This window comes from Camelus dromedarius, chromosome 4 (genome assembly GCF_036321535.1).
Source record: "Camelus dromedarius isolate mCamDro1 chromosome 4, mCamDro1.pat, whole genome shotgun sequence".
Classification (NCBI taxonomy): Eukaryota; Metazoa; Chordata; class Mammalia; order Artiodactyla; family Camelidae; genus Camelus; species Camelus dromedarius.
The window spans coordinates 89,054,978-89,127,066 of record NC_087439.1 but is presented as its reverse complement, the minus strand read 5'-3'; the positions used below and the strand labels follow the sequence as shown (position 1 = coordinate 89,127,066).

The 72,089-nt window shown below is 37.1% G+C and overlaps 1 non-coding gene and 1 pseudogene across 1 annotated transcript; both read right to left on the bottom strand.

Annotated features, from left to right (window-relative positions):
- Positions 1 to 32,594: 32,594 nt before the first annotated feature.
- On the bottom strand, positions 32,595 to 32,946 carry LOC116152962 (small ribosomal subunit protein eS21-like; annotated as a pseudogene).
- Positions 32,947 to 43,640: 10,694 nt separating this feature from the next.
- TRNAT-UGU (transfer RNA threonine (anticodon UGU)) lies at positions 43,641 to 43,715 on the bottom strand. Its single transcript has one exon. It is a non-coding gene; the product is annotated as a tRNA-Thr (tRNA).
- Between the last annotated feature and the right edge of the window lie 28,374 nt (positions 43,716 to 72,089).

The window sequence follows — 72,089 nt, the reverse complement described above, 5'->3', positions numbered from 1 at the left end:
TTAAATTCCAGGCATGTTTGTTTCATCACATTTATTTAATTATACCAACCACTCTTTCTGTCCCCCCAAAGGTGTAAGCAGGTATTTAGTGAGTGGTAAGGGAAGTGATGAGTTCACTGTGTATGATGTTTTGTCTCACATTAGTGTCCAGCATCTGCCAGGAAATGGGTTCCTTGATCAGATGACATATAAGCAGAAGGCTCAACATGAACAATATTTCTGTTTTAATTTTGATAATTTCCAATACATTTTCTACTATTACAGAGAATGCAAATCCAAATTCAGAATAAATGTCTATCCCAGTTAAAGCCCTTAATACCATTCTGAGGTCATAGACAATGGGCCAGCGTAATCCACTTGCCACTTATGAGCAGGTCTGGATCATCTTGGTACGCAGCCCACAGTGTCCTTTTTATTTTCTTCAGGATTCTTGAATTTGTCAAATTCAAGGGTAATATGGAACCAAAGATTCCTTTCTATCCATTGTGCTCAGAGATAATAGCATAATAAATATGATACATAAACACTAATGCCATTAGGGTTCTTTGGGTGCTGCCTATATCTGTCCATAAAATTGGTCAATTTCTTGATAGAATATCCTATAGTTCCAGTGGTTGGCTGCCTTGGAATTTCCAAATTTACAGCTGATTAGCAATGAGGGGTTAAGGAAGAGCCACAACTATGGGCCCCTGGCACTTTTCAATCTTTCATTGGGGCCACTTCCCCACTCCTAACCCAGGCAACAACCAGTTGCGACTTGATTCTACACTTTGGATTTCTCTGGAACTGATTCTCTATGTTTAAATCAGTGCTGGTTTGTCCTCTGTTTATATCTTGTTCCTTATCTATTTAGGCACCCCCCCGTCCCAGGTATATTTCTTCTAAATTCCATTGAGAAGTCTTTCTAATTAATTATTTCAACTCCTAATGACCTCAAAGTTGGACTGGCTCAGCAGCCAGCTTTGCACCAAAGGTTTGTATCCTTCTTCCCTCATCACCATTCCTCCAGAACAAAGCTCCTGTCATTTCATGTGGCTCTGGGGCTGTTTAATCACCCTGCTCACTATGTCAACTGAACCAATTATGCTTTTTTAGATTATTGAAAAAACTCTCAAAACTCGACAAAGAATCGTCACAGAAGGCTTTGGGAAAAGCAGAAGATCTGATACAGGAGGGAGAAGTCCCAGTCAATCCCCTGAGAAGTCTAAGGCATCCAGGCATAGTTTCCAAATTTCTTTTTTAGTTACATGAGATACACTCTATCGCTGGATGGTGAATGGCCAAGACACACACACAACATGCCTTCATCTCAGGAAAGTTATAGTTTCCTCCAGAAAGGTCTCTTCTGTTTCTCTCTCTCTGCTCATGTAGCCAAAACCAGGCTACATGGTCAGGTTTAGTAACAGAAATCATGACAACATAACAGAAACCAGACACAAACCATTAATTTTCTATACACGAGGCTGATCAGTTGGTACAGGAGCCCTCCTCTGAATGCTTCAGAATCCTAGCACGGAAATGCATTAATCACTAGATAGTACGTTTCATTCCAGTATGGCCAAGGGTTAGTTAGCACTGTGGTTCCAGGTGTCCCCCAGAGATAAGCGTAGGTTGAAACAGACTAGCTAAGATGAACTGTGTAATTATACATTAGCTTTATAACCTATGGCGAATTGCCCAGGTTCATTGTGACTTAATTTATTTATATTCAAAATAATAAAAATGATAACTAAAATAAATGATCACGTCATGCTTAAATGCAATAAAGCATGTAATTTGCTGTGTTCAGTGTCAGGCAAATAGTAAACAAATTTTAAAAATGAAGCTGCACTCCAATATATAGTGTGCATTTGCCATGATCGAAGCTCTGTCTTAGGCTGGTGATGTCACACTGTCACCTTAATTTGACAGTGACTCATCAGAGCTCCTACTGGAAATCAATCTGTGAGTGAAGTCAGGAAGGAAGTATACAAGAAGTCTAGAATAATGAGATTTACCTACCTTTCATCTCCAGCCTATTGCTTTCCCTTCCCTTGTTTCTCCAAATTTTGATTTTATTATTTTGCTGAATTTAAGTCCCTATGGACACAGAGCTCTGCTTCTTATACAGCTGAGACGCTGAGGAGAGAAAAGATGTGCAGGTGTATGGGTAGCTCTGTTGTAAACAAGAGATTCAGATAAAAATAATATAGACTTTCTTTAATTAGGAAATAAGGGAGACTCTCCAGGGCCTGTCCTCCCAAGGTAATCCAATTTGACTTTCATACAAGGTACGTGGGCCATAATTTCTAGTGCCCACCCCATTCATTTGCTCATTAATCATAACTCACTTTGAATTATACACATAGCCAAATAGCATTTGACATAAGACAATACGTATCTGATCTGATTGTTCTTCTCTTATTTCTCCCATCTTTCTTTTTTTTAAACTTTTTTATTGAGTTATAGTCATTTTACAATGTTGTGTCAAATTCCAGTGTAGAGCACAATTTTTCAGTTATACATGAACATACATATATTCATTGTCACATTTTTATTTCTCTGTGAGCTACCACAAGATCTTATATATATTCCCCTGTGCTGTATAGTATAATCTCGTTTATCTGTTCTGCATATGCCTGTCAGTATCTTCTCCCATCTTTCAAATGGGGTCACAGTCCTTCCTTACCCAGGTGTACTTACATTTAGAGGGAAGTCTTGTGAATGGAAGAGTTCAGTTAATCTTGTGAGATAATGGCCTTTGGATGAAATAGGAGCAAATTGGACTGAAGTTCTTTCCACACCAAGACTGGTGTGTGCTGAACACAGCAAACCAAACACACATAAGCGACATGATAAAGTAAAGAATGTCTTGGATTTAAACATTTAGAGCAACTACTTTTAAAAAAGTTATTGCAGTAAACCCCTTTTCTCAAATGAAACTTTACACGGAATTCCAACAGGTAAACCAACCACGTAGAGATGAAACGCTCTAGTCGGTGCAGGGATAGGAGGCCTCGAGAACTAACTGCTTAAAGTCCACCCCCACTCAGGGATTTAGGTCAGAAAACCTCAAAACATAATAATGACAATAATGCTGTATAATCTTATGTCCTTCCCTAAATCTTGGAGCTGGAAGGAAGCTTAGCAGCCACGGTCTGGAGGTCACAAGCTCACCCACCTTTAGGGTCTTGTGTGTAATATGATCACATCCCACTTTGAAGGGGCAGGATGTGGTCCTCACTGGTGAGCACATCCCTTGACTGAAACCATCCCAACTCACTTTTGTTGACATACAAACAGAACATCAGTGACTCCAACTTCATGGCCAGTTTAAACCCTTAACTGAGTTCAGTCTCTTCACTGAGTAGACAAGGAGCTATAAGTCTAGAGTGATTAAGTGATATGTTTAAAATCTCCCTTACCCCAAGCCACTTCTAACTCTTTCTTCTGATTAGAGAAGGAAATCTCAAACTATCTGTGGAGAAAAGCCACTTAAATTTTTTTTCTATTTTAAATCTTTTAGAGACCCAGAATTTGCAACATGAAAAAGAAAGGAATAACCTGAAAAATAAAATAATAAAAATGACCTAAGCCCCAATTTTTTTAAATTATTAGAATCGATGTGCATAAAATCACTCTGTCAAATTGCTTTTGAAATTCCTAAATATTTATTCTTAATTGCTGTCCATATCTCCTGAGTGTATGAGGACAGTGTGGGGACTGGGACTGGTCCATGGGCCAGTCTTTGAAGTAGAACTGACATAGAGCACCTGGGTTTGAACCATGGGGTTAATTTAGAATCCTATGCAGGCATTTGCTGGTGCTTATTTAGGAGAGCACGATCAACCGTGTCCTTCAAACTGGGACCATCCACTTTCATTTTTACCTGGTGGTCTCTGTGGTGATGCCTTAGGAAGGTATTTTGTAACAACATCCGGCATAGGCTTCTATTTTTAAGTCATTACAAACAGACAACAGGTACAAGGTGGGCTGTGATACATGCTGTCCCTTAGAGGTAATTACAGAAATCAGGATGCAGAAATATTTAACTTGCGATTCACTCTTGTGTTCTCTTTTCTTCTTCTAGAGAGAACTTCTGTTGGGCCAAAGGTTCTTGCTTAATTAATTGGTATAGAGACAGAACAGAATAACTCAGAGTTTCATAAACACAACAGAGCAACATAATGGCAGTCAGTTTCGTAACTGCAAAATTGTATTAGTCCTTGTTCTTACCTTCAGAGTTAATTTGAGAAACTTATTTTGGTTAACCAGCAATGAAATTATTAACGTGAAACAAAACATAGCCACCCCCCCGAAATTCTTAAAAAGATTCTCTTGACTTAAAATTAGTTAGTTTAAATTTCAATTTTTGTATCTTACTGTAATGTTGATTCTTGGAGGGGCTTGGATTTTTTCTTAAGTAATAAATATTAGAAAAAAGAAAAGAGATTTAAATATTTGGCAGTGGCTTCATTTCTTTTATTTGAATAAAAGCATATTAACTTGGCTTTTTCTGAAAGGATGCTATAGTGAAATGAAATTTCTAATGCTAGAGGGAACATGAAACTTTCTGTTTTCCAGAACCTCCTGTTTCTTCTCTGGCACCTACACCTACAAATGTCCCTCCTTCCAAATAAATCATTTTCTTCCTTCTCGCTAAGAAGCCTGGCCTTTCAAAAACACTGATTATTCAGAAGATCAGACTGACACTCAAATAGCAAAAAGTACATCCTTAGCATGTTGATTCAGCGTCTTCCCAAGGGGAACCAATCAACTTGATCCTGGGTCCGGGCCGTGAATTGTAAATGACAGAGTCTGACCATTCACAAAAGAGCTTAGCAGTCATCTATCTCAGCCTATATGTACAATATTACCAACAGTCTACTTTTCAGACTGTACCAAGATGTCCCCAGGGACCACAGATTCCTTCATCCTAAAATAATTCTTTGCTGTAGCTTTTAAAGATTCCATAAACACTTTGTTCCTTCAGGGAATTAGATATGAAGCCATTATATTGAAATAATAGCGTACACTTACATAGGTCTAAATATTTGCTGGGCACTAGTATAAGTTCTTTATATACATTAACTTTTTTTCAAGAGCAAAACTTAATAAGGCATAAGAGAAAACAAAATAAAATACAACTCAACCTCTAACTGTGCTCTCTGTTTTCACTGTCTCCTTAAGTCCTCTAAGTGGGCAATTTGCGACCGTTCCCCAGAAGGCATGTTGGATAAGTCTTAGACATTTTTTTGTATAACTCTTAGAGAATGTGAAATCTTCCAGCAACTCTTAGCCCCTGGAATAATCTCAATTTAGTAATTAAAATGCCCATCCCTGTTTAATAATTGTCTCAGTACATTTGAGCTGCTATAAAAAAAACCCATAGACTGGGAGGTTTATAAAAACTGAAAATGTATCTCTCACAGTTCTGGAAGATAGCAAGTCCAAGATCAAGGTGTCAGCAGGTTCATTGTCCAGCGAGGGTCTGCTTTCAGGTTCACAGATGGCTGTGGCCTCACTGTGTTCTGATGTGGCAGAGGGGCAAGGGAGCTCACTGCAGTCTTTTTAATAAGAGGTCTAATCCCATTCATGAAGGCTCTACCTTAATGACCTAATCAGCTCTCAAAGGCCCCCCTTCTCATATTATTGCATTAGGGGTTAGATTTCAACATATACATTTCTGGGGGGACACAAGTATTCAATCTATACCTGTAATCAAAACACCAGATTTCATTTAGAGGTAACCCTCCCCTCTGTCTGCTTTAGTCTTGGTACAAATGAGACAGCAAGCCTCTCCTCTCTTTTCCCCCCTAATATACCCCTCTCCTTTCTCCTCCTTCCCACCTCCACTCCAGCTTCTTAGGCATATGTCTGAGACTTTATTTCCAGCCTGCAGTAGAGCAATCTTGGCACTGAAGAAGGGAAGTTACAGGATAGTATGTTTCTCACCAGTGAGGCACAAGTGCGAACTACAGGCAGTGCTTCTGAGCAGGAAGAACTTCTGGTCAGTCTCCTTTAAGTTGATTTTCCAGCCGTTTCTCCATCATGTACATTTCTAGTGGTGAGAACCGTGAATCTCTGTCCTCCACTTCTGCCTTGACAGTGTGGGAAGTAGCTTCCTGTTCTTTGGATTTCTTAGGAATGAGTGTTCGGCAGTGTCTTTATAAGATCTTCCAAAGTCCAGTAGTGGAATATCAAACAAACTGAAGGTTTCTTTGAAGTCCCTCTCATTCTTCCCAGTGCACCCTTGGCTTCCCAAGAAATGCATGATGGCCTGGCACTGTATCTTGACATTTATTTATTTGCAAGGATCCATTTGACCTACCTGTGACCTAAGCCAATATAAAATCACAGTTAAAAGCCCAAAGTTCATAGTCAGAGACCTGGATTTGAGTATCTGCTCCATTACTTGCGAGCCATGTGATCTTTGGCAAGTTATGGAACCTCTCTAAGTCACTTTTTTCCCCCAATGATAAAATCAAATAACCACAGGATGTATTTCGTAGCATTGATGAGGAGGATAAACTATCTAATTCATGTAAAGCAGGTAGCACAGGACCTGGCAATAGTGCTGAATCAATTCTAGCCGTCAATAGAAACCATCAAGCCAATTGTTACTAGCAGGCGCCCAGCCTCAGGCATGCAGGCTGCAATCCTGAGTGCTTAGCATCATGTTAAGGCAGTTATTTGGCTTTCAATCAGCTGGCAGTGTCAGGCATTTGGCACAGTTGCTACAGTGAAATGCTGAGAATAATGTGGAGATATGAATCTGGGTACCAGACGTCCTGTTACACCTCCTTCCCCAAATAGTCACATTTTTATAATTTTTCTCCTCATCTGAAGAGGACATACAGAATGAGTTTCTTTCCTTAAGTCTTGCTTCCAAAACTAGTCAAAGAGAGGCTAAAATAATTGGTTTTTTTTTTCAAAGTGTAAAAAAAAAAAAAATGTAGGTCTTCCCTATGCTTCCCTTTTTGTTTCTAATTCTGAACTTGTAGCAGCCGAATTTAAAGGTCTGGGTTCCCTGATAATACTCAGAGTGATTGCGTATTCTCTGTGATCTATGGTAATTTTTTTTTCTCAAAAAGTCTACACAAGTCTACAAGGAGTATGTTGCTTCACGATAAATTCTTTTGAGCTATTACTAGATGTTATTCAATGTAGACTGTCAAGTCAAAGTCTTGCTGCTTTATCTAGGTAAGGCCTGAGACTTGCTTTTGTATCAAACCTATTGTCTGTTTCCTTTTGTGATTTTTGAGCTTTGGGTGCTGTGACCCAGTGATGCTGAAGGCTGCATTTGGTACCAGCATTGATTTATTGTTCTGAGCCTCAAAAAGTGAGAACCTGCCTTGTGATCTTATCAGTGAAGCCTGTGAGAAATAAACTAACCTGACGGGGTTAAATCCTTCACAGAAAAGTATTTTTTACTTTGTTCTTCAACCACCTTAACTCAATTTTCAGAAACTCTATGTTGAGACATTGATGGCTTAAGTCCCAGCAAAGACAATGGACAGATGATTTTGCTCTAAATCTAGCTCTATACTTGCTGGATCAAAGTCTCCGAATGGTATGGTTAAATGTAAGTTTATCTCCAGCTTTTACACAATGAAAATATCCTGTGTCATTTCTTGTGGTCAGTGTTACAAGAGAATTGGATCTCCGTAGGCTTCCTGTAGGACAGAGATAGAAAGGAAATAAAGAATAAGTTCCTGACACTGATCTCTAAACTAGACTCATAACTATTCATTATTAGACACATGCCTTTTATGACTTGCTAATTACACTTACATTGATTCGAATATTGAATAAAATAAATAATTTTCAATTGGAAATATAAAAGTGGAGTGTTAAATTATTTTGAGGAACAACAATATAAGTTTAAAAATAATTTTCCTAGGGTAACATTTTTTTCAAAATAAAATATAACATAATCTCTATGAATATCTCGTTTTGCAAATGTCTAGGAGTTTATTAAAGCATATGTTTTAAATAATTTTAGGATATGTAATAAGTATATACATTTAAAATCGATGGTACAGGTGAAGATTCATCCAGAGATGGAACGCCATGATGGATAAAAACATTTGTTCTAGAGTCATGGTGCTTCTGGTTGAACCCTAACCCTCCCATCTTCAAACTGTTGGACATTGGGAAATTTACTCAACTTCTCTTTGCCTCTGTTTCACAACAGAATATGGATATTATATTAGTATTTAACCTCGTGCAGTTATTGTGAAAACTAAATGCTGAGTCTTAGCTATGGTTGTTACCATTATCAGCAGTAGAATTGGAAGTAGCAGTAGAATGGTAGTGGTACGAGTGTTAGGAGTAATAGAATTAGAAGCAGCAGCATTCATGGTTATAGTGTCTAGCCATTTTTAGTCTATAAAATACAAGCATTCATTTCCTGTAAGGTAGAATTCCCATTAGGAGATAAATTTGGTACCTATTAAATTATAGTTTACTCATGTCTTAACCAATTTTGATTTAACAATAGCCTAGTATCTGACAAATAATATATTTCCCCAAACAACCCATTGAAGAAGTTTATTTAATGGAGAAACACAGGAGCAAATGATATAATTTGGACATGGAATTTTCACAGTCTTTGTTCTGCCATGTAATGCCACCTCCATGTCTTCCTAAGTAAAGTGAAATGGAAAGCTAGACAGTGATCTTGACAATCACAACTCTTTAACATATTGATATCAATTGACTCAACTGAGAGTGAAGAGTTTCTGAAATCCATGTCGTGCAAGTCCCCAAATATCCTCTCAAAATCCAAGCACATACCTGGCTGTTTGAGCTGTTAATACCTGCATGATTCACGGAGCTCTTATATGATTCACCACAAAGCCAGTTTGCTAGAGAGACTGCAGAATGGACAAGAGAGAATTATTCCAGCAGGATCAGGCAGCATGAAAAATTAGACAAAATTCTGCTCATTCCTTTATAGAAATATCATTCTAGCTACAAGGAACTTCTAGCATAATCTAGACATGTAGAATCTTGCTTTTCTTCTTCTCAATCAACTTGTCTCGACATCCCATTATGAAGACATAAAAGGATGCTTTTCAAACTTTTGTGTCACGGAATTGTAAAAAGTCATAAACCTGCAGGATTTTGTGATCAGTATCCAAAGGAATACTGACAAATGAGAGATTACCTGTTCTGTCTCCACTGATTTCTTTGTCTCTTTCTTTTCACATTTGTGCACATAAAATATACTGGTGTTTGTGTTTAAAATGTCATTTATTTGACACATAAAGTAATATTCACAGTTTCCATGGATTAGGATGTGAGCATGTCTTTTGAGGGGCCACCATTCTGCCCACTACTGTTAGTCTATTGATATATAGACAGTTTTAAAATTTACCCCCTTCTCTGTCTTGCCAATGTAATTAAATTTCAGAAAGCAAAGGGTAATTTTCTGCTGACACTCCTAGAAAACCCTGTCGTTTCAGTGATAAGTATTCTGTTAATGGGGTTGACACAAATCTTGCCCAGTGTTAAGGGACTTCAGCTGCCTCGTGGATGACTGCCCATTCCCCTAAGGACTGAAGGTGGCACTGCCTAACTTTTTTCCCCTCCGTCTGGTGCATTCTGCTCTTTTTGATGTAGGAGCCTGGAAGAAGTGTGAAGTAGTCTCCCTCCCCTATCCCAGCGAGTTTGCCAGGTTTTGAGTCCTGAGTTTTAAATACTTTATTTCAGGAGAGTAACAAATCTCACATTGTAGCGCCAAATGCAGAATTTGCCAGGCACTGGGACTGTGGCCTCCATCCAGAATGTTGTTTTTTCAAAAAAGGCATTGGCTGTGAGAATTTACAGTGGTTTAATCCAGGAAGGAGAGAGGTTTGGGGAAATTTCCCAAAAGGTGATGGAATTGGAGGTTTTAAGGTACAAGTGTGGGCATGTGTCTGAGTGAATGTGTGTGTATATTTCACTAGCACATGCTGGAGGAGCTCGGATCTGCGCCATTGCTAACATTTCAGGTTTCTAGGTCTTCTCCCAGAAACATTAAATTAGAATTTTGGGGAATAGATTCCAAGACGCTGAGTATTTAGCAGTTTTACAAGATGTCCCAGTAAAATCTGATACACACCACTCTGGGATGAAGAGGGCAAAGCCATGAGCTCGGAGGGTGTTTGCATTTAGAAGCCCAAGACATGAGAAGCAGAATGACTGAGTAATGTGGACACCAGATGCCGTATCACTATGAGCTTTTTATTTTTGTACTGTATATTTAGTTTTTGTTTTCTGAATATTATGGTATTTTGACATCTTAAAAAATCCTTTCTGTCTGGGAAGACGATGCACCCCCTGGGGCTAGACTATCCTTAGAGATAGCAAAGGGCTCCCTGGAGCATGACTTTGACAAGCAAACTCACCAAACCAGAGCCATACATTCTCTATGTGGTCCATCCCCTCAGGAGAGAGTATTCCTTCATCTCAATCATCCCAGGTACCACCCCTCTAGCCCAAAGTCTGCTAAAAATTTTCAAACTAGCTAATCCTAAACTCTCCACTCTGGCCTACTTTGCCTTTCCCTCAGAAATCCCTCAGAAACAGTAAATGTCGTGGCCCTCACATACCCCTGCCTCCTGCCTCCTGCCTCTTGGCCACCCTGGTGCTTCCCTGCGTGGCCCTGCAAGTCTGGAAGGCCATGCCTCTTGATTCTAGGACCTGTGAGTACAATAGGATTTGTTTCTTTCCTGAGCTTCTCCTGTGTTTCCCTTATGGCTGAACCTGACTGAACATCACACAAAAGAATACCAACAATTTTCAAGAGAGCAAAACTTTTCTTCTGCTTTCACAAACTTGATTTATATTGGAAAATGACCAAATGCAGATAATAGGACAGACACTGAGGGAAGACTTCTGGCTCAGGGAGGCTCATTTCTGGTGTTGTGGGAGTCAGAATCCATCTGGACCTTTTCCTTCTGGAGCCTCCTGGGGCAGGTAGGACTACTTTTCCACTGTTCTGCAGATTTAGGCCACTCCACTTTCAGACCCCATTTCATGCTGCCAAAAACCAAGGAGGGCTACTGGCAGACTTGGCATTAAAATTGATATCATGCCATGAAAAGGGCACCATACACAAATTTGCTTCACTGCTCACCTGGCTGATCTCCAGCTTCCCTTAGCCTCAGTTTCTTTTTTGTCCCTTAAGCAGAGGTGCACTCATGGACCTGGACTGCAGAGATTCTGGCTAGTAGATGCCCAGATGTCTTTGTACATTCATAAAGCCAATGTACCAAATGCTAAGCCACTTGGCTACTTACAGGCGGGTACCCACAGGCAGGTTATTCAGCTCCCCACTAAGCTTCATATCTAAAAGAGAGATTACATGATGTCATTGTGAAGGGGGAAAGAACTAGCACATATAAATTGTTTATTATAAAGACTGGCTCAGATAAGTGTTCAATAATTGTCAACTATCATTTTTGTGGTTGTCATTGTCATTCATTGCCCTGGAGTAGCCAAGGTACAAGAGAGGAAGCTGAGCTGAAACATTTTCTGTCGGATTCCATCACCCATTCTCATCACACTTATTCTAACAGAGGGGGGAAATGGAGCTATCCTTCCACTTCAAACCAAACTCTGATTGTGGCGGGTGACTGAGGCGTGGATCACACATGAATGGCGGTCTGTTTAGGGTACTGATGGGTTCCTCCTGCACAAGGTGGGTGATAGCCTTGCCTGTAGTTGCTGTGGATTAACAGGAATCACACATGCCCTGCTTTGAGTAACTACCATCACTTTAGTTTTCCTTGTTTACTTTAGCAAACGTTAAATATTTTGTCAAATAAAGTGTTAGTGGTTATCATTTAATTCATGTCATCCGTCTTCTTTATCAATGAAAAAAAAAGGCACTGTGAAAATGCCTCTAACTAAAATGTTCTTCAGATTGATGTTCTCTTGGACAGAAATGGCTAAAATCTTTCAAAAGAAACATGTAATGAAAGAAAAAAGGCATGAATGTGTTTATTACACTCCAGTCCTAGGGGAACAATTGAAACCAGTTCTAAATTGAGCAATGATTTCGCAGGGCTTTGAAAATTCTTCTGGGAAAAAATCTACAGAAATGTCTCTCAATAAACAATAAGGGTGGACATTTTTTAAAAACTCTGTATTAAACAGCTTATTAATGTTTCATTGTAGCAACTTTTCTTTCAAAGCAATTTAATCTATTCAAGATATCTCATGATGCAGAAATGTCTTTTCTTTTAGTAAAGAATAAAAGTTAACATCTAGCAACTGATGTCTAGTTCCAAAAATTATCAGAAAGATAAAATAATAATGATCATTCTTTGCCTGCAAAAACCATTTGGAGGAAAACGATAATGTGTGTAATGGTTCTGGCATTTCAAATAGATGAAAGTTTATAGTTTATCACTTCCACCTAAGAAACATGGGCAGAGAGATGTAAAAGGATTTGAATCACCATCCCCTGATATTAAAGATTGCTCGTCACTGGAAGAAACACAGGTATGGGCCCACCTTTTCCTCTATATTGGAACATGGCCTCCCCTCATCAACCACTAGAAAACAATAGCCTGCCAGTTTGGTTGAAATTTTGTCAAAGCTTGCCAGTCCAGGGTGGCTCAATAGATGAGATGCCATGTAGACCCAGCACATGCAAAACACTCGTTTCTGAGCTAAGTCAATGAAACAAGTTTCTTCCTCAGAGCTCCTGGTCCAGCCTTGGTCTTGAGCTGCCTCTGAGAACCTCAAGGGTATTTTGGTTTTTTGTTTGTTTTTTAATATCTCCACCCCATCTGCACTCCTAGCCTTTGCTGTGTGGAAGGTCTGAGGTGGAAGAAATTACCCTGACTCCCTTTCAACTTGATATCGCTGGTGCTGGATTCTGTGTCCAAGAGTTTCTTGACCTCCCTCAAGCGTGGTACCTTAGGTTCTACCCTCTGCAAAATTAATGGGACTTTTTCTGGGTTGAGGAGTGAGAACCTTCTCTGCCCCTCTCATATTGGCTCAAGGCTTTGGCTGGTAAGAGAGAAGGGTCTGGGTGAGCAGGCAGGGCCCTGCCCTGTCCTACAGCAGCAGTTAATCACAGACTGAGCAGAAGCAAGAGTGTCCCTCGGCCATGTTTTTTTTTTTTTTTTTTAACAGCTTTATTAAATGAATTGCATATATTTAAAGTGTACAATTTGATACATTTGACATGTGTGTACACCTATGAAACCATCATCACAGTCAGGATGGTGAAGATCCCCACCACCCTCAATGTCCTTTTGCAATACTTTCTCCCACCCCTCCTTGCCCTGCCCCTCTTCAGGCAACCAGAGATCTGCAGTTTGTCAACAGAGACTGGTGTACATTTTCTAGAGCTCTTATATACATGGAATCATCTAATGTGTACTCTTTGGGGGGAGGTGGATTCTGGCTCCCTTTACTCAGCATAATTATTTTGAGATTCATCCATTGTGTATGTATCAATACTTCACTCATTCATTTTTATTGCCTAGTATGCATGGATACCACTGTACGGCTATGCTGCAATTTGTACACCCATTCATTTATTGATGAGCATTGGGTTGTTTCCAGTTTGGGGCCATTACAACAAAGCTGCTGTGAGCATCTGTGTGCAGGTCTTTGCATGACCACATGCTTTCTTTTCTTTTGGGTAAATGCTTGGGAGTGAAATGGCTGAGTCATATGACAGGAATATATTAATTAAAAAACAAAACAAAACAAAAAATACCCCCCAAAAACCTCCCGAACTGTTTTCCAAAGAGGTTATAGCAATTTACATTTCCACAAGAAGTGCATAAGAGTTCTGTTTCCTACATCTCTTCACCAACACTTAGTATGGAGAAAATCTCTATGACCTGAGGTTAAGCAAAGATTTCTTAGATTCAACACCAGAAATACAATCCATAAAATAGATAATTGATGCATTGAATTGCATAAAATTAAAACTTTTCTTCAAAAACACTGGTAAGAGAATAAAAAATCACAGAGTGAAAAAGTATTTGCAAAGCACATATTTGATATGATCCTATAGGCAGAACATCAAAACTCAAAACTCTCAAAACTCAGTAATAAGAAATCAAACAATCAGAAAAAGATTTGAATAGACATTTCTTTAAAGAAGATTTGAACACTGCCAAAGAGAATACATTGACAAGAAATAAATACAGATTATGTAAGTTGAAGCCACAATGGGATATCACCACCACACATCTATTAGGATGACTGAAATTAAAGGGACTGAACTGTTTTACTTGTTTTTAACTTTTCAGTTTTGAGATAATTGTAGATTCATTTCAAGTTGTAAGAAGTAATCAGAGACATCCCTTATACCATTTATATAGTTCCCCCCAATGGTAGCATCTTGCAAGACAATAGTACAGTATCACAACCAAAAGAGTGATGTCAATGCAATCCATAGACTTTGTTCAGAGTTCACTAGTTTTGCATGTATTTTGTGCATATATCTAAATCTCTGCAGTTTTTCCATGTATGTAGGTTCAAGTGTCCACCATTCTGGTCAAGAGACAGAAATGCAGAGTTGGGAAGAGATGCGTACAATTGGTGTCCACGGTCTGGTGCAGATACACCTCTGGACATGAGCCAATATTAATTCTCTATGTAGTGCTAAATATTTGGCATTTCTCTTATTTCTATTTTTATTGCTTTTCTTATGTGAACAGAATCACCAATGTTGAAGTCTTATTTACTGATATATTTATTTCAAGGCATAAGCTAGTACTGCCCCATAATAGGAAGTCAAGAATAGTGAAGTGTACATTTATTGTTACTGACATCTGACATTTAGAGAGTGCTTATTGTGTGCCAGAAATTGTTTTAAGTTCCTGGGGTAAGTTCCATCACTCACCTCTTGCCATGCTTCCTGTAGGCAGAGTGCATGTCACTGTTCCCTTGATGGGAGTCTTGGCATTCTGACTGGCTTTGGGGAATGTAATATGAGTAAGCATTAACATACTTCGCCTATGTAGAAGTTTCAAATGCATTTGCATGGATTGTCTCCGTCCCTTTGGGGTTTCTGCCCTCGCCCATGAGAGCATGAAGGCCCAGATGTGCTGCTCTTTCGGTATGGGATGGGAATAAAAGGACGTATGGTGCTGAGATGAGCCCAGCTGAGTCAAAGAGATCCTAAGGCTGTGCCAGCTCATAGCCCTCATATAACTGAGAGGAAATAAATGTTTGTTTTATAAACTGCTAAGATGTAGGGACTCTTTGTCACCACAGTAAAAGTTGACTAATGCAGTGTTAAATCCAAATCCACTACTCCATTAAGCTTTATAACAACTCTCTGATGTAATTTCTATTATTACTATCTGCATTTTATAGATGAGACAATTAGCAAACGGAAGAGCCAAATAATCCAGAATTTTATTGGTCTAGTAAGCTAGGGAGCTGGGAATTGAACTCAGGCTGACTGACTCCAGAATCCACTCCCTTTATAGCATCTCACCAATTAAACATGAATAGGAATAGGCAACGTGACATTTCAACTTTGGCTGAAGAACTATATTTTGATAGATATTTTTATAAGTAAAAATAAAGTGACCATAGCCCTATTTTGCCATGTGCAGTACTGACATATGCCTACTGTTCCAACAAAATTATTAATTTCTTCTCTCCTTCTCAATGTGTCCCAATTTGGTAAATAACATAACCACCCTGTTTAAAACCCGCTCTCTTCCATGATAACATTTTTTCAGTCTCCTTCTACTTCACCAATCAATAAAATAACTTGCATTGATGACAAGTGACTGGATATCTTTAGGAGAAGCTGTCTTTCATGTGACCCCTCTGCCAAAGTCACCGATGTCCTTTATGGAGTTTTCTTCCTGATAATCCTACTGAGCAACAGTTTCTTTAAATATACTCTAGGATTCTTCTTATATATGGAACTTCCATGAACTCAGGAAAAAAAAATATCAGAGATGGGTCTGTTTATCATCCTAGGACCAAGGACCACATGTGTTCTCTTCCCTTGAGTTGGGAGTCAGTCAAATAAGCAGATAACAAATTAACCAAATTGAAGGAAGTCACATGGACAAATGATCCAAGGAAAAGAAAATGCATGTGACCATTTCATAGTCCTGTTGGTAGGAAAAGACAAATTGAATGGTAATAGAACTTAACGGATCCAAGCTCCTGCAGAATGAAGAGCTAATCCTGGGCCCTGTTCCCAAGGCAGCTCCCACTGCACACACCTACCTCCAATGTATTTCCCATTTCAGATGCTCTGGTAGATTTACACTATAACTTTTCTGATACATTCTAGGATTTTTCTAAAACACATTCTCCAACTTGGAGGAATCACTGAAATTTTAATATGAAAAACCCAAATAACATTTCATTTTTGCATGGTGTATGATTCCATACCACCCCAGTTTCACATGGTACAATTTATAAAAGACAGAATACAAACCCTAGGCAATTATAATTTGAACCAATATTATGTCACAAAGTTTTATATTGATTTTTTTTTTCTTGGAGCAATGGATATCTTTTTTTTGAATTCTGCATTCTGCTTATTATATTCACATCATGCACTGAAATTATAGACATAACTGTTGTCAACCATTGACAAAGAATATGGAGATTCGATATATTACTCTCAGATGCTGATATATTTTCTGTTTTTGTTTGTCTGCAAGTTCCCTTGTCTTCTTTTTTTAAAAGGAGATATTTTTACTAGGTATAGAATTATAGGTTATGGGTTATTTTAAATATTCTGTTTCATGGTAGCTACCAAGAAATCAGCTGACAATTCCACTGTCATTCCTTGGAAATTAATGTATTTTTTTCTATCAAAATTTTGTTTTTATCTTTGATTTTTCTGAAATTTTACTAAAATGTGGACACATTTTTCTTTATCCTGCTTAAAATCTGCTAGGTTCTTTGCACTGTGAATTTTTTACTTTCAATAGATCTGAAATGTTATCTTTTATAACTGCCTCTACCTCACTGTTTCTTCCCTTTATTTATAGATTTCTGATTGAAAATATTAAAACTTTTCTATCTATCCTCTATGTCTTTTAACTTTACTTTGTATTTGCTCTCATTTTGATTCTTTGTGCTGGACTCCTATAATTTCCAGTTCATTAACTTTCTTTTCAGCTGCAATTTTCTATTAATTATATGCATGGAGAATTTTTTTGAATAATTATTGTGGAAATGTTCAAACACATACAAAAGCATATGAATCATAACATATATCTGATATGTCTGTCACTCAATAATTATCAATACATGGCCAACATTGTTTTAAGTACAATTCTCCACCCTCTACATTATGCAGTGGCTTTTAGATTCCAGGCTTTTTTTTTTTTTTTTTTTTTTTTGTAGACAGTCTATTTGCTGCTTCTTCAAATTTACCTTGTCATCTTCTATAGCTTTGTGGTTTTTACTAGTATTTTCAAGTCATATTATCTCTTTATTAGATTGCTTCCCTGTTTTCTCTTTGATAATGTGTCATGGTCATTTCTCACTACTCGTTTGATATTTTTAAGATTTCAAAAATCTACTTTATCCTTAATATTTAGTACATTTCAACAAGAGGCCTGGTTCAGACTACCTAGTTTACCATAACTGGATTCAGAAGAGGGAGAGGTTATTTTTTGTTATTTACATAGAGGTTAACAAATTCTAATCCCAAAGAGCTTCAAGTCATTTTTATTTTCTTTCATGTCTCACTTACTCTCACCCTTGAAAATAGAACGTGTAAGGACTTTATTTTTAAAATACTGTTGGATAACATACTCCAAGGGACTGCACTGTCTAATGTTATTTGGAATTTTTTTATATAGAGGTAAAAAGAAAAAGCCAGCTTTTTAGGATAACATTTTCTTATATTTGGGTTATTTCTTGACAGTAAGCAGCTCAGTATCTAGAATGTGACAAAATATATGTACTTAGCACAGTAGTTGTTGCTATATTTAGTAGTTATTGCTATTTTTATTTATTTTAAAATAAAAACGTTGTATATGAACCCACATTTGTCAGTAAGCATAGTACATCATAAACTGTTTGACATTTTTAAACCATACATTCAATATCAAATCTCCTCTTAGTTTTGAGTTATAATTATATTTAAAATTATTTGGTTGATTTGTCTGGAAACAGTCTGTAAGCACACAAGATAAAGGAGAGAAAGCTGACATTTGTTTAGTGCTTAATGAGTCCAGTAGCTTTTATGTTCTGTTCTGATCTGATGAATTGCCTGAAGTGTTCTCTCTGAAATGAAATGGTCATAGGGAAATGATTCCATGTTCTGTTAGCAAACAACTTACAGCTGTGGGAGAAGGGAAATAACCCTCATATGTCATTTTTTGCCACTTTTAATATGTGCCAGAAAGACTGTTAGTCCTTATATCATATCAACAGATAGATAAATCCCTTGCCAACCCTTTTCTCCACAAGTTGCATGCACCCGTGTCATACAACTTGTAAATGACAAACTAGAATTTTACCCTTTCACGCCAGAGGATGTCTCAGTTAGGGCTTGCATTCAGCTGCAAGGGAGAATCCAATTAACTAGTGACTTAAAGAAATTAGGAACATTCTTTTTCTAATATAAGAATAAATCTAGTGGTAGAAGGTTTTGGCATGGGTTGAGGGCTGAGATCTCTTTGATTCTTTTCACTTTCCTTCATGTTGCACGGTAGCTACTGCAGGTCCCATCACCACATCTGCATTATAGACAAGAGAGAACACAATACTTCCACACTTATTCTTGTGCCTCAGTCATTGCACAGAAGGGAACTGTGTGGACATTCTTAGCTGAAAAAGACTTGAGGGAGGGAATTTTCTAGGTTATGAGTCTCAAGAGTTGAAAAAGCCAATCCAGAAGGGAATTGGGACGGGTATTTGAGTGAGGCAACCTACATTTTATGTCATAAGGCATACATTTTCCCACTAAATCAAGCTACATTAAGTATAATGCTGAAAATTGAAATTTAAGGCACAAAACTTTCAATAGTGAGAATCAATAAAATAGAATTTTATTTTTTTCTTCCAGTTTTAGTGAGCTATAATTGACATATAGCACTGTATAATTTTAAGGTGTACAGCATAATGATTTGACTTACACATATCATGGAATGATGACCACAAGTTCAATGAATATCCATTACCTCATGTGATACCAGATAAAAGAAAAAGAAAAAAAATTTTCTTGTGATAGGTTTGTTTCACTTAATTTGCTCTGAGGTTATTTATTTTTTTCTACTAACTTTGGGTTTTGCTTGGTCTTCTTTTTCTAGTTCCTTTAATTGCAAAGTTAGGTTCTTTATTTGAGACTTTTCTTGTCTCCTGAGTTAGGCTTGTATCAGTATAAACTTCCTTCTTGGAACTGCTCTTGCTGGGTCCCAGAGATTTTTGGATTGTTGTGTCTTTGATTTCATTTGTCTCCAAGTGTTTTCAATTTTATCTTTGATTTCTTCAGTAACCCACTGGTGGTTTAGGAGCATGTTGTTTAGCTTCATATGTTTGTGGGTTGGTTTTTTTTTTTTTTTTTTTTTTTGCAGTTTTTTCCTTGTAGTTGATTTCTAGTCTTATGACATTGTGATTTGAAAGAATGCCTGGTATGATTTCAATCTTAAATTTACTGAGACTTGTTTTGTGGCATAGCATGTGATCTAGAATGTTTCATGTGTGCTTGAAAACAATGTGTATTCTGCTGCTTTTGCATGGAATGTTTATATATGCGTGTGTGTGTGTGTATATCTGGTCTGATGTGTCATTTAAGGCCAGTATTTCCTTACCGATTAAAGTGATTCAAAATGGTAAAAGCAGCATTTTAAAGCACTTCAATGTCTACAAATTATAACATCTATTGAGATATACATCACTGTCCCCATTTTACAGATGAAGATACTGAAGTTAAAAATGTTGTTATCTGCTAATAATTGCACAGCTAGAAGGTCGAGAAACTGAAAGTTGAAACAGGTCTACATTTTAAATCCGATGCTAATTATAGTTCAATTATAGTTCAACCAGCTCAATGATATTCATTTATTTTTATTTTATGTTTTTTTTTTTTTGGTGCTGAGTGGACTAGGTGTTCAAGGAGTTTATTTAGGGGAGGAGAATTAATCATATCTGTTCTTCCTCAGGAACAGTCTTTAAACAATACTGAAGGAACTTGGAAAGGTGGGGCTCTGGTGGGGAGGGGCCACAGCCAGACAAAATGGCAAGACATGATCGCAGGCACTACCAACGTCATGACACAGCAGAGGGTGCAAGACAGGGGCTCCTGTCTGGGCTCCAATCATTCTGGAATGAGTTGGGATGTGGAGGGAGGGGAGAAGCAAGGGAAGGGAGGAGAGCGGTGGGTCAGCACCACGGACCCATTGGCTCTGTCCTCTGATAACGTAGCCATCCCACTGTGAAGTAAGGAAGGTTTGGGGTTGCTTCTCTCTGGATCCCACCCCTTATCCTCCAAACCATACCTCTCAGCTCTTTCTAGGCCACCTTCATCCCCAGCCTTGGCCAGGATTATTCCCCCTAATAAAGCCCATCCAGCAGCCCCTCGCCAAGTCCCTCCTCCCACACTCCATTGCCAGACCTACCCACTTTAACGCATGTGTTCTTAACTGCTCCATTGTGGAGGCGAGAGGCTGCGCCTTTTGAAACCACAATGCACACCCCACTCGAAGCCCCACCTTGTCTAGAACCCAGACCTTGACCTCACCTCAAGTTTGACCCATTCCTGAATCCCACTTCGTTCTTTGCACAAGATTTGACCCCTTTCCACGGTATTTATTTCTAATCCTCTCATTTAGACAAAACACATTTGGGTCTCAACAAAATTTCTGAAAGACATTTTGTTATCTTTTAAGCCATAGTGTAAATAAAACTATGGTTATGATCTTTATCAGTTTTTACATCACCACTGTTTCTGCTTACAGAAAAATGAAGAAAAATGCACAAAATAATAAACTGATATACTATGATACTTAGTAATTAATAGAAATGAATATTAATTTGGTACTAATAATATACATAGAATCCTTACTACTGAAAAAAGTTGATTCTCGATTTAAGGATGGAAACTATCTGGATTGATTTAGTCTTTTAACAAATATCTACTGAGTACTTACATTGTTCAGTTACTAAATATTGCTATAAATGGTCACCAATAAAAAGGACATAAATGAACTCATTTACGAAACAGAGACAGACTTACAGACATAGAACACAAACTTACTGTTTCCAGGGGGGGAAGAGGGAGTGTGGAGGGATAAATTGGGAGTTCAGATTGTAGATACTAACTACTATGTATAAAATAGATAAACAACAAGGTCCTACTATACAGCACAGGGAACTATATTCAATATCTTATAGTGGCTTATAATAAAAAAGAATATGAAAATGAATATATATATATATGTATATATATATATATACATATATATATATATCTCACTATACTGTACACCAGAAAGAAGCAAAACATTGCAAATGACTATAAATTTTTATTTTTCAATAAAAAATAAAAACAAAACAAAAGTGAGCAAATTGGAAAAGCCTGACCTCCCTTGGTTTAACGTGGAGGGAGGGTTCAAAGGCACAGAATCCCCACCCTAGTTCCCTGATCTGGAGTGAGGGCTATCATGGCGAAGAAGGTTAAGGACAAGCCATCAGAACTGCCTCTACCCAGAAAAATAGTAAATCAGAAGCAAGCCTGTATCCCTGGGGGAATACAGGTTGCAGAGATTAGGGTCATCACCAAGAACTCAAATTTTACTTTCTAAAAAATGTCTATTTGCTTTTAAATGATACATTTGTAAAATACAATTAATTACTAAATACAGTATTAATGACTAAAATACACAAAAGACATAAATATACAAGATCATGTTTTTAAATTTATTAGATAAAATGGACCAGAAATCCCACTCCATTATAAACATTTCTAAATCCGTCACATACTGTGGCTATCTCAGCACAGCCTGGTAGTGACAGTTTGCAGACGGGCACTCAGCACAGACAGGCACCTGGCCTGGCACTTTGATATCACTGCTGTGGCCACTGCCTACCATTCTAGTTGGCCAGTCCCTCAAGGAGAGGCCAGGGGAATTCAGGGCTCACCGGGATGCACTTCCCTCACTCTGGTCTTGTGCCCCAAGTGCTGATGGCCCTCCTTGCTCTCTAGTTTTTCCCAACAGCAGGTGTCTGTTTCTGTTTCCGTTTTTCAATCCAGCTTTTAGATTTTTCTCAGGAGAAGTATGAGTTGAATACCACCTATGCCATTTCAATTGTAGGAAAAAGCCCTATTAGATGGTTTTTAGGATTTGCTTTCTTATTTCCCTTCAAACACTGCACCTTCTTGAGGACAATCATCAAACCTGTACTACGTTAGGGTCAAGAAACTACAGCCTACTACCTGCAGCTTGATTTTGGGAGAGTTTCCTGGAATATAGCCACTCACTTCCTGACTGTGATTCATGGCTGATGCACTCTCCACTGGCAGAGGTGTGCGTTTATGACAGAGACTGTGTGACCTGCATCACGTATAATATTTACCAATTGCTTCTTCACCGAAAAAGTTTGGCGACGACTCCTCTATTTCATCCGTATTTTCCTGTACCTCCTGGAATTTTCAGGCATTCATGCAACCATGCACTCATTCAACAAACATTTATTAAAAGCTGCCTACGAACCAGGAACTGAGCAATATTCTTGAGATACAAAGGTAGAAAGATACAATTTTTAAAATTGTGGCATGTAATATACTGTGCACAATAATTTCTATTGACTGAGGGTTAAAAGACAATTCTGAGCATAGCATTTATTATTCTGGGTTGGGAAAGTTATTAACATATTATCTTAGGCCTTGGTGTTATTATTGTGATCTTATTTCTGATACTCTCAGGCAGAAAGGGGTCTAGAACATTCAGTTTGCTCATATGGACATGCTAAGTCATGCTCACCACTTCCTTTTATCATCATGATGATCTTTTATTTAAACGTACATTTATGTTTTCACTGAAACAAATACAAATATTTCAAAGGCAACATTTTTTTTTGTTTAATTTCATAAAAATATATAACCTTTTCATGTCTATCTGGTTGGTGAAAACAGAATCCATTTTTTTTTTCTTCTGACGTTTTTTGGATTTGAGTTTCTCATCTCACTAATGAACATTCAAATAACAATTAGTTGTCATGAGGCAGAGCATTTTCTTGCTAAAATTGCTTCTCATTTGCATGATACATTTCTTCATTTCATAAACTGTTTTAAAGTGAGAGTATATTATTATCCAAATGATTTATTCTTGCGGGAGGGTATAGCTCAGTGGTAAAGCCTGCGCTTAGCATGTGCGATGTCCTGGGTTCAATCCCCAGTACCCCCGTTAAAAATGCAAATGATCTAATCTTAATTTTTTGAATCACTTATTTTCTTTACACTCTTTAAAATAAGATGACAATCTGGAATCCAAATCTGTATGTAGTGATATCACAAAATAATCCACACTCCTGGATGCATGATGAGACCAACTTGACTCACATAAACCACAAGCAGATACATGCACCTCTTGTTTCCTCTGGAAGTAGTTCACTCTCTATCACTCTCAACAGAGCTGTCACCTAGTAAATACACATAATGGGAGATTCATGAACCACCGTGGCATGAAAAAGTGTTTTTGTAGCAGCAGAAATGTAATTAACTGAAGCTTCAGGAGTATCCTTGAAGGGAAAAACAAACCTGAGGCAACGTTTCTCAGGCAATGCTACATTTGTATGAAATTCTCCAACTTTTCTGTCTCACACTTCAAACGCTTCACAGACTCCTGAAGAATTTGTTCTAAGGGTCTTGCTCTTGATTGCCTCTAGACATCTGAATGTTTATCTTCCTGTCTGTAAAGGTAGCACTTTAACACTTATTGATATGCAATTAATATTAATATTTAATTTCTAATTATTAAATTTGACAACTTTCCTAACAGCAGAGTGGGAATTATCCAGGAGCTTGTTAGAAATGCAGATTCTCTGGTTCTGCCCCAGACACACTGAATTGGAACTGGCTCTTTTAACAGGATCCCCAGGTACCTGGCAAGCGTGTCAAAGTCTGCAAAGCCTTGGTTAAGATTTTGAAGCTGATGGAGCATAAAATCATTCCCAAAACACTATCAGGGAGGATTCCTAAGATTCCATTTCCTGTGGAGCAGAATCAATGGCTTTGGCAGTGGGGCTGAAGAGGGGTGGGAAGGAGCGAGCATGGCTTGTGTTGGCCAAGAGACTCTTCACTTCCTTGGCCAAGGGTCTTCTGGTTAAAGCAGATGTCTTCCATTAAGACAATGCAGGAGATGAGTGCTTATTTCTCTGCTGCTCCTTATTGCTCTTTGCACTTTTTTGGAGCACAGGCAGTTCCAGAAACCTTCCCCGAGCTCCAGGGCACTTCACTCCTAACCATGAAAATGTGGTTATTTATACACAGGTTTTACTTCCCCCACTACGTGGTTACATTGCCTGAGTGTAGAACCCATGTTTTCTTAAATCTCCACATGGCCAAGGATAATATTGTGCACATTGTGGGCCCCAATTAACATATGTCCAAAGGCAGAAAAGAGAAATTTCTGAAAGCTAGAAGACAGAAATCCTAGAAGGAGGGAGGAAGGAAAGGATTTTTTTATGATTAAAATTGGTGAGTTTGATCCAGGTAAAGAATTTTACAGAAGGGTCAATATAACTGGTAAAATGTCGATAAAGAACACCTAAAGCTACGACTTACTGAGCATTTACCATCTGCATAACAGTATGCATATATATATATATATATATATATGATGTCATTTATTCTCTGCAGTAAACCTCTGCAGTGGGTACTAGCATGAACATCATCTCAATAGACTGCTAAAGACAGATTCCAGGGCACCACATCCAGACCTTTGGACGTATTCAGTAGATTTTGAATGCGAAGGAGGAATCTGCACTTGAACAAACATCCAAGCTGATTCTGATGCACCATACCTTGATGACTCACCTAGACTTTCAGCTTCTATTTATATAATCCAAGAAAACATTAACATTTCTGGCAGCCCACATCACAGTTTTCTGATGTTAATTTTGCATGCTAATCAAAACGCTTAAGTTCTTTTTATACGAATTACTTTTAAGACAGATACTGTCTCCCTCCAGCTTCATATTTGTACAGTTCAAACTGAGAGCTGCAATTAACAATTATGTTTTCACTGCTGTTCAATGTCATGTGGTGAATCTAGTCCAGTCTGTTGAGAACATTCTGGATATTTGTTCTATTATACCATGAATTTTCATCTCATTTCAGGCTTACATCAGTCACATATTCGATAAAGGGGTCCATTACTTGTAAGTTGATAATGAACCCCCTAAAAGAAAAAGACAAAGGACAGAATGCTGTGATCTCATTAGAGGCTTCCTTAGAGGTGGATACACACCTGTGAGTTGAGAATTTTCAGCTCTAATTATTCCACCAACTATAAAATCACCTATGTCATCTTCTCTCCAGTTTTTATTTCTCTAGTGGATTAGGAAACATGACACATTTTATTAAATACTTTGCCTTGCTGATCAAGTTGTAATATTTCTTTTAAAAAATGAAAACAAATATATGTATGTATATGCATGACTGGGACATTGTGCTGTACACCAGAGATTGATACACTGTTATTGACTGCACTTCAGTAAAAAAAGTTACAATATTTCTATCCCTTTCCCCTTTTGTGCTAGTACAGGAAGTTACAGAAAAGGAAGTTCGTCTGGGATTTCATTCAATATATTTTTTTAAACATCTATCGATGTCTGAGTTCTGTCTAGTCTTTAATGAATACACACACTAGAGTGAAGAGTTCTTTTCTTCTCTCCCATGTGGTCATGAACCATCCATTCAGTAACACCCTCTAGAATTGAGTAAGACAGTGCAGGTAAAGAGGAAACATTGTGCTTCCTTCCCATAGTGGCTTTCAGGTGGTTCTCCATGGAGTTTTAGGTACTCCAGGGAGATGCCAAAAGGTTCAGTCTAATAAAAAAACAAAGTGACAGGAGGAATTTTTGTGGAAACTTAGGTTATGTAGTTGAGACATTTCTTTTGATCCAAATTAACACAGGGACCAAAACAGAAGGGATTTTGGATATCGGCCATGCTTGGTGACATCCTCTCTATTTTCTTCAACTATTATTTAATTCTTTTAGAGCTATTTATCTTTTATAAACTTAGCCAGTCTCATCACTTCCCATTAGGCTGTCAGTTTCCTAAGGAAAGAGGACATTTTTATTCTTCTTTTAAAACTCTAGTATAGCACTTTGCCCAATGTTAGAAGACAAAAGTTATTTGAGGAGTAATGACTTTTGGCAGGCACCTGAGAGGACAGAGGTTCAGAGAACCGACAAAAAGTAGGGAAATTACAAGAGAAAATTGTGTTAGAGATCAAGTAAGTGAAGCCGCACATAATTTTGCCTTGGGTAGACCTTGGGCTCACTCTATCCCTCTAGAAATTGGGGCACATTAGGTCATCAAAATTGCCTCATTTCCAAAGCCTTTTTACAGGCGATGTAGAAGCAATCAAATGTAATTCACAAATTGGAATTTGACCCAAAGGTGGAATTAATTGCTTGCTCAATTATATACCAGATATTTAGCATCTATGATCCCATATTGAATTCTCAAACATCCGATGAAGTGATTATTACTGTTGGTTCTATTCTACAGATGAAGAAAAGGAAGCATGGAGAGAATTGTCCCAAAGTAAACAGGGGAACAAGGAAATTCCAGGCAGCCTGATTGAAAGACCCCGCACTCTCTCAACTCTCATTCTGTGCTCCATTCCTCCTAATATATAAGAATATTTAATATAAAAAATCTTTAATGCAGTCACAATAAATTTATGTTTGATAAGTGTAACTGCTTATCCTTTGACTCAGCCTGCTTTAGGCTCTTGTGTGCCATCTGTATAGAGAATGGAAAATTGCACTGTCCTGGGGTGTTGGGATCATCTTCTATTCAGAAGACCAAGTCTGTTACAGTAAAAAAAAAAAAGGATAATTACAAGGAGAAAAGTTATGTTCCAAATACATATATAATCATACTGGTTAGTGTAATACAATATGAAATCTATGTCTTTCTATCTCTCTCTCTATATATACACATATATATGTATGTATAATTGATTGCCATTTATAATCAATTACACCTGCAAAGTCTTGTCTTAGTGATAAGATTAGTATAAGTGTAAATAAAGAGAGAAATACCTTAAGATAGCCTTTATGAAAATTACAACAAGGGTTATACCCAAATGGGAAAGTTAGGTATAACAACTCTCTCTCCCAACATTGCGTTTAGTACTTTTAATGTAATGTGTCAAGAAATATGCAAAACATTTTCTTAAATTGATCCAATATACTAAAAATAAAAAAAAAACAGTTAAAACTAACCCAATTCAACATTTATTATTTGTTGGTTCAATATCAAAAATTCTAATATATGAGCTTTAATGATAAAAACAATTAATCAGCCAGGAGTTCATCATGGAAAAATGCTATGGTGATTGATCTCCATTTCAGAACTCTTAAAGCTCTCTCAGCTTAAAGCAGACAATTACTTCAAAGATACTGCATTATTATTTGCTCCTGGTGCAGCAGGCATCAACAACATAATTTACATACCTGAATATGCATTAGGTTCTCACTCAACATAGCATCTGAAAATTAATTTAACTCAATATGTTATAGTAAAAAAACTCTCTGAAATATGTGTTAAATATGAATAAACATTTTAGTAGAACCAACTTTGAGAAGTCTAATCAGGCATCATTATGCCTAAACAAAACATATAGCTTTTTACTTTACCAAATCAGTTTTTTTTACTAAAAAAGGGGAAGGGCTTAGGTATAGTCTGATGGATTTATCATACAGGTAGCCATTTAGAGATTAATGGCTTTAGTTTTTAGTTTGAAATGTCTATATCAAAGAAGTTAATTGGCTCATTGCCTCAATAATCATTTTACCTTGGGGAAGCTCTGTAGTTTTTGAGCGCTCTCAGATCCATGATATTAGTATATTTTCTTGCGAGTCTGATGGCCAGATGTAAAGTTCTCATTACTGTCATAAGAAGTTGAAGAATAATGTATTTGGTTGTATCTTTTTATTTGAATTCTTAGTTATACTTAATTAGATAAGGCACTGATTGTTTAGATCTCTTAGTTAATAATCGTTTTCCTGTTTCACTTTTAACAAAGAAAAAATTTTAAGATTGATGTTTATTTTATATACTTTATTTTATATTTGTATAAAATATGTTCATATTTTATTATATTTATATTATATTTTTATGCAGCACACTTTAAATACAAGGTGTGCTCATATAGACAGGCCCTATGTAAAGAGAATACAGAGTCTCATTATGATTATATACTGGTATTATCATTGTGGTGATAAACATAGTTAGAGATTGCTACTCAGTATAAAAAACACCAAATAAATGAGTTGATATAGCATCATGTACTGCCTGGTGCTCCTACATGATGCACTGAAAAGTCTATACTGAGCAATTCTTATATGTACAGAATTGGACTAAGAGTGAAATATAAGACAAAGAAGATGCTAACCCTAACTACAGCAAAAAAAAAAAAAAAAAAAGAACATTTAAAATAGCATTTCAAGTTTATAAAAAGCTTTCCATATATTACCTCATTTCATTTTTACTACGGTCTTAAAATTAGACAGGAAAGATAGCAGTATATGCATTTTGAGACGAAGTGCTTGTGCAGAAGGAGGTTGGACAGCTTGGCCATCATCACCAAGCTAACAGATGGCAGTGCTGGGGCTTGACCTTGGTGCTCTTAATTCCAGATGGAGAGAGATTTCTTTTGTTTTAGTTATCGTAACCTACATTGTATTAGACATGGACTGTTGCTGTAAGGATGTTTGATGATGTAGCACAAGAAGTAGCTCATACTTCTACTTAATGGAACATTACATTTTCATTTTTAACTCCAAGCAAGAAGGATCTCTTTCTAACAAAAAAGTAGTAGGAAGCTCGTCCAAATACAAAATACAATGAAATTTCAAGCCTCATAAATAAAATGTAGCATCCCTTCCTTCCTTCCTCCCTTCCTTCCTTCTTTTCTTCCTCCCTTCCTCCCTTCTTTCCTTCCTTCCTTCATGCCTTCCTTTGTTTCTTCTCTGAAACATTATGTACTTCTCTTGGGGGTATAAAATAGTGCAGTCACTTTGGAGAACAGTATGGTAGTTTCCGAAATGTAAACATATAGTTACCGTATAATCAAAAATTCCACTTCTAGATATATATCAAAGATAAATGAAAACACAAGTCCATACAAAAACTTATAAACAAACATTAATAGCCACATTATTCATAGTAACCAAAAAGTGGAAACAACCCAAATATTCATCAACTGATAGGTGGATAAATAAAATCTGACATATCCATACAATGGGATATCATTCAGCCATGAAAAAGCATAAACTACTGACCCATGCTACATTATGGATGAATCATGAAATAGTATGCTAAGTAAAAGAAACCAGACTAAAGGACCACATATTGTATAATTCCATTTATATGAAATATTTAGAAAAGGCAAATTTATAGAGACAGAAAGTAGTTTGATTGTTGTTCAGGGCTGGGGAAGGGAGAGAATATGGAGAGATTAGATGACAGCTAAGGAGTCCATGTTTCTTTTTAGGGGAATGGATAGTCTAAAATTGATTGTGGTTATGGATACACAACTCTGTAAATACACTAAAAGCTACTGAATTGTACACTATAAATGGATAAATTATGTGGCATGTGAATTATACTCAATCAAACTGTTAAAAAATTTTAAAAAGTTAGTTGATGAAGACAACATATGAAGAACTCCTTATAAAAATAACCATATAGGACAAAAGATAGAAGAAAGGAAGGAAGGAAGGAAGGAAGGAAGGAAGGAAGGAAGGAAGGACGGACTCCACACAGGATTTACTATATGCAGCTTGGGTGAAGCAGGCAAGGGAGTAGGAAAGAAGAAAACCACATGCTGAGATAATGTTAGTTTCCCATTTGGTGGTGGATTCAAGGGTGTTTATTACACTATTAAAACAAACAAAAATATTTTCTAAAAGATAGCTCTTTTCAATGAACAGTGATGATATTGGGCCACAAGCCAGGATTATGATTAATCCAGTTCTGTTGACTTAAGGTCCAGAAAATAAAATAACTCATGATTTGAAATGATAGAAGAAGGAGGAAAGCCTATGAAAACACATGAGGATGTAGGTGGCAGAATTTATAAAAGTAGATTTTTTTTCCACCTAAGTTTTCCATTAATGTTGGATTAATCAGTCACAATCAAAACATCAACAATCAGAACGGTAACCAAACAGTCACTTCATGGTAACTCTGAAGAGCAGTTCAATGGTGGAAGTATGAATTGAATGACACAGATTAATTAAATCTCTTAATATTCTCATTGGTAAAAGAAGATCATTGGACTGGATGATTTATGAAATCCACACTGGCTCTCGGATTTGATCAATCTGAGACATCTAAATGTCATCTCTTCTAGGAGGCTATTCCTTATTACTCGAGTGTCTTGACCACTATGATGAGCTGAGATGTTACCCAAGTAGTCTCCTATGCTGACTCTATGAAAATATCAACAAGTATGAAAAAACTTCATGTCCCAATAGAGTTGATAAACATTATGTTTTCAAAAGAAAATAATTTAGCCATGATGTGAGAATTTAGAGATAAACGTTTTTTTTCTTCCCTCTGTAATACTGGTCTATCAATAATAGTTACCTGACTAAATGAAGATGATAAAAGAAAACTGATAAACATTTCAGAAGGCTGCTATAGAAAATGAAGGTGGAACATGGACTAGAAAAATGAGGAGATAATTTTTTCTGTAATTACTGTTTGATATTAGCTTTTCCATCAACAATGATGAATTACAATTTTAAAAAAAGAATATATTATTGGAATATTGGGCTGCAGTACAGCTAAGATTAAAATTAACAGCTGGAGTGTTGGTGAGGTAGCTATGTTTCTTGGCACCAATCTTGTTATTCATTTAGGAATGTCATTTAAAAGGTTGTTAATTGGCAACTAATGGTGTACGGGCTCATTGCAATGAACACATCACCTCACATCATGATGAGTCTATGCCTCCAACTGAAGCTTCCATGTGGTCTAGTGACTTTATCCAGATATAAGAGGAGCCTGCTTCCTAACTGGGATCAAACCAAGTCTTTAAGACAAAAATATCATCAATAATTATAGAATATTAGAGTTAGAAAAAATTTGTCAAAAACTCTTCATTTTATAAATGAGAAAACTGGGGCCCAAGGTGGCTAAATAATTTCTACTTGATCATTTAATTTGAGATGGTCTAGGATTGCAAATATCCCAACTCTTTATTTGTTTTACATTTATTGCACAGAACATGACAGACCACTATAATTATTTGCCCCAATTCTGAATTCTTAAAGCTGTATTTCTAAACATTTGGTAATCAATTCTCCACCCCTAAATGCTGCATAAAACAATCCCTGAAAATGCTGAAACTAAACTTGCTTTTCCTACAATATTGCCTGTCAAAGCAAAAATTGCAGGAGACAAACAGGGAAGAAAGAGTTTATTCAAGGCAGTTGCAGCTATTGCAATAGGAGAGAGAGAAACAGATAGACTGTCAGACAGACACAGAGACAGAGACAGAGACAGAGACAGAAACAAAGAGTTCAGAACTAAATCTGAGCTCAATCCCACTAAAACAAAGGGTGGTAGAGCTTTTAAAAGCTGGGGCAAGGGGATTGTAGGCAATGTGTGTTTGCTAACTGGCTTTGCCCAAAGGAAAGGTAAACTTTCTCCTGTCTCTCCTATCTTTATGACAGGAGGCAGTTTTACAGCTTGGTGCTGGAGGCCCATGGAAGCTAGGTTCCCATTCTCCACAGAGACTGATAGACAAGGTCATTCTTTTCCTTGTTAATTATGTTTCAAAGGGATAACTCCCAGGTTCTTCATAAAGATAATCCTGGGTTTTAAAACTAGCAAGTGGCTTCTGAAAATATTTTTATCTCAAAAGGGCAGAGAGTTTATAGTTTTAAATTTTTAAAAGTAAATATTCCGAGAAGAGGGAGACAGAGGAACCTCTGTGGTTAGACCAACTGGATACTGGAATGAGAGGCAGCTCAGGGGCACAGAGGCAGGAAGAAGCCTGTCCACAGTTTAAACCGAGGGCAACTTCAGGGCGATCTTGGTCATGCCCAAGGATGGCTTTTCAAAGTAAGCTGATGTCATTGTTTATAATGTTAATTACATCAGAATCATCCACAGTCACATAATCAGCCAAAGTGATTTGAAGCATGAACAGAACTGCACTACCCTGTAAAGACTTGGGAATCAATTTAGGGTTTAGACAGTTGGAAGATTCTATGTTCTCTTCTCATGTGAAGAGCCAGCCATTCTCTGTGTATCTCGTGGGGAAAGACACAGGATGAGTGTGTTAATTCTTCTCTCATCTCATCATTTCAAATCTATAAATTTACATATCCCGATTCCAGATTATTTTCGGGGGGGGGGTCATTATTTATTTATGACAAACATTCCACATCTATGATCGTCTCCAGCCTCAAAAGTTCTTTTAGACGCTGCTGTCCGCCTTGGCCGGAGAACGGAATCATCTGACTTCCCCATTGAGCGAATGGCCCCTCAGACAGCCTAAGTTTTAAGCAGGCCATTGACCCTGCCTGTGACCTTGTGGACCTCGGCCACGTTCTTCTGGCCGGATGCGTGGTCTCGGCGCAGATGATGGGGTTGCTGGCGGAGCACGTCCGCGGCACGTACAGGTCCAGCGACTTGCCGGCGTGGTCCTGCACGCTGAGGGCGCGCCTGGCGGCACCACAAGGAGAGTGCAGAAAAGCAGAATAATTTTTGTTTACCACTTCAGGTCCCCAAATTTATTTTCCTCACCTCAACATCATCGTACTCTTTGCAGAGTAAACAAGCAAGCAAACAAAACGCTGCTAGAATAACTGGGAGTAGCCTCACCAAAGAAAGGAAGGACCATTTTGGGGGAGAATGAGTCTAACCTTTCCCCACCCCCACTTCTGGTTAGAATTGTATTCATGACAACATTGCAGTTATGTGAAAACGCAATTTCCAGATTTTTAAAAATTTTAGAACATTTTGGCAGTAAAACCACTTCAACCATTTTTATTCTTTTCTCTAACTTATAATTCTCAGATAAAATGGTGATTTTATTTTAATGCTAGCATTTTATTACTGTATTTTTAGTTTTTGCATGTGGATTATTGACAATATTTACTAAATTTAGTTTTCTGTTATTTTCTGTCTTTTTTTTTTCCTTTAGAGTTACACAAGAGAGATTATTCTTCATTTGTATTCAGAATTATTAATTGAATGGACAACTTTAAAAAAATTAAAAAAATACTTTAACCAACAGATGTCCAACACAGCATTCTAAGAACTAATTAAATTCTTTTTAATAATGCAGAAACATTGTTAGATAAAATCGCATGCTTATATTATTTTGTACACCCTTGGTTCCTAATCATTTTCAAGAGAAGCAGCAAATGTTTATTTCCTGTAAGCACTTTTACCCTAGTAGGGATGTGGCTTCCAGTTCCCAAAATGGTGAATCCAGCCTGGGCTTTGACTCCTTCCACTGAGAAAGGTGGGGTTAATATGGGGTCTCGCTGAACGACTAAAGCACAATATGAGAAAGGTCTGGGAGATTAAAGGCCCAACATAGGGGAGAATTGGTGACCTGGAGGGGAGAGGTGATGGACATAAGGGAGAGATTCAGGGGAGAGAAACAGGGTGATACAGCCAGGTCTCATTGTCCCTGGAGAACCATGACCAGAAACTGCCACCTGGACAGAAAGGTACACCTAAGGGAATTTCTGAGGAGAATAATTGTACTGAAGCTGTCATCTCTACCACTATGTGTGGAAACTTTGGCAAGTGCTCCTGGGCTGAGCCAGGCACTCAAAAAGGGCACAGAAGAGTCTTGGTCAAAATCACCTCGAGCTCTGATCCCCAGGTTTGGCTGTGGCTGTGTTACTAGGTGACAGGTACCAGTGCCATCCAGAAGCAGAAGAAAAATGAAGACTGGTGTCAAAACTGAAGAGAAGAATATGTGTCAGTGTTTCCATCATTTCCTGAACTTTACTTTCTGACCCCTCAGACAATTGTAAAAGAGGATAGTGGTCCCCAGAGTAGGCAGATGCCTGGGACAGAGGCATGAGAAGGAAGGGAGAGGGGACAGGGAGACCAAGGAAAACCAAGTTGCACGTGGTTAAGCCCAGAGCTCTTAAGTAGAGTTAGCTAGGAGGCTCAGCCTGCTGGGCCCACAAATTTCCGCAAAGGCTCTGTTTAGTTTTTCTTCCAAGGTCACCATCCCAAGCACAGGCAGGGAATAGAGTCTCAGGGGAATAAAGTTGGGATCAAGGTTAAGAGAGACACAGAGAAAGTATCATTCACACAGTGAAGTCTATAAATTTGAGTATTTGAGGCTATCCAAGTGAACAATTAAACCAACCAAATAGAAGAGACATTTGAAGGAGTGAACTAGTTTGGTTTTCCCTGAAGCTGACTCAGAATCTGACTGAAGGCAGTTTATTTGGAAGGGGATTCTTGAAAACACCCATCCTTCAGGAGTGGGGAAGTGAGACAGGAGGACTGGAAGCCACGATGGGGAATCAGTGATCAGGTGCCACTGCAGATACCCCTGAGGACTTCTGGGAGATGGTTTGAATGTGCTTGAGGGGCAAGGAATTTGAGGTATATATCCATAAAACTCCACTTGTTATTGGTTAAGCATTGCTCACAGGAGAGTTAACTCCCTGCAGGTTTTTGCTTGTCCTCAATAGAGGCTGAACATGCTCCCCTGATCAGAGAAAGCCCTCATCTGGAGTCATAAGAGTTGGCCTCAGGGTGGGGCAAAAGCAGCTGTTACTACAAACAGGAAGACATGAGGATTAATAAAGAAACCTTGAAAATAAAAAAAATATAGTCATTGGGAAAGAAGTGGACAAGAAAAGCCTTATACCAGACTCAGCCAAAGAGTAAGTTAATGTACTGAGCTAGAAATTAATACTGGGGTACTCACATATAACACAGAGCAGAAATGGAAAAAAAAATGTGAAAACACAGTTAAGAGCCTGGAGACTAGATAGAGGTGCTGAAACAATCAAATAAGAGAACTTTTAGAAGAAAAGAGTGGGAAAGCATGTGGAAAAGTAATAGAAGAAGAGATAATTATAGAGGATTTTCTGAAATTGTAGAAAGACATGAATCCTCAGGTTAAAAGTAAACTGTAATCCACAACTAAACACATGGTGACCAAACTACAAAACATAAAGCATGAAGAAACAATAGTCTTGACAGATGTTAGAAAAATAAGAAAACTTACCTATATGAGAATGCCAGTTAACCTGCTAGCAGACTTCTCAACAGCAGTGACAGATGTCAGAAGAAGATTCATGAATAACCTCAAAATGCTGAGTAGAAACAGTTAAATTTGTAATACCCAGTCGAATCTCATCCAAGAGTAAGGACAAAATAAAGACATTTTCAATTGGCAAAGATTATATATATATATATATATATATATATATGATGTATATATGAATTAGAACATTGGCAGAATATAACAGTGCATGTAATAGATACTATGTAAATCTAAACATACAGATAATACTAAGTTTGTGCCTCAAAAATGGGGCAACTTCTATTTCCAGCAGTATGGAGGAAGTTCCCAAATAAAACAACTAAAAATGTTAAACAAAATACTTTAAAAATGTTTTTTAAAGGCATTGAGGAGCTGGCAAGTTTGCAGGGCCAGAAGCGAAATGAAGGCAGTAACACAGAAAGGTGCGTGAAGTTTGAAATCTGCTCTCTGCCTGGGGGAATTTGCCACACTGGATGAGCTTGAATTTCAATTATTATGGCCTCATGAGATACGGGGATTGGAGAAACGTTCAGATGGAGAAGGTAATAGGCAACAGTCTCAAGGTAAGGATGAACTAGAATTAACCCTGTCCCCTCCTTCCCCCTACCCCGCCCATCCACCCGTCCACCCTTTTCTCATGCACACACCTACCAAGAGACTACAAAAATGAAGCAAACAAATGAACAAAAAACACAAAAAAATAGCTTCCTAGTTAAGAGCTTTGCAATCAGGGAGAGACCGGAGGAATTTTCTTTTCCTATTATAATTGGTACCTATAGGTATTTCTCACATGATTTTACAGCTTGAGCTGACAGTATCTGGGTGATTCTGCATAACTCAGGCCAGAAATTTAGTTTAAATAGTCGTACTGCAGGATTCCACTTCTTTGAGGAATCTAAAATAGTCAAAGTCATAGAAAAAAATAAATTATGGTTGCCAGGAATAGGCTGAACTAGGTGTATCCTGAGCTGCCCAAAGTATCTAACCTTTAATAATTCCATGGGTTAGTTTTCAAGAAATATGAGCTCCTAGTGATGAGAGAGGGGCAGAGAGAGAAAGAAGGATGGAAAGGAGGTGAGAGGAAAGAGAAAACAAAATGCCAAAGTGATTAAAATAGTGGATTAGGGATGATATAGATAATCCAAGGCTCCAGTATATTCAGCAAATGACTAAAAGAAACTATTGTATATAAAATAGATAAACAATAAGTTTCTACTCTATAGCACAGGGAACTACATTCAAAATCTTGTAGTAACATATAAGGAAAAAGAACATTAAAACAAGTATATATATGTATACACACATATATATATAACTGAAACATTATGCTGTACACCAGAAATTGACACATTGTAAACTGACTATATTTCAATTAAAAAAAAAGAAATTCAAAAATAAAGGGAACAGAAAACAGAAATGGTCAAAGGAATAACATGAACAATGATTTACATAAGTCACAGACTATTCTAATAATGTAAACAGTTACCTGTTGATTTAAACAAACTCTTAAGCATCACAACATTGAGAAGATGAGAAGAGGGAGCCAGGCTCACACTCTGTGTGTTTGATGATGAGATGTGGACTAAAAATGGAACATCAAAAAATCTTACCTAGAATTATGTTACCTAGATACTATATAAATCTCTGTTACATAGAATGTAAACGAATGCTTCTAACTGAATGAAAAATGGTTTTCCTTGGTTAGCAGGAATCAAAGGGTGAAATGGTAGGATAAGTCTTGCTGTTTTTAGTCATAAATCTTGTAGTGCTTTTTTGGGTTTTGTAATACCTATGTGAATTAATTTGGTAAAGAGTTAAAATTATAATCATAAATTTGATACTGTATTTGATAGTAATAAGAACTAAATATGCATTTCTTTTACAAAGAAAACTGGAATACAGAATGCATGGCCATACCCATAGTCATTTCTAGGTAATGATCTAAAACAATTGAAGTGCAAAATTGTTTACAAAATGTTTTGTGACTTTGTGACATATTGGAAAAATTGGTTTCAAAATATCTCTATGTTTACGGCAAGTCAACTCTCATTTCAAGTAAGCTAATTAACACACACAAACACAATCCACATCAAAGAAAAGAATATCTTCACAAAAAATAAAAAAAATTTGCCCTATTTTGGGTAAAATATTACACTTGTTTAATCCTCAGATAAGTATTGTCTTTCAAAGGGAAAATGTTTATTTTGGAAGCAAAGATTTTGAGACTAAGAAAGTCTTGAAATTAAAAGTTCAAAACAAAATTTTAGTCTACATCTTCTCAACAGAAGAAAAATCTTCATTCAACTGCTGTCTGTGGTGTGTCCTGCCAGGCAGGTCATCTGGTATCAAACCCTTTAGTCATTTACGAAGAAAGGAAAAGATAACTACTTCTGTTATGAGTTTACAGTCTAATAGACATGTCAGAATAAAACAACTGAAAAAAATCAGTTAACAAACTATTTGATAAAATATACATAATACCTGCGTTGTTGGGAGATGCTACAGGGCTTTTGCGGCGAGCAAGCTAATAATGCCAGTTGAGAATGATGTTGCATTGAAAGCAAGCATGGCGGCCAAGCCTGCTGCCTCTGCAAACCTTCATGATGGTGAGGATTTTTTTCAGATCTGAAATCAGATTTTTTTAGAGACACTGTATGACTTATCTTGGTCTGCTTTATGCCTTTGCTTGGATTTTCAGCGGTTTCAAAAAAAAAAAAAAAAAGAGAAAAAGTTGTTATTGATATTAACATTCACCTAACAAATATTTTCTGAAACATTGTTCCTCTGAAGAAAAAGCATGTTTTAAACACTTAATAAATAATAATAGCTGATGTTTCTCGATTGTCTGCCAGGTTCTGTACATGATATTTTATATTCGGGTTCTCATTAAATCATCACAGGAAGTTTGTGAAATCGGCACTGTTCATGTTACTCACTGGCTGTACAGTGAGAGAAGATTCAATTTCTGGGAATGCTGGAGCTTCAAAAATTATGTATCCAGAGAGTTTGGGTAGTTCGTTATAGAAGTTTCCTTTTTAGACTCTGATGAGCTGGAATGATGAACAGATAATGATTTCTTCGGGCAAACAGAAATTTGGGTTTCTCTACATGCCTGTCAATGTGCATGGACTTCCCACTGTGCAAATGGCACCTTTCCTAATAATTATGGACAGTGTTATTTCACTAACATCATTCAATAAAAAATAATTATGAAGTGACTCACTCTGATTGGTTTGGTTATTAATACCATAACATAAAATGCAGAGTTTCTAGTTTACAGTGTGGAGAAAGACATGTAAATTAAATAGGAATTTAAAAAGTGTCCCTCTGATATCAGATTAGGAATTTGACTGGTTCATTGATTTTGGGGTGGGGGGAAAGAAGAAGAAAGAGAAAGAGAGACTAAAACCAAATCCACTCTTTATTGGCGCCAGATGGTCCTGAAAAGGAGGGACTAAAGTGACATACTTAGCACAAATTAATTCTAGGTGTTGGTCTTTCCAAAAGTTGACTTACATTAGACTGCGTGAGTTTGGTCTCACATTGTTATCCAATTTCTTAGTGTGTGGATCTAGTTACTTTCTTTTAAACTTGCCATTTTAGGGTTAAAATAGAAGGAGCTGTCTATTACCCTTCAGCCAGGCGGCAGCTCATCCACTTCCTCACAATTTCCACCATTTTCAGGGAAATAGCAGCCCACAATGCTGTACATCAAAAAACGGCTGCTGTCCCCAGCCCGAACCGTGCAGTGACCATGGCTTTGCATCTTGACAGCATTCCCAGTGACTTTACACCATGGATCACAATGGCCACTTAATGACAAAAAGCTGTATGACCAGACACCAAGAGGGAAACCAGAAATCTCCAGAACTGTCACTGTCGCAGAGTGAAAATTGCACAGTGGCACCTCATTAAGTCAGCAGAACCCCAACATTCTATAGTAATTGGTGGTAGAGAGCAGGGGAATGAGGAGAGAAAAATGTCACCTACTCTTTCCAAAGCAACTCATTAGCCTTAGCTCAGCATGTCTGGATGGCTTAGGAGCTGCTGACAGCCCAGGTCCGTGCCAAGCCCCTTGGAGGGAGAGGTGGCCAGGCCAAATGTTCTTGACTGAGTGGTGACCAGTGTGCACCTGCGGTCCTTGGCTGATGGCTAATCAGTCTCAATTTTGATAGCCATTTTTGCACCGAGTATATAAAAGCAAAATGAACCAGACTGTTTATTTTCATTTTTTGCTTCTGCCTTTTAGTTATGTTTATTTCCCTGACTGATACTAAAGACTCATTCGCTAATAATCTTGTTGCCAACTCTTGGAGTGATGGCAGAAATTAAATAATGCTTTTTAAAAAAAAAAAGAAAAATAACTCTGTCCAAGGGATTTTAAACTGTAACATACATGATACTGAATAAAATTTAACAAGATAGTACATTTATTTGATCAAAAGATAGTTTGCCTAAAGAGAGAGAAAGGTAAAACCTACAGGTTAAAAAACAGAAGAAGGTTTAAAAGGTCGCTGTGTCTTTAGAAATACAGATGGAGTTTTTTTCCCCTTTTTTCTAAGCAAGTGGACTGAAGATGTTTATACGCACTATAAGCACAAAGTTTTGAACTTTATGATGTGCCAATAATCAAAAATCATTCAAATCTACACTTAAAAAATGTGATTGATTTTGATTACCCTCATAGCTGAATGCCAATAAATATCTCACTTTAAATTTATCTTCTACTTCTGAGACTTGGAGATACATGTATAGATAGACAACCTTATGAAGTGGATGGACAAATTATTCTGGGTTATATTAAAAGACTCTAACGTACCTGAGACAACCTGTTACATCTACAAAGAAGAATGTGCGGACATTGGCCTCACAGTAAGTTCTTATAGTGCTCTGGTGTTTCATATGCTACTTTGCCAGTGATATAAATCTTTTTAGGGCATAAATTTGGATTATTCCAATGACATTTCTATTGCTACATATGTTAATAGCTAAGATTCAGAACACATTACCAGTATCAGGAAGTACTTAATGGTTTAAAATTAGAGCAGTAATTCAAGAATCTTCCAATCACTTTGACAAATGTTTGTTGAGAAGGAAATATGTTCTTTGTCGTTTTTTGAAAGGAGTCATATTGATCAGAAAAATTACACGGTTTTGAAAGAATTAGATAAGGGAAATATATCCCACACAACTTCCTTTTCGTTTTTCAGAGCCAACATCATTTTCAGCTCCCATATTATTCATCCTAAGTGCTCCATCTTCTGCTGCCTTTGTTGCCCAGTGTGTATTACTGTTTTCAGATCTTCCTTGTGCACTGGATTATTTTGTAATAATAGCTGGACTTGAACGAGTCCTGTGTTTGTCATACACACCCCAGGTCAACAGAATATAGTCCATATCACAGAATGGACTTTTAAAATCTGAACTAAGAAACAGATCTTTCACAGCTATTCATCTAGGAGTCATTCAGAAAATAGACATTACTTTGGTATAAAAGAATTCTGTCAAATTTTCCAATTTAAACATCTCTATCACATACATGGTTCACCTAGGCTTTTGGATGAAAAGGTCTGGAGGTGCTTTTCTGTACCATTGCTCTGGCCGAATCAATGGGTATTTTTGGTGAGAAGGTAGGAAGGGAGAAAAAAAAAGAATATTAACTGGGCCAGTGTGGAAGAAGCTATGGATCAAATCTCAGGTTCAAGTCCCACTTTGAGTCCCCTACGCTTGGACTTGGGAATGCATCAAACCTTCCAGAGTGGAGTCCCAGGAACACACTGTTTTTGGTCAGACTCCATGGGTAAATGATGGTATTTCTATTCATAGCTGCTGTTTCAAACAAGGTACCCAGAGAGCCTCTACACAGAAAATGCTGATTAACCTTCAGTATTTGCTCTGCAGTGGGGTCCAATCTCAGTCAGCGAAGGGGATTTCACACTAAGGCTCAGAGTAAGAGTGGGATTCATAAAGACTTCACATTCATGCTAGAGATACGAGGAGCTCAGCTGCGAAGTGGCCTTGGCCCTGGGCGACGTGTAAAAATCACAGGCTGATACCTTTCGTTTACTCTCTCTCTTGCAGAAGTTAATTCCAAAATTTTATAAAAATCTCCATATCTCTAATAAGAAGATTCTTTTTCCAACTTACGATCTTCAGGGAACCAAGTCAGTTTTCTGTACTATAGTTAGTAGGAAATAACGGTATTCAGGAAAAGAAGCTGGTTTTTAAACTCCCATTTGCTGTTATCAGACTTCTTTGGCAGCTGGCTTAATTTAACTTGGTGGCCACATTCTCAGCTTCTGTATATATAAATATGTATATGTATAATATGTATATATATTTATATATTTGTATTACATTTCAGCTAGAAAAGTGTATAAATGGAACTTGGGTTGGAAATATGACATTCACTTATCCTGCTCAATTATTAAATCTAGTCCAGCACATTATAAAATCCACTGGGATTTGTGTCCACTCCTACAGATGCACACAGCCTCAGTTTATACACTCGAGTTGAGCAAAGGTGTGTGTTTGTAAGCTTCATCTTGTCCTAGAGCAAAACTATAAAATTTCATCTGCATTGCGTGCCCATGACTTTTGCTTAGACACAATACAGTTGCCACCGCAAAGCATCCTACACAAGGGCAGATACTGCTCCTAGGATTTTAGAAAGTTTTCTCATTCGGTCACTTCCACTTTGAGTACACATACTGAGATTAAAAATGAACACACCAGAGGCAGTGTTTAAGGAAAGGAAGTCCGAAGACTAAACTCATGCCGTCCCTGGGAGGGTCTCAGCTGCAGGGGTCAGGAGAAGGAAGTCCAGGAGGACCCTTTCCCCACTGGATTCTCTGAGGGGATTTTAAACACAGCTAGAATCTTTCAGTTCAGCCCTGTCAATCTTCTGAATCTGTTGCAGTCTTCTTTGCCTTGGTTCTTTCTAGAAAAATACAATGTCTGTCTATGAGAAGCAGTGCGACATGAGGGTGAACAGTGGACTCGCGAGCCTTGCTGCCTGGGCTCTGCTCCCAGCCAGCTCTCTCAAGCACCAGTTGTGTGGTCCTGGCCACAAGCGGGTAATAACAGTGCTGATCTCATGGGGCAGTTGTGAGGGCTACATGACTCAATGTACATAAAGTGCTGAGAATGATGCTTGGAATTCTGCAGACATCCAAAAATCACTAGCCATTATGAGATTCACACAGCTGAACTGACTATTTTTCTATAGAAGATGCTGGTTCTTCAACTGGCCGTATCTAGCCCAGAAAAATAAAATCTTGCCTAATAAAAACAATGCATCTTTAATATTAAAATGTGATGAATTATGTCAGCTGTTGATTTTCAGGAGTATCAGCAGACAGCCTGTTAATCAAGCAAAGCTATTTATTAGAATGGGAGGGGTCTTAGCGGTGTCACTGAATAGGAAGTCAGGCAGGATATTTGCAGGGCTTTGACATCTGGGTTCAAGTGGACTAGCACGCGTCTTTCAAGAAGGGATTGGTCAAAGTTTGGGACATAACAGTTTTGGACTGGTAAGGTGAGGGTCTGGGAGGAAATCTTGATAAGGAAACCAATGGTTTGGTAATTGAGCTGTTTGCCCAGGTGAATAGACTGCTATCAGATAGTTTTGCAGGGGTTTTCTGAGGCAAACGCTGAATTCCTTTATTGGTTTAAAGTCTTATCTTTCCTTGGTCATGATTTCCTGGAACAAATAATGAAGCCATGCTCGCCTTAGGTGGTCCCAGGTCTTAGTCCTAATGCCTATGACATGTTGATATAGTGATTAGTTTTCAAAATAGAGAAAGTTTAAATCACGCATGGTATTAAAACTTATCTGCTACCATGCTTAACATTTTTTTGTGTGTGTGTGATGAAGCATATGCAAGACTTTATTGTAAAACTTCAACCGTCAAAATGGTAACAGCAGATGCAACCACAAATCAAAATAATTCTGGAAAAACATCCAAGTATGTATAAACACTTAGCATATGAAATTTTGGTACCAAAAATTACTTCTAAATTGAAAGATTATGTAATAAATAACATTACTTATCTTTTTAGAGGTAAATTCACAACATTGTATTGCTTTTCTTTTGCATTTTCTCTGGCTTCATAATGTAAACTATTAGCATGCATCTTTTTTGGGTTTTGGGCTTTTTGTTTATTTTTTGGGGTGTGGTAATTAGGTATATTTATTTTTAGAGGAGGTACTGGGGATTGAACCCAGGACCTCATGCATACAAAGCACGCACTCTACCACTTGAGCTATATCCTACCCAATGCTTAACATTTTGATTTTTTTCATTCAGTCAGTATTTACTTCTGACATTAATTTAAATACATACACATTCTGAGTTTTGACTTTATATTGTACATTTTTCCATTTTAATGAAATGACAATTAAGAATTTTAATGACTATTAGTTTACCTTATAATTTCATTTACTTTATTATTTATAATTAATTTAATCCCATATAGATATTAAAGTTGAATTAATTTTTAGATTCTATAAACTATGCCATGATAAGCATTCTTGTATATAAACTTTGTGTACATTATTTCTATTTAATTAAAACAAACACCAATTAAGGGCAAAAGTTCCAACTGAAAGGGCACAGGCATACTTACATATATTTCTAAATTGTACTCAATGAATAACAAAGTTTGATAGAATTTAATTAAAATTATTTTAGGAACTAAATAACTAAAGGACCATATGGCCGTGGCTTGGAACATTTTAATAGTTTTCTTGGAAAATTGCCTTAGAACATATCAATAAATCATACAAGAAAGTCTGTTCCATTACTGTATGAGCTTGGTTTTCAACCCTACACACCATTATCTACCTTTGTCAAAAATCTTATTCAGGAGATTTGGCTACAAGTAAATTTTGTTTGTTTATAAGATTCAAACATTTTATCAAAGAGTAAAGATCACAACTGAAGTAGAGGTAATAAAGAAGGGGGAAGAAACAGAAAAGTAAGGTAGAAATATGAGCAGAACAACAATGTTCTCTAAGATGATTTAGTCTGGGGGCCCTATTATAGACGTTTTTCTAAAAACAAAACTTTAGATATGATTGACATATGAAAAGCTGTATTTAATGTATTCAACATGGCAAGTTTGGAGATGGGTAGGCATCTGTGAAACCATCACCTCAAACTATGCCATAAACATTCATCATCTCCAAAAATGTTCCCCACCCCCTTTATTTTATTTTATTCCTTAATTTAAACAGCTTCTTTTCCTTTTGTGGTAAGAGCACTTAACATACAATCTACCCTCTTGGCAAATTTTTAAGTATTCGATATAGTATTGCTAACTCTAGGTCTGTCGTTGTGCAGTAGATTTCCAGAACGTGCTCATCTTGCATAACTGAAATTTTGTGCTTTTTGACCAATACCTCTCCATTTCCCCCACACCCCCTTCTCTAGGAACTGGGAGCACACCCTCTGGTTCCATGAGGTTCCTTATTTTAGGTCTCATATAATTGGGGAATGCAATGCTTTTTCTTCTGTGTCTAACTTATTTCACTTGGCATAATACCTAAGTGAACCCTATCTGAGTTGTCACAAATCACAGGATTTCCTTCTCAAATGTGTTCTTCATACAAATCCATATATATATGTGTGTGTGTGTGCATGCGTGCGTGTGTGTGTGTGGGTGTGTGTGTGTATTCACTTATATATATGTAAATAACTCTTAGTGGTTCTTTGTATTCATAAGTGATGACATATTTCACTCCAGGAAGGGACTTTTTTTTTCCAGAAAGAGCATTCCCTATTTAGCGCCAATGTGTCAACCATTCAACCATCCTCAATCTTCCTGAAAAAAGTGCAGAGATTCTGTGACCAGATCTTAGCAGTATTTTTATCTTCTTGAGGTTAAGCTGAAAGAGATATTTGATCCTAATTTATCTCATGACACCACTCATAATTAAATCAGCTGCTGTTTGATTACGTGTATTACCAGAGCACCTTCTAGACTGTGCCAAATAGGCTAAACAGAGTATTACCAAACATTTTTCAATGAAGCATTGATAATCGTATCTCTGGGACCTCAATATAGCTGTGGATTCAGGAATGTGACCTCCCAACCATAGAATTAGGCAGAAAATGAGCAGTTGGAAGGAGGGCCAGACGTAGAACAAAACCTTCTTGGCAGGCAGTAAAAAGGAAAACACACGTACAAGCACCTTGCAGAAACTGCACAGAAGGAAGGTTTTGAAATGTTCCCAAGAACCGAGCGATGGTTCACGACATTAACGTTATAACTTCAGCAGAAAATATGTAAAACACCATTGAAACTCTTGTCATTTACTGGTGGTGTTTGCTGATGTTACTTTTTATTGTTTTATTTGAGAGAGTGTGAAATACTTTTCAGCCTTTCATTCCTGTCCTCCATTCCCTTTGACCTACTTTTTCCATAGAATTCCCTCAACTTTCAATTCTGCTGGACTGATGTGGAGGAGGGAACCCAAGATTAACAGTCACATGGAGACCACCGTACCACCATGGTGGCCATTGTATTAGAGGGGTCTCATCCTCACTGGCTCAGCTAATGAGATTCTCTGAGCAACCTTTGCTGTGGAGTCCAATGATTTTTGGCCACTGTTTCAGAATGATTATCACAAGTGATAGTGATGAATGCATTTAGTTATCCCCTTGTGCCCTGCAATTAAATTTATTCATTCTTCCTGCTGCATCTCAACTTAGAGTTTGGCTCATAAAACATGGATACAGACAGACATCATCCTTTTATTTCTGCCCAATTTCTGTGTTTCAGTCGTCATCAAGCCTTTCTCATGACCTTGGGCAAAATTACAAGAGGTTTGTAGAGATTTGGCTTAATTAATGGGTTTTCCATTGTGCTTTGTTTTTTTGTAGCCAGTTTTTAAATAACTGACACAAATTCTATTTCCCCTATTAAAATCATATCTTTTTGATAAGACACTATGAATTATAATCTATGCTGCTGTGTGAAAGGACGAGGTCATTGCAGTGGGAAATAGCACAGTGCCACTCGAAGTTCCCAGTGTTCTAAGTCAGGTTAATTTGAAAGAACATTACTCTGTGCTTTTCTTTGAACCAATATTTGAACCTCAATAAAATGAGTGAATTACAGAATCTGATGAGTTTGAGCATAATGGGGAACATTTTTGGATGTGTTACAAATTTGCTTCAACTATGATAATCCATGCAGAATTGACACTTTTCGAGGGGTTGAGATTAATTTATTTATCCTTCTGCTCTGAGAAGGCTGTTAGTTACTGAACCTCACATTTAGTTCTGAGACTTCCAGCAGCCAAAGTAAAAATACAAGTCATTATGAGAAATTCTCATCATAAAAAGGAAATATAATAGTTTTTGTCAAGGGCAAAGCTTTCACTAATTCTGAGACCCAAATGAAATTTGCCAGACATTGTACATTGCTACTTTCCAAGCAGACAAATTTAATAACTGCTGTTTTCAAACAAGAGGTAAAACAAAATGATAAAAAATGAGTCTGCACTGAGCTCTGTGGTTGTGGTTCTCGAACATGAGTGTACAACAGAGTCACCCTGAGGGCTGGTCAAACCACAGCTTGCTGCCCCTCACCTCCGGTGATTCTGAAGGTCTGAGGTTTATTTCTGACAAGTTCTCCAGAGATGCTGATGGAGCTGGTTTGGGACCACAGTCTGAGAACTGCTGCTCCATGGAGGCTTCTCAGGTCACTCGAGAGGGGTTCCAGTACACTTAATTTTCTAATAAACTTAATTATCTAGGTTCACTTTAGATGCCTCTTACACAATGTGGAAATTGTAACTGGGCTTGATGGAAGAGAGCATGAAAGCCAGTCCTGTCCCTGCACCATTCATCCAAAGCAAAAATATAATCAAACTCTCATGAGCCAGATTTTCACCTTTCTTAGTAATAGACAAATTAAATAACACATTAAAAAACCAATTTAACAGCAATAAATGATTGTTTATCTACTAGGTTTTATGTTCTTAAGTCTACAGATATTTATTTAAGCCAGTATCACATACAAAGTCTCCCAGTGATAAAGTCTGTAGGAAAAACACTAAAGATGGGAAGGAGACGGACCCCAGTGTGTGCAGAGAACACAGCAAAGCGTCTCCCACTCCTCTCCTTCTCCTCTTCACCCTCCTCCTCTCCTTCTCCCCTACTTTCCTCTTCTTTTTTTTTGTTGTCATTTTAACTTCAAATCAAAACTCCTCAGAGGAAGCAAAACTCTATATATAATCTAAAGATAACACAAAGATATTATAGCAAAGAAATCTGAAATTGTTGTCAATTTTAAATCATAGTTATTTGTTTAAATTTGTACTGACCAATACATGTTGCTGTTGAGCACTTGAAATGTGGCCAGCGTAAACTGAAATGTGCTATTTATGTATAAATATACCCTAGATTTCAAATTCTTAGTATAAAAACAAAAAGAATGTAAATATCCCATTAATAACATCGCTTTCACATTGACTGCATGTTGATGTGATCATAATTTGGATTTTTTTTAAATAAAATGTATTATTAAAACTAATATCACCTGTTTCTTTTTACTTTTTTAATGTCACTATTTGGACATTGAAAATTGCCTATATGTCTTATGTTATATCTCTGTTGGGTAGTTCTGGATTAGATTGTTACTTTATTTTAACCCCCCCTCAGTCCAAAGCTTTTCACTCATTTTGCCAAATTCCAAAAGCATCTTTGCTGAAATTCCTCATGGAATTAGCTGGACTGAGGCCAGCGCTGGCTTAAGCCATGTCAGTTTCCAGTGCTTAACAGACAGCTGTTCATCCTCAATGCACTTTCATCTGCCAGAGGAAGGAAAGCCAATGTTTCTTGTTTGATTCATTATTTAGTAGTTTATCTGTTCAAGAATGTGAGTCTTCCATAGACTTTTGTGCTTTTGACTTTTTTCCCTTAACATTTTTGAATTATAACCCTTACCGTGGGATATTATCTAGATATATAATTTCAGATCTTTATCACATGAAGGGGTAAACACTGAAAGTTTCTAGAATTTGAGGTATGGAGAAATGTCATTTACACATAAGTGAGAAACACTGTCATTAGACTTGTTGTCTACAACTTTGAGTGCTGGAAGCAGTTGTACAATTCTCTTCAAAATTTTAAAGAAAACAATTTCTAGTGAAAAATTTGTATCTAGCTAAAAATGTGTCAATTGTCCAGATTTAAACATCAAAAACACATCGTCTAACCTGCTAAGGCATAGAAAAGTTCTCTTTCATTTCACAAAGAAATTACTTGCTAATAATAGATGATAGATCTGGAAAATGGAAGAAATGAGAGTCAAGCAACAGGGCATCCGACCTGGGACATTAGTGGAGGGGATTCCGGGAAAGTGTGATGGTGAAGGTTATTGCTCAGATGACAGAGAATAATGATTCAAATTGGTACCAAGGAGAAGACTTCAGAAAGGAGTTCTCCAGGAAAAAAAAAGGAAATCAGTTTAAAATACCACAAAGGCAACCTGTGGAATGCTGAAAACACAGAGTGTCTGTGAGTGAAAACCGGACTCAAAGGGAGATCTATTTTAGGGTTTGGAATATTTATGTTTAAAATAGTGTATACAGTACAATAGACATTCAGCTTCTATTTAATAAGCTAAGAAAACATTAACATTTCTGGCAGCCACATCATAATTTTCTTATGTTAATTTTGCATGTTAATCAAAATACTTAAGTTCTTTTGATACTAATTCCTTTAAGACAGATACTATCTCCCTCCAGTTTCATATTTGTACATCACAGGCTTGTTAAAATAAAAAACAACGTTATGCTGCTGGCGGATTTTTATTTGATTAACTTATTTTAGTTCCTCTTGTTGTTACTAATCTGTTCTCTTCATAGAATTCAATTGTAATACAAACCATACTTTAAAAATTGTTTTGGTTTCATTGTATGCTAATTCTTTTTGAGTAATAAGCTTTACATTAAAAAACTCTATGTTCATGATAAAGAACCAGACATACAAAAAAAAAAAAAATAGAAAAGCTTGAAAATCCCACCACTCAAAAAAAAAATTATTAAATGACCATCATTCAATCTCTATGCATAGATAAACAGATGGTAGACAGAACACATAGATTTAGGCATGTAGATAAAATAGTTTTATTAAAAATGGGATCATAATATAGTCAATATTAAGGCTATATTTATTTTTACTTAGATATAATGAATTAAAAAAAAAACCTACTGCAGTACAAACAGACATGCTGAATAGGAGACAGATATCTCTTACTTGTAGGAGTCATTATTTCCTTAATCATTGATCAAGATTAAGATGTTTCAGTTTAAAGGACTGAAGACTGAACGGGGTCAGTAGATTGTGCAGTGGTTTAGGTGATGATGGTTTGTTCGAAGGTGGTGGTGTTGGAAATGGAAAGAAAGGGATGGATTAGGCATTATCTTAGAAACAGACACACATCTACAATATACATGGAAACTAGAAAGTCATTAGCAGTCTAAATGATGGGTCTAGAGAAAGTCACTTAGGGAGTGATGGAGTCCTTAAAAGATCAACAGACAACTTGCTAAAGCAAAACTAGAAACAACTACAGAAAGAGAGAATGCCACATCGATGAGGTCTTAGCAGTGTATCAGAACCTGGGGAAGTTAGAAGTGGAATGTGTACAGGGGGTTAGAAGCTGAGCTCCAGTGGTTGAAGGCAGGTCTTTCAAGCAGAGGACCTGCTCAGGAGTGAGCAAAGTCTATGATATCATAGTTTAGGATTGGTGGACACAGAAAATGAAGGGCTGGGAGTGACTCTTGAAATATTGGACTGTGGTTGATAAGCTAGTTGATTGTATAGGTGAACAGTACACCGTCTCCAATAAATTGATTTTGGGGACTTTTCCGAATCAAAAGACCTTATGTTTTCTTGGGCAAACAACTAAGTCTTGCTGACACAGGCAGTTTTATCAAAGTAATATTGCCAAAGAGGGCCTCAGTTCTCCAGAGAGAATGTGTAAGGAAGTGAGAAGTGTGGCTGGAACTGAGTGCATGGAAACACCTAGTTTTAAAAGTAAGGTGTTGAGAGGAAAGCCTGGGCAAGGAAAATAATGAAGCAGCAGGAAAGACATCTGGAGTGTTTAGTATCTTAGAATCCAGTGGAAGGAGTTGTTGAACCGTGTGAAGATGTAAATGAAGTTGAGAATGGACAAATTCCCACTGGGGTTAAAACATGGACATTGCTGGCAATCTTAGGGGTCACCTTTCCAGGGAAGCCAGATTAAATTAAGTTGAAGAATTAATCACTGAAGAAGTGGAGAGTGTATGTTTGAACTCTTGTGAGAGTTTAACAGTTTCAAATTAATTTTTAGGAGATTTTTCTTCCCCCCCCAGTTTTGAACATTTTAATAATATTAAATGCAATTAATGTAAATAATATTAAATGTAATTACACATATAGAAAATGCAAAAGTATATAGAAGACAATAACCATTGACATTTTTACCCACAGTAAGAAGAAAATGCTATAAAAAAGTAAAGGAAACTGCCTTAAACAATACACTAAATTGTTTTTGTCAAAGACAGTGTCCATAGGAACGGATTTACTAGCAAAACACCATCCAGGAACAGGCTTGCCATGAGGGGGCTGTGCTGACCTAAGTCAGGCATTCTGTTTGCCTGTGATGCTACCATATTTTGTGGCAAAACTGGATAAATGCAACCATAAGTACTAAACAGAAATATAAACAGAAATATGTACATTTATTTTCACTTTTCAAAATTGTTTATTTTCTTTTATCCTTTTTTGTGTTTCCCGTGGTTGCTTGTTCCTGGTGGTGTCAGCACTCTGGCACAAAGGGCAGGGGTCCCTTTGAGATACGACTTTCTTGTTAAAAGTAACAGCTCCGTTAAGATGCCTGGACTCTTGTTGATTACTCAGCAATATTACTTCCTTCTTAGGAAAGATGGATTCTTTTTTGTGTGTTTTTCTTTCAAGGTTCCCGATTCCTTGGATTCCTTGGTTTTCTAACTTTTGTCTGAATATGCTCATGATAATGTTCATAGGCCATTTAATTCCTGTGTCAGCCCCTGCTCTGTGTTGAGAATTCCCTTCACCAGATGATGCATGACACACCAGTCTATGATTTGTGGAGCTCAATAACTTGTCTGAGAGAGATGCATGGGAAAAAAAAGTCATACACCACTAGACAAAAACACAAATCTGTAAGTTACTTTATCTCCTCATCTCATGACTCTTTAATCTGCATTCTATACACTTGCTTCATGGGAAGGGCATGCACAGTCTCTGCTTTATTCCCTAATATATCCCTAATTATTATTATTAAATATTATTCCCCAAAATACCCCTAGCAGATTGTCAGGCAGATACAGATTCTCAGTTAATCTTGACTGAATAACTAAATGTGGATGTGATTAAAGCAGCTTGGAGAATCAAAGATAAGAAGAGAGAAAGTCAAAGTAAAGATGAGGAAGACTTTGTCAGGGTGTGACGTGGGGCATTCTAGCAGGTGCTGTGGGTGTAATGATGTGGGGGGACAACGGGGCCTGGAGTGCTTGGGAACAGAAACAAAACACAGGTGTGGCAGGATGTGCAGCTGGAAAGTGGAACGTGTTTCTTAGGGGAGGCTCTTGGGAATCCACTTCCAAGTTCATTCAGGTTGTTGATCATGTTCTGTCCCTTGTAGGACTGAGGTTGTTATTTCCTTACTGGTGGTCAGTCAGGGTACAGCCTTTGCTCCTATGGGCTGCCACATTCCCTCTCCTGTGTACCATGAGCTTCTGTCTGGTCCTTGCACATGGGTTCCTACATCTCAGAGTCAGTAACAATGCATCACACCAATGTGTCAATGTGTGTGCTTCCAGTTTCTCCAAGTTTTCCTTCTGCTGTGTCTCTCTGACTCCAACTGGAGAAAATTCTCTGCTTTTAAGGGCACCTGTGATGAGAGTGGGCCATCTGGATGGGTCATCAGGATGACCACCCTGTTTTAAAGTCTGTAAACTGAATTATACCTGCAGGGTCCCTTTGGCCATGTGTCATAACAAGTAGAGCCCCTGACAGTTCACATGGCAATAAGACATCAGGAAGGAATGGAAGGAAATTAACAAGTGCCCTGGCAGGCACTCAGTGTTAGTTACATTCTACTTTAGTCCTGCAAGAAAAAGAAGGATGTTTTCTCTCTTATTTTTTATTCCTAAAATTCTATTTATGTATGCTATTTTATATGTCTACACTCTGTCATTTTTAGCTTAATAATAGATATTGAAACCATATTATTTGTAAATAGTAATGTAACCAGTTTAAAGAGTGGGTCTGCTATTTTGTTATTTGAGAGTCAATTAAAAATAATTTTGAGTCATTCAATGTTTAATTTTCATAGCACTATGTGGAAAAGTATAATTGGATAACAAATGATAAGCTTGCTCCCTACTACCCTCTGTGACTTGTAGATATGACCTTCAAAATTGACTACAAAGATAAGTCTATACATGAATAGTTTATGAAAACAAAGCAGAAACGTTTGATGATAAACATTGGCATTCTTCATCCAATATGCAAGATGAGTTAGCATGTAATAGGGGTACTAACCATTTGTTTGAAAATTAACTAAAAGATGTAGCCAAAATTCAGTAGCATTATTTCATCAAAATAATAAATATGCAATCAAATTCAAATGAGTAATTATGTAAATATCACCCCACTTACACCAGTGAATCCTTTTTGATGTGGTCATAGTCACTGAAAATAAAATGAGGTGTAAACATTGCCTTACTTCTGTGTAGTGTCTGTGTATCCCTGCATACAGGAAGTGGCAGAATCCTTTCTCTGTATGTATTTTGTGGCATAGCTTAGTGTGTCCTCCCCTTTCTCCTTCTTCTCAGGTTAATTCTCTGGCCCTCCCCTCTTTCATCTGAACCCCAAGGACATGTATTTCCCAGACTTTTTGCTCTCTAGTTTCTAGGTACTTTCAGCCAACGAGAAGCATTTGAGGAACCTAAGACAGTGCGGAAAAGGGAGAAGGCAAGGTGTTTCTCATTCTGCTTTCTCCTTTCCAGCCCTGGAAGCCATCACACAGACTTACTTTCACCAGGTGGTCCTCACCCTCGGGCTCTGGTATCCTTTTCCTTCTTTCTCCCTCTTTTCATACCTAAGATAATGAAAGAAACTATTAGAAAGATACTAAAATTGTCATTGAAAGACAGTGTTTTAACCAAAGCTAAAATTTGTTTTTGATGCCTGTTGCCATTCCAGAATTACTTAAATTCTGTTGCCTTGAGTAATAAAGAAGAATCAGACACATACTGTTGTTTAGAATATTTTGATGTCTAGTTTGAGGTATTTACTGCCTGGCTCAAGGGTTCTCAATAAGTGTGGCATGAAAAGATATGAAAAGCTAGCACATTCTGACTTTTAGTCTATTACCATTTCAAATGTTCATATCTTGACCTGTTGCATACTAATGGAGCATAAATCTTTTATCTGGTTCCCTATAAATAACTAGATTTTCATTTAAAGTCACTTCTAGTCACTCTGTTCAACAAGAAGAAAAGTCCATGCAGCTGTTGAAGAGCTTTTTTGTTCTGGGTATCCTACAGAAAAAAAAAAAAGTGGCACTTTAAAAGTCAATGTGTTAGCGTCTATTTGAGCCCATGGTTTCGCAGTATCCATAATAGACTAACGAAAGGCATGTTGGGAGTCAGTAGAATGTCAAACACCTTTCTTTTAAGTGTGAATTAATTTTTCCTCAATAAAATGTATTTTAATTATAAAACATTCATATTCATGGTACCTTTTTTAAACATTTATTGATTTATAAAAATTTTACAATGTTGTGTCAAATTCTAGTGTAGAGCCCAATTTTTCAGTTATACATGAACATATATATATTCATTGTCACATTTTTTTTCTGTGAGCTATCATAAGATCTTGTATTTATTTCCCTGTGCTATACAGTATAATTTTTATTTATTCTACATTTTGACATCCCAGTCTATCCCTTCCCACCCCCCGCCCCCTTGGCAACCACAAGTTTGTATTCTATGTCTATGAGTCTGTTTCTGTTTTGTATTTATGTTTTGTTTGTTTTGTTTGTTTTGTTTGTTTTCGTTTATTTTAAATTCCACGTATGAGCAATCTCATATGATATTTTTCTTTCTCTTTCTGGCTTACTTCACTTAGAATGACATTCTCCAGGAGCATCCATGATGCTGCAAATGACATGTTGTCGGTTTTTATGGCTGAATAGTATTCCATTGTATAAATATACCACTTCTTTTTTATCCAGTCATCTGTTGATGGACATTTAGGCTGTTTCCACGTCTTGGCTATTGTAAATAGTGCTGCTATGAACACTGGGATGCAGGTGTCATCCTGAAGTAGGGCTCCTTCTGGATATATGCCCAGGAGTGAGATTACTGGGTCATATGGTAAGTCTATTCCTAGTCTTTTGAGGAATCTCCATACTGTTTTCCACAGTGGCTGCACCAAACTACATTCCCACCAGCAGTGTAGGAGGGTTCCCTTTTCTCCACAGCCTCTCCAGGATTTGTCATTTGTGGATTTTTGAATTATGGCCATTCTGACTGGTGTTAGGTGATATACCTCACTGTAGTTTTGATTTGCATTTCTCTGATAATTAGTGATATTGAGCAATTTTTCATGTGTCTATTGATCATTTGTATGTCTTCCTTGGAAAATTGCTTGTTTAGGTCTTTTGCCCATTTTTGGATTGGATTGTTTGTTTTTTTCTTATTAAGTCGTATGAGCTGCTTATATATTCTGGAGATCAAGCCTTTGTCGGTTTCATTTGCAAAAATTTTCTCCCATTCTCCCAGGTTGTCTTTTTGTTTTACTTATGGTTTCCTTTGCTGTGCAGAAGCTTGTAAGTTTAATTCATGGTACCTATTAACTTAATATCTTTAATTGCAGACCTAGTTACTGAATCAATATGTCCCTTAGCTTAAAATGCAGCATCCAGGCCTTGTTGAGTGTTTGTTAATTATTATTAGAGCTCAAGTACACTTTTTATGTATTTTATCTGATATTATTAGAGCTCAATTAAAGTTTTCATGTATTTTATCTGGTGGTGATTATGGGGTCAAGGTGAAGGAGGTCAACACACCAAAATGCCTGTAATCAAAGTGGATTAGAAAGTGTTACTAGAGTTAGCAGCTCTGGATAGAACTTGATCATGGTCTTGGAATTTTGCATCTAAGCACCAGTGCACAGGACAGGACAGCATAGTGACACTGGACAGCACAAAGGCCCTCTGGCAGCTCTCCAAAAAGCCTGATGGGGTTTTCAACATTTAGTTGCACTGAGGCAGCTTCACATGAAAATAAGGGGGAAAAACATGGTGGGCAAGTGGGTGTCTAGAAATACTACAGAGGTGCTTGCTTTATGCAGCAAAGTGAATCGCACACTTCTCTGGACTGTTTGCTTTTGCTTAAGAAGATAAACAGGAATGCCTTGGTATCAAGCCTCCATTTTTTTTTTTTTTTTTTTTTTAGTTTTAAGGTGGCAGTTTCTTTTTATTTTTTTATTTGAGGGAGGGAGAAGGTAATGCGGTTTATTTATTTAATGGAGATACGAGGGATTGAACCCAGGACCTCATTCATGCTAAGCATGCCCTCTCTCACTGAGCTACACCCTCCCCTCCTAATCCTTGATGATTATTTAAGCAACATATTCTCTGGGCTGCCTTCTGCTTAAAAACTAATATATTTCTTATTATAAATGAAAAATGCCCCAAACATATGTGTATATATGTATATATATATGTGTGTGTGTTTGTATGTGTGTGTGTGTGTGTGTGTGTATATATTTCCTAATTAAGAAAATTGAAACATCACTAAGGCCTGAATGCTGTCAAAATTTGGGACTTTATGTCAATCTCTTTCTTCCTCAGTTCCTCTCTCTCTTTATCATCTCTGGTATAACTTCTCTATATGATGGGGATTCAAAAAAACAATGCATTTCTTTATTTTTTTTATAGAAATTAAAATCAACCTAAGGGCTCATCCCCCAAACGGGAAGAAGTCTTGAAGGAAACCTGAATGCGTGGCCATGGAGGAACTTTGTCCCGGTCCATTCTCTCTCTGCTCCACGTGGTCACTTCCAAACCATAGTCTCTCCATCCTTAAAAGTTCTTACCAGGCACCTTCCCTCCTTATAACAATCTCTACTGACCTAAGATCGCTTTCCCTCCTTCTTTGCTGATTTTAGCTTCTGTTTCAGTGTCATTGTCTTCAACTCTTGGTCTGTCGTAATTCTCAGTGATTTCCATATTCATGCAATATGTCTCCTCCCTCAGTTCCTTCGTCTCTTCTCCTCATGGAACCATAGACCATTTTGCTTTTCATTCTCTCATTCCCATAATCACACTCTGGAAACCTTGTCACTACCCACAGCTGCATCTGCTCCATGATCTCTCCCTCCATCCTTCCCCATTCAATCCTTCTGGCACCTCAGTGTCAACAAGTCTTAGCTTTTCACCACACCACACACACCATACCACACAACACACATACATACAAATCACACTCATGTACTCATACCACATGCTTTACACACACACACACACACACACACACTTAATATATTTACTCTCCCAGGCTCAAAGACTATTTAATACCTTTTCTTTCCTTAAACCAAACATCTCCTCTCAGACAATAAATGAGAATGTTGTTTGGTTCAGGTGCATATAAGCAGGTAGATGTGGTGATCAGTGCTGTGGGATTTTTCTCTTATTTCTTCATTTGTTTCAATCAACTGAAAAGCAAGATTGTCATCTGTGAATAAACATGGGAGAGGAGAAGAGGGAGGGTGATCAACACCGGAAGCTGCATTGCTATAATTTATAAATCCCTGTGAGGAAGAAACAAGGATTATACTTCCATTTCCTACGAGGAAGCACCCAGCTATTGGTAACAGAGTATTCTTTAGCGCCTGGGGTAGTAGGGGAGGAAGTAAACACCTCCCACGAATTCCAGATGAGTCAATTCTCCAACAAGGGGTGGCGTGATGAGACAGTATGTGTGCAGGTTTTGCACAGGGATAAAGTACAGGGACTTTGATTCCGTCCTGCCTGGGTTGTAATTTTGACCCTCTCACTTCAAACTGTGAGACTTTGGGCACATTATATAACCCTTTGGAGGCTCAGAAGTCTCACATAAGAAATGGGAATAATCTTGGGTTGGTTTTTGTAAGGATGGAGTCAGATAACTTATGTAAATACGCCATCATCATGCAGGACACAGAGGAAGCACTCAACCAAGGGAGCTCAGCAGGAACACATTCCTCAAAGTACACACTCAGCGTGGCACTTAGAGGAAAAGGTCAGCTGAGTTTTTCACAACTCAGCTTCTGTTTCAAGGCTCTGGTTGCCACATGGCAAAAAATGTGACTTTCATGAACTCACTGTAAATGCATCTATTTTGCATTCAGTGGATTGTTCCTCACCCATCTTCTCCCTGGAGTGATGACTTAATTCTGTAGACTTAGCATCACAGCATTAGGAAAGTTCTAGACTGTTCATACTGACACTATCTGAAATGTAACAAACGTGGTCCGGTCCACATGCACAGCTGTTTTCCTACACTCCCCGCCCCCCTCACCCTCACCAGCCTGTCTCTTCTCCAGTCCACTGGTCCATTCTCTCCTCAGAGGAACTCTCCAGCCAAAAATCTCTGCATACATATTTTCCTGTTTATTGATGTTTATCTGTTGAGTGTCAATCTTAATTACACTGTATGCTATAGTTAAGTGTTGGGACATTTTCAGTTCTCTTCATTATTAAGTTTCCATTGCATAAAAGTTGGCTCTCAAAGATCTAGGTGTTTAATGAATATGTGGTAGGCATATGAATAAATGGAATTCTCCTCTAGATAAGCTATATAAAATTAACCAATCACAGGTTATATATGTGAAGCATTTGATTGGCCATAAATGATAAAATAGTTTATAGAGTTATTATCAGTTTGACAAAGAGTATTTTATTGTTTTAGTGTGTATTTCTTTCAGTTGTAACTTAATTTTGTCTCTGCTTTAACAGTAATTCATATTTACTCTTTTATGAATTATCTATTTTTTCCTTTGACAATTGTTTTACCATGAAGCTTATCATCCTAAGTTATAAGATATGTATATGCCAAAACATATTTAAATATTTGTATTAAGTTATCATACTTGTTTTAATTTTTATAGTGATGTTTGACATAGAATTTTGAGATTTCATGAATTAAAAAATTCTATCTTTTCTCTACAGTATTAGTTTATTCCTTTAACAAGTATGTATTGACCAGCTTCTGTATGACATCTTAGTAAATGAAAGAAAAAAAAAATTCCAATAAGGCAAGAGCTCGAAAGAAAGCAAAGCACATACAAAGGGAAAGAGACTGACTTGAGCAGAGTAGAATGGGGGAATTGGGTCAGAAAAAACATTGCCGAGGAGTTGACATTTGAGTTGAGAACGAGAGGATAAGAATGAACCAGCCTTGTGAGTTGGCATTGAATTCCAGGAAAAGAAAAAAGAAAATGCTGATGGAACAAGGTTGGCACATCCAAGGAACAAGAAGGCCAGTGTGTGTGACTGGTTAGGTGATACTTAAGGATGTGGAGGAGGGAAGAGCGGGGTAGCATTGAGGGTTTGGATAAGCAGGGACGGGATCATGCAAGACTTTGAAGATTTATGTTAAAAATCTTATATGATATTCTAGTTGCACTTGGAAGCCATCAGGGTGTTTTAAACAGAAAGGAAAAATCCTTTTCAAAGGAATGTGGAAAACTGTACGATGGGTAAGGTAGAAGATGGCAAACAATTCGGGGATTACTGTAGATATCCACGCAAGAGGAGATAATGTAGTCTAGAAAAGTAGTCATGAAAATGGTGGGAAAAGTCAGATCTGAGATATATTCTGAAGGTAGGACCAACAAGATAACAAGACTTTATGCATGGTTGGAGAAAAGTGAGAAATATTACCAAATAGGTGATGATTAAAAAGATTTGGGAAAGAAGTGGGGTTTGTTGGATATGGTGGTGGAACAGTGGTTTGACGACATTACTTAGAGATGTCTATCAGGTAGCCAAATGGTTTGATGAGTAAGCATTTGGATTGCTGAGGTAAGGCTCAGAGGAGAGGTGCATTTGGGAGATACACATATGGGAGTCATCAGAATATAAATGCCATGGAAGTGCCCGTACTCACCATGGGAGAATGTAGATGAAGAGGAGGTATCTCAGAGCTGAGTCATAGGTCCAGTAGTGAAGGGGGAAGTATTAGAGAAGGCACAGCAATGACCCTGGCTGCTTCTTTTGCTCGTGGTTTAGGAAGACCCTGCCCATCCTGAAAGAAGACATTTACCAGTATTTCTTCCAGCTCTTTTGTGTGGTTATTCATTTAACTCTTTAATAGATTTTATTTAACATAATGTTGATAGATTTTTAACTTCATTTATTTTTTCAAATATGTAACCAATTGTTCAAGGGCTCTACTAAGTAATTCACCACTTTCTCACTCATTTAAAATGACAACTTGATCATGAATTAAATTGCTCTATGTACTTGAGTTCACTTTTGGCTTTTTTCTTTTGTCCCATTGTTTCTTCTATTCAAACACCAATAATAAACTTTTATTTGTGGTAACATTTTAATACTTTTTATTGTCTGCTCATGCAAATCCTCAATTATTGATCTTTCACAAAACGATCTTGGTTATTTGTCTCCATTTATTTTCAAGTTAAATATTCAAATCATCTTGTAGCTTGTCAGAAACGTTCTCCATTACATTTTTAAATGTTGTTAAATTACAGGTACACATTGCTTTTGAAAAAGGCACATATTTGCAATATTTTGTCTTCACATAATAAATCTGATTTATCTCTTCATTTATTCAAGTCTTTTTTAAATGTCCATCCAAAATGTTTTTTAGCCTGATTCCCACATTTAATCTGTATTCATTGTTTGATTACTATTCCTAACTTTTTGAGATTAATACCCTGGGATAAAAGAAAAAAAGATTTAAACAAAACAATTCTTGGGAGTAATCAGAGAAAAAGCTAAAGAGGTGTCATTATTATGACATTTCATAAGGTCTTAAAATACAAGGCAGTTCCAAGGCAAAGTAAGTTTGTATAATTATAAAACATTACCATGCAAAGAAAGGCACTCTAGATAATAGATAGGTTTACCCTGATTCAAAGCTGAATCCACCCTAAGCAAAATGGGCATCAATTACAATTATGTGCCTACAGTGTTGCTGTGGATTAAGCCAGGTCATGTATGCTAAGCAAGTTATATGCAAGCACTCAACAAATGTCACTTCTTAATATGAGAAAGCTTCTCGGGTGCATAATTAGGGTAAAGGGGAACTAGGATGTTGGAAACCAAGATGTTACTTTCATAGTAATATATTCTCTCCAACCTTACATCTTCAAATGCCTACATTTTAAAACATGCCTCTTTTTAAAATGGTATTTTATTATTGTGTTAGATTCCTGTGGCTGCTATAACAAATTGCTATAGTCTTGGGGGCTTAAAACAACAGAATTAAAACCAGCATCACTAAAGGTATTAGCAGGGCTGTGCTCCTTCTGAGTGCTATAGGGAAGAATCTGTAATTCGTTCTTGTCTTTTCCAGCTTCTAGTGGCCGTGGGCATTCCTTAGTTTCTGGCCACATCACTCTAATCCTAATTTTTTTCCCCTGTGTCCCATGCTGTTTATTAATTGCCATATTTTAAAAACAACAATTAGGTTTGTTACAAAGAAGAGGATTTACCATCTGCAGTTCTTCTTTATTCAAGTCAGCTAGTCTTTCTTCACAGGTCCTTTGTGACTTTTGGCCTTTCTTCTCAGGGCTAGCATTTGCAAATCTCCCTCTGCTCCATCTTCATGCTTTCTTCTGTGTGTGTGATCAACTTTCTCTCTGACTTCTTTTTACAAGGATACATGTGATTGCATTTAGGGCCCACCTGGATAATCCAAGATAATCTCCCAATGTCAAGATCCTTAACTTGATCACATCTGCAAAGTCTTTGCCCTATAAGATAACATTCCAGGGACTAGGACTTCATATATGGTGAGGAGGAGGTCAGCATCTTTCAAACTATCACAATCATGTTCTGATCTAAAATAATATAGAAATACCTGTGATGAATTGAAATTGAAATTGGAAAAGCTCTTGTCAAAAATGGAGAGAATATATTTCATAGGTTATTTGTTTTCACCATTTCAAACAGAACTTTTTAAGTTTAAAAAAACTGGTGAACAACTTTGTTGTTCTGTTTTTTGCTTTTTTTTTTTTTTTTTTTTGAGGGGCTGGAGATGGGGTGGGAATCTTGAAGGTACCAAGGCAGAAGGATGCTGTGCTCAAAGAAAATCAAAACCTAATACCACAGGAGTCAATGTTTTTAAAATATTTTCAACTCTGGATCCTCTGGAGCAATCTATTCAGACCCTTTGAAACATAACATAATGAAGTCAGCCGAAGTGGGGCGCAGTGGGAAGGGTGGCTGGTGTCCAAAGCTTGGTTGCAGATTTATGATTATTCTACCACCTGAGGCAGCAAATTTAATAAGAAGTGTAGAAAAAAGGCTTCTTACTGGTTCCCTTTGTGATGTTGGAAATAACAGAACAGCCTAAGCTTAAGTGCTATTAAGTCACTTCTGGAGACTTGGGCACATGACGCGAGGACTGTGCATTGGGGAAGGCAAGCTTCCAAACAACTGCTGTACTTCACACCCACGGAGGGACATCAGTGTGGATTATCCAAGAATGGTGAGGGCTCCAAGGGCTATAGGAGTTGAAGTAACCAGACCCTCAAAATCGAAGGGAGAGAGAAAAGTAAACACAGATTTGTATGTTTTCCCCAAAAGAATGGTAAAAAATAACTGGAAGAGGACCACGACCTTCTTGTATACAACACCTTTGATTATGGGGCTGAGTGAATGGCGGGGAGGTGGCGGGGCTCTGAAAGTAGCAGCAAAGGACTGGCACTCTTACGACCTGGAAAGCAAGCAGTGGAGGCAGGACCATCTATGCCTCACTCTCAGGCTCCCAGTACGTGTCAGCCATCCCTGTGCCCCTCCGTGGCTGTGTGGTCTGGGGACATCTGCTGACCTCGTGTCTTCAAGAGCCAGATTAGTAAAGGGGTGATGGGGCTTAAGTCTCCGGTTTCTTTTGGCCTTGTAATTAAAATTATCAGAGTAAATGATGCTGCACTTTTCTTCTCACTGCCATTTCTCATTTCCCCACATCTCTACCAGGTTGATAAGAACACAATGAACAGACTTCTCTGAAGTTTTTATATTCCAGACTAGCCCATCCTCTTCCCTGACTCAGAGAACCTTCTGAAGGGGGGTCTGGGGTGGAATGGATCAAGCGGGAATGGAGTCTGTCTCAGCATTTCCTTGCTGGTGTATCTGTTGTATACCTAGTGGTACCTTTTGGACCTGGAAATTATGGAACTGGCATTTTTGTTGTTGTTGATTGCTCTTTGAACAAGTTCCTTCCTCCTCACAGGTGATGGTGGTCAAGTGTCTCACAATTTAGCTGGAGGAGATTGTGACACAGAGGTTTATTTCTCAAGCAATCATTCCAACACAGTTTTAAGAGTCATTCTTTCTGAAGTCAATTTGTCCACAGTTATGACAGTCCACAGTTGTCACAGTCAACTGTGAGAATGTTTAAAACCTAAGAAAGGCATTCCTGTAGTTTTGTGCTCTATGCTAAATACTATACAACTTTTGGGTTGTTGTGTATTCAGAAGAGGGTGTGGTGGTGAGTAGGGAAGTCTCCACCCACAGAAATGGGACTACGGGTCATGGAGGTAAAATGAGTTTCCTCCTGAAATCTCATTCTGGTGGCCTGACTTAGAATGTTTCAGGCTGCTTCACATAGAAGAGATAATGGAATCTTTTATATCGACATCTAACTTTGTAAGGGAAGATAGCTCTCAAATAAAAAAAAATCTGTAATTAACTAAGTCTATGACTGATTTTGTTACTGATCGGTGGTGTGGTTAGATTGTCTAATTGGGGTCCAATCCTTGTTTGCTTTGTCACTGTGATCATGAACTTATCCAGAAATACTCTTATCTAAACGATGGAGATAATATTTCCATTTTGGATTATTTTTGAGCTTTTTACATGAAGTAGCACATGCAACAAAATAGAATGATTTAGTAGAGAAATATTCTCTTCACTCAGGATATTTTGTTTAAAAAATATACAAATATTCACTTGAATATTTCTGAAATAATTTGTCTCTGAAAACATGAGAAATGAAAAAGCAAAGTTAAAAACAAAACAAAACAAAACCGAGTGAGGCAAGGAAAGGGAAGACAACAGATTATTTTCCAGGTATGAAGCCAAAGTGTGAACCAGATTTGTTCATGCAAAATTGGCAATTATTCTTATTCCATAAAGCTTTTTCTAATGTGCAGAATTTTCAAAGGCATTATTTTATGTTTTAGAGAACTGTTCCCTTTTTAAAAAGGAGATATATTTCATGGTCTGCTACACTTGAATTTTATAAAGCAAACCTCATAAATACATTAATATATCCCTCTTGGTTCTTACAAGGATAATTTCGATGATCAGCTTTCTTTTAAAAAATTAATACCTAAAGATAAAAACCAGAGTTGTTCAGATTTATTAAGAAGGAGAAAGAATCAAGCTAGAAAACCCAAATGAGTGTGAAACATCTGTTTCCTGAATTATCCCATTAGTTCAGCAAACATTTAAATAAGAAATATAATGGCAAGTGTCCAGTTTAACCAGCAGGCACATTACAATTATAAGAGGCTTTCGTAAAGTTTTTGCTTACATGAGAGCCACAGTATCCCTTGAATGAGAGGTGTGGGGGAGGGGAAACACTTCCTATGCCTCTGTATTGTGAGTTTCACCAGTGCTTCTCAGAATTTTTCTCCTCCTTTACATGGGACAGGATGATTACAGTGGACTGCTGTTGAATATTTCCCTTACCTAGGTCAACTAGTCACTGCTGATATTCCAGCAGGTAGCTCTTGTTAACTAGTTACCCCTGAAGGTAGACGTTGTTAAGAAGAACAGAGTGCCCTGATATATTTTCAAAATGGTTCCTTTTCCCCTCTCTCTGCTAGAAGTCCAAGGGGAATTTTCTCGCGTATTTACTCTAGGAGTCTTGTCGAGTTTATAGAAATAAATCTCAGTATTGTGGGGCCCTCGCATGATGGATGGTCTTGCAGTTTTTAACTATCAGAGTTTTCCACGCTGACCCTTCAGCAATTTGTCAACAACAATTCAAGTTCCCCTAACCCAGGTTCCCTTAGTGGTTTCCTCTCCTGAGTCTCTGCTCTGACAGTCAATACTCTGCATTCCCCCGTCTGTCCCTCCAGTCTTGGAGGCAATGGTTTACCCTGTGTCCTCCCCTCTCTTATAGATCCAGGAAGAGCTGTTGATTTTTTAGTCTGTTCAGTTTTTACTTATTATTAGAACAGAATGGTGACTTCCAAGCTCCTTACGTGCAGAACTGAAACTGGAGGTGATCATACGGCCAATTTTAGACTCTTTCTTCTCTACACTGGAAGCATAACTTCTACTGCTTTGAATTTTAGTACACTCATCCCTTATTAGTTTTGCTACCTCTGCTCTAGTCTTTGTGAATTTTAGATAGACTGTGTAACAGGTAATACATAGTTTAAAACTATATCAACTGTTTCAGCCATCTGGTTACTGTTCACTTGACTAGGCCATCATTTTCCTCCAATCTCTCATCTCTTCTACATCTATCTTCACAATGAATAATTGTGATTATGTCGTTTTTCTACAAGTAGACATACAATGGCTCTTCTTTGCCTAAAAAATATATTTTTGTCTGTTTTTTTTCTCACATGACATTCAAAGCTGTTCACTTTTTGGAAACATTTTCCACTTCCAGATTTCTTTCTCACTCTAAACTCTACAACTTATTTGTAATAAATGTATTGTTTTTTTACCCTTCTTATTTACACAAGAGCATTTTGTGAACTGAAAATAGGGGAAAATCACAAGTGTGGTATAAAGCAGGATTAGAAGGAAACCCAAGAAATAAGAAAACAGAAGAAGAGAAAAAAAAGAGAAAGATATGACAAAAAAAAAAATAGCTGAGGAAAGAAAATGTAACAGAATTCAAAATGTAGTTTTTAGTTTTCTAACAGGAATGATAAAATAGGAAATGTAGTGGATCATATATTAATTGTATTGGTTAATAGTTAGAAGACTGTCATTTACACCTTCCAATATTACTTTTACCAAAAACAATCTTTTTGTTTTCCCTGATTTGATTTTTACTTAGAATTCCCTTATCTTAAGCCAAAATTTGTCAGAAGCCAATTAACCCATCAAGGCCCCATGAAACTAGGTTTCCTCCATGAGGCCCCCATGAACCCAACCCAAGTCTTTCTATCAGAATAAGTCCCTTTTTTGCCTATTTTGCTTGTTTTTGCACTCGTTCATGCACTGCCTTTTTTTGAGATTTTATAGTGAGTACTTTTTTCTTTGTTATCATTCTTTGAATTCCTAGTGACAATCATAATGCTTTAGACAATTTTGTTTTCATCGAAGCCCTTCCTTTAAATATTAAACCCTGACTGAATTCAAAGGCAATGGATATATGGCTTATTTACTTTTTCAAAATCTTCAGGCCTGGTTGGAGAAGAATAAGAAGAAATTTAGAAATAAGTCAAATAGTGTGCAAAGCTATTTCACAGAAATCCCACACTCCCAAGATGGGACGCTATTTCTATGAAGAATCTATACCCAGTAATCTGAAGATTTCTCTGTGGCCATGGGATGAGGTAGAAGTGAGGAGTAAGGAGCATCTTGTTCATTGGCACCTACAGATAGACATATTTTATGAAGGTCTAGCAGAAAATAATTCAAGACACTGATGTGAACAATGTTTTTTAAAGATTAAGTTCCCACAAAGGAGAAAGAATAGTATTATGAGGTTTCAGATGAATAATGCTTAAAAGAATGACACATGTATTTGGACAATTTAGATTCTGAATTCTATGCATGAATTCCCATGTTCAGGGCCCAAACTCTAAAGTCTGGTTAGGTCGTTGTAAAATCCAGAGAAGCACATGACCTTTCTGTACTCAGGACAACAGCCTAGTTTCAACATCATGACCTAACCAGACTTTGGAGTATTGCTGAATTTAACATAATAGAAAATTAGTTATAGTTAATTGTACACCCTGTATGTGTCTGAATCCTTTCTGAGAACTTCATATTGATTTACCTTCTGAGATAGCTAGTAGACTGAAAGCTGCTTCATTCTTTCAATAAATATTTATTGAGAACTTACTATATGCAAGGCTCTCTTAGCAGAATATCAGTCAACAAAACAGGAAAAATTCCATTCATGGTGATGCTAATGGACCTAATGGCACCATCTTCCTCAGTGCTATACTCAAAGGGCTACACACAATGCTTAGTACATCTCTAGCCAAGATTATCTGGAGCATACCTGGCATTAACAAGTTGTGTTAATCATTTGTTAGAGTGAGGAAGACTGCATATCATGGGGAGCCTTGGGACATTTCTGTAAAAGAGTTTGTCCTTCTAAAAAGGACCTATGGGATTAGAGTTTAGGTTAGGTGATTTTGGGGAAAGTACAAAGAAGCAAGATTTCCCCCTATATTAGTTGTTGTCAGAAAAAGGGCAAATCTACAATTGGGAATAATAAATCTTGTCTAGGAGGGGAGACTAGAGCCAGGCCAAAGCTATAATTGGAAAAGAGATAACAGTCATTCATATTAGCCAGGAAAGAGAGATATTTGAGATTTGGGTATTTGTTGTAGTTTTCACAGTGACCTGATTTTGTGTGTGTGTGCTTAGACAAAATAATTAGTGTTTTTTTTTTAAATTTGTTTCACTACATCATGGTTGCAGAGTGACTTGTCAGATGTTGGTGTTCTGTGAGATTATTTATTTCCAAAAGGCAAACAACATGGCAGAGCTGTAAAGACCAGGCCAGCTCCTAACAACACCCAGAACTTAGCTGTTGGGATATCAGGGTGCTCTCCTCTTTCTCAGAATTAACTCTTTGACCACAATGCTATGAGACTAGAAATCAACTACAAGAAAGAAACTGCAAAAACCCAAACACATAGATGCTAAACAGTAGGTTATTTAACAATAATAAGTCACTGAAGAAATAAAAGAAGAAATAAAAAACTACCTGGACACAAATAAAAATGAAAACAATGATCCAAAACCTATGTGACACAGCAAAAGAAGTTCTAAGTGGGAATTTTATAGTGATACAAACCTACCTCAGGAAGCAAGGAAAATGTCAAATAAACAACCTAACCTTATACCTAAAGGAACTAGGAAAAGAAGGACCAACAAACCCCAAAGTTAGCAGAACAAAAGAAATCATAATGATCAGAGCAGAAATAAATGAAATAGAAACTAAAAAAGAAAAGGTCATTAAAACTAAGATCTGGTTCTTTGGAAAAACTTTAAAAATTGATAAACTGTTAGCCAGACTCATCAAGAAAAAAGAGAGGGCTCAAATCAAAAAAATTAGAAACAAAAGAAAGAAGTTACAAGTGACATTATGCAAGAATCATAAGAGATTACTAGGTACAAGTATACGCCAATACAATGAAATGTACAATCTCCCAAGACTGAACCAGGAAGAAACAGAAAATATAAACAGACCAATTACAGGTTATGAAAATGAATCACTAATAATTAAAAAAAAAAACAGTCTCAGACACAGCAATGAGACAAGGAAAAAAATGGAAAGGAAGAAGTTAAAAAATCACTCTTTGCAGAGGACATGATAATGTACATAGAAAAGCCTAAAAACACCACAAAAAACTACTATAACTCATCAATAAACTAGGTAAAATTGCAGGATACAAAATTAATATACAGAAATCTGTTACATTTCTATACATTAACAGTGAACTAGCAGAAAGAGAAAATTAAGAAAAAATCACATTTACAATTACATCAAAAAAGAATAAAATACCTAGGAACAAATCTAAGGAGGTAAAATACCTGTACTCAGAAAATTCTGAACACTGATGAAAGAAATTAAAGACAACACAGACAGGTGGAAAGGCATATCATTTTTATGAATTGGAAGAATTAATATGGCTAAAATGACATACTACCCAAGGTAATCTACAGATTCAGTACAATCCCTATCAAAGTACCACTAACATTTTTTCACAGAACTAGAACAAATGATTCTAAAATTTGTATGGAAAGATAAAAGCCCTTGAAGATCCAAAACAATCTTGAGAAAGAAGAACAAAGCTGGTTGTAGCATACTCCTTGATTTCAAGCTATACTACAAAGCTGCAGTCATCAAAACAGTATGGTACTGGCACAAAAACAGACACATAGATCAATGAAACAGAATAGAAAGCCCAGAAATCAACACATATACGGATGATTAATCTATGAAAAAACAGACAAGAATATGCAATGGGGAAAAGACAGCCTCTTCAATAAATGGTGTTGGGAAAACTGGACAGCTCCATGCAAAATAATCATACTGAACTACCTTCTCACACCACATACAAAGATAAACTCAAAATGCATTAAAGGCTTAAATATAAGGCCTGAAATTATAAAATATGTAGAAGGAAACATAAGATGTACTCTCTTTGGCACTGGTCTTAGCAATATATATATCCTTTGGATACATCTCCTCAAACAAGAGAAACAAAATCAAAAATAAGCAAATGGGACTACATCAAACTAAAAAGTTTTTGCACAATGGAGGAAACCATCAACAAAATGAAAAGGCCACCTACTGAATGGGGGAATATATTTGCAAATGATAAAGGACTCATGCAATTCAACACCAAAAAACCCTCAAAAAACCCCGTTAAAAAATGGGCAGAGGATCTGAAAAGACTTTTTTCCAGAGATGACATACAGATGGCCAACAGGCACGTAAAAAGATGCTCAACATCACTAATCATCAAGGAAATGCAAATCAAAACCTCAATGAGATATCACCTCACATCTGTCAGAATGGCTATTATCAAAAAGACAACAAATGACAAATGGTGGCAAGAATGTGTGGAAAAGGGAACCCTCATGCACTGTTGGTGGAAATGTAAATTAGTGCAGCCACTATGGAAAACAGTATGAAGTTTCCTTAAAAAAAATTAAAAATAGTACTACCATATGATCCAGCAATTCTACTGCTGGATATTTACCTGGAGAAAATAAAAATAGTAATTAGAAAGGATATATGCACCCTTATGATCATTGCAGCATTATTTACAACAGCCAAAATATGGAAGCATCCTAAGTGCTCATCAGTAGATGAATGGATAAAGAAGATGTTTATAGACTCAGCACTAAAACAAAAAAAAAAAAAAAAAAAAAAGAAAAGAAAGAAAGAAAATTTGCCATGTGTGACAACATGGATAGCCTAGAGGGTATTATGCTAAGTGAAATAAATGAGACAGAGAAAGAAAAATACTGCATGATTTCAGTTATATATGAAATCTAAAAACAAAGTAAATAGTCATTACAACCTAACTGTCCATTAGCACTACTCTCCTAGAACAAGAATGCTAATTTCTTACAGAAGAACACTAGGGACTCTGAGGATCAATTAATCATAAAACAAACTGAAAATAAAAAATGCCATCTGGATAAGAAACTGCTAAATTGGCTATAAAAACTATTCAAAAACCAATCTAACAGCAGAGAACACAAACAGGAAGCTCATGTTTCTGACTGCTTTCCCATCTCAATTTCATACTGAAAACTGCTTCATAAAAGATGTGGGCAGCAGGTCAGGAATGCAGGAAACCATTTTTTTCCTATCTTCTGATACCAGAGATAATCGCCTTTTCTTATTACACAAGATGCAAATTTCCTGATTTGGGTTTTTGTTTTCTTGACTCTGTCTCATAAAAGAACACTCTGAAAAAAAGGAACTTACTCATCCTGGCGTGTGATGTTTATAATTTCCTCCGGAGCTGTCACATCTGTCACCAGAATACAGTATTATAACTTGGCAAAGTGGATGCAATATAATTTTCAGCCTAAGTGTAACATAAACTACTGGACAGAGATGGGAAAGGAAACCAAATTAACCTTTTAAGTACCATTGATCTCTGGTGGACATAATGTCTGTGGAATCTATGGGAAATAGAATTTTGTTTTTAGCATTGGACAGTCCTAAAAGGCAGCAGACCAAGAGTATTATTTTTAAAGAATGGACAGTTATTTCATTATATAATGATGTGTAAAATTTCAAATACACAAGACATGGAATTCAAAGAATGAATGTATTTTAAGACAAAACTGAAAACTTTAAAAAAAAATTCAAACAGGTACAATCCAAATCAGAAAAAAAAATCTTTGAATGTTAAAACAATTAAAAAGTAGAATTTTCATATAAATATATATGGAATAAAATTTTAGGTTAATAAGGGAAAATTGGAGATTAAAGAAGAAATATATTCAAATCAACTATTGCCACTATTCTTTAGTAAAATGTAACTGTTCATTGGGCATTCTTAGCTAAATGCTAATTACATACTGAAAAAATGCAGATTTAGATAGCACTGAAGTATCACTTATGTAACTATATATAGTAGATAAGTAGATTGGTAGATGATAGGTAGATGTGGTGGATAGATAATATTAAATGACTGGTTATGTTTTCAATAACCTTCTTTTCTTCCCTGACAAGTGTTATAAAATGTGGAACATTCTGATCTAGGGTTTTTGACCTACATCAACCCCTGGGAAGCTGACCCCTTGCCTTAGAAATGAGAAAACACGAGGGTAAAGGTATTAGGTTTTGTAGCTAGGCATCCAGTGGAGAACCAGAGAGAAAATCCAGGTCGTCATATTCCTTCTCCGGGATTAATGAGAACTGTCTGGTTTTACTGTTTACCAAGGGGTCATTTTTACGTTCTGAGATGTAGGACACCAACATAAACACTTCAGTTTCTGGTCATAGCACTCAGCTTGGAATTGAAATCAGCTCCACCATTCATGATAAGATCTTTGAAAAGTTACTTAGAACTCTGTGCCTCCTTTCCTCATTTGCAAAATAAGGCTATTAAGAGGAGTCATTTCATTTAGTGATTGTATTAACTGAGTTAATATAGCATAGGTATTAGATGCCTGGCACAAAATGATTGTTCTATTCACTGAAGTCATGCTATCAGTACAAGGTATGAAATTGACAAATGCTCAAACCAGGTTAAAACTGCCTTAAGCCATCTGTAAACATGCATCACAGTTCATAGTACTTCCCCATTGCAGCTCGTCATATTTTCATTGAATCTCTAACTTTAAATTATTTACACCCAGTTGCCTCAGATATCATACAAGCTGTATGAGGATAATGCTTGTGTTTTTAGTGCTCACAGCAACAGAGCAACAATGACTAGCAAAGTAACTGAACAAAACAGATTCTTAAAAAAGGTTTGCTTGACCTTTATATTTTACAGTTGAGGAACTAAAGAGTAGATAAGCTAAGTGACTTGCCATAGGTCACAGGGTTAATGATAAAACCATGTTTAGTAGCCAGCATAAAGGTTTAACAGTCATGACCCACCAGCAGGACTGGCTTCAGGGGTGTGTGACTTGCACGGTTGCATAGGGCTCCAAGTCAGAAGGGCTGTCACGAAGTTC